At 38.2% G+C, this 72,089-nt stretch overlaps 1 protein-coding gene across 1 annotated transcript; it reads left to right on the forward strand.

The window, feature by feature from the left end:
- Positions 1-49,884: 49,884 nt before the first annotated feature.
- On the forward strand, positions 49,885-50,244 carry LOC133785676 (uncharacterized). Its single transcript, XM_062224896.1, has one exon. It carries the CDS (start codon positions 49,885-49,887, stop codon positions 50,242-50,244), a length of 360 nt encoding a protein of 119 aa, XP_062080880.1.
- The last annotated feature ends 21,845 nt before the right edge of the window (positions 50,245-72,089 follow it).

Consider the following 72,089-nt stretch of genomic DNA (forward strand, 5'->3'; position numbering starts at 1 on the left):
ATGCTATCGTTATATAGACATAGGTTGCATATTGGATGAAAGTACATGTATGGCTAGTGTAGTAATTAGGTTTCTATGCTTAATGTCTGCTATATGTTTAAGTTTATCATAGAGATATAGAAAACCTGCATATAGGATGAGATCTTATATCTTGAAAAATAATTGGAATCGATTTATGTTGACCTGCTATTAGAATAGGAAGAAAGAAATTTAGAACTAATTAATAACATTAATAGAATAAAAAGTTGATGAAGTTAATACCCTTGGTCTTTTTAATAGTGTTTTTCATCTTTTAATTAGTTAATTTTGTTCATAGTTATTTAAAGTTTTAAAATTAGATTTATTCATCTAAATTGTGTTTGCCAAATAGAAATTAAAGAACAATTTTTGGTAATTGGTTAATAGTCTTTGTGGGACCAATACTCTATTTACCATCTATATTACTTGAATCAATTGCGTGCACTTGCGTACATATTTTCACGATCAAGTTGTTACCAATCATTAAAATGTTGATGTTTTGCTTCCATTTAAGGATGTTTTCTCCAGTGAGTTTCTCCATAGAAAGTTGAGAAATGATGGGAGTAGACATAGTCATAATGATACTACAAATTATCAATAAAATAGAAATCAATCACATTTGGTCAATAAAACTCCTATTCACACAAATATAAGGAAATAGCACAACATATATCATAAATATGTAAGATATGATAAAAAAAATACAAAAAACAATCATATTTCTATTTCATTAGGATTTTAACTAATCTATGATATCCTTGTCCCGGTTGGCTAGAGTAAAAAATACCACTAGTTAAATAAAGTTGTAAAATTATTTAATAATAGACACCATTATTAACAACCTATTATTCGATCAAAATAAGAAAACAAAATATCTTATTTTATGAGCTAGACTCATGGTTTCGATAATCAATAGATTTAGTCCTATTGGTAACTGTAGGGGCGAGTCTAGTAGTATTTGACCTATAATTATCTATCTTTCGAAATCTAACCTTGTCAAAATAACTAATGAACACCTTCCGTAGGGGAATGAATCAAAGCGTCTCGAGGCCCCGTTAACCTATTATCCTTGTTAAACCAATGGTGGATATCAAATATAATTCTTACAATAAGCTCATTATAAAATTGAAAATTAGTATTTTTATTATTTATTTATTTTAAGAAATTAATGACTATGGTTCTCCAAAAAATTGAAAAAGTTAAATTTTTAAAACCAAAGTCCTATAATTCTCTATTAATTATAAAGTGTCACATTGAAACATATTCAATTAAATTAGAATTACTTTGTTGCTAATCAATATTTAGGCTTAACTATTATAATGAACCTATACAATTAAGTCCAACTCAAGCAAATGGGCCTTAACAATTGGGCTTGCATGGAGGAGGGCTGGGTCTTGTATGTCGTTCCTACTACAAAGGCCTCCATACTTCCATACAAGGTCCAAAAGACAGGAATTTAAACCTTCGTTTTATTAATTGTTATTAATTGATTAGACCAACTATAGGCATGCAAAACAATTGGGTCTTCACAAGTGGAATCACCCACAAAAAAGGAATTTAAACTTTACATTTTGTAATGGGCTCAAATAAAACCTATAATTTTATGAATATTTCATTTGGCAAAATCCATATATCTAGCAAACATATGGGCCACTATATGCATCTAAGCCCAATTGCAAAAATACCACATATAGTGCAAACAGACATGTCATAATTAGATGGGTCTAATCATGTTACTATATGAGAAGTCTATGAATTTATGCAAAAATACCAAAATTTATTTCATTTGCAAAAATACACAATTAATTTTCTAGAATTTATCAAAAAAATCTGAATTAATTGAATTTTTATAGATTATAAGTCAATTTAAATAAAATTTTGCCAACAACTAACAATAGTTAATTTAAATTTCATTTATCAACAATCAACTTGGTTTAGGTTAATTGGAAAAAAAAAATTATTTTATTAATTGGTTGAAAAAAATGATAGTTTTCAAAATTTAACCAATTTTAAATTTTAAAATCAATATCTTAACTGTTTTTCCAAAAATATATTGTGTTGTTACAACTATAAGCAAATATTTAACTATTTAAAAAAAATATTAATAGTTATAACAACCCTAAAATATCTCAAAATAGTTAAATAAATTCAAATACCCATAAAAATATCTAACTAACAAATTTCAAATTACAAATAATTTAAATATTAAAAACTATAGAATAAACATATATTAATATTTTCAAATAAAGATTTAATAAAACTAACAAGTATTTAAAAGAAAATATCTTTAATATATGATGTCTTAATTCTAATATTTTAATATATTAAAATATTTAAAATTAAGTTGTTAGCCTATTTTTAAATTTGAATTTGAATCTTTGTAGAAAATATCTAATTATTTAAATCTCAAACAACAAAAATATCATATTTTAAAAAACATTTTTAAATGATAAAATAAATCTGACATTTTTGGCTTTGTTATAAATAATCAATTTCAAATTTTATTTTCTTTAATTTAAAAAAAATCTAGGTGAACAGTACCCGTGACGGGTACTGGTCACCGTGTGCTCGATGTGTAGGGAGACACACGCGCATGCAGGCCTTCTGGCTACCGAGGGTGCGCGCGCAGATGGTGGGGTGACGTCGAGGGTCGCGCGCTGGTGTGCGCGTGCAAGGAGAGGTGACGCACGCGCATAGGGTTGATGCGCGCGACTGGCAGCCAGAGAAAAAATTTTACGAAATTTTTTTTGTGCAATTTTTCAAACCAAAACTATTTTCTCATTAATTTTTACCACCTTTTACACTAAATAAAACATATATAAAAATTAATGGCTAGAAAACACAACAAAATAACCTAAAATTTCTAATAATCACATAAAATTCAATATGCTTCATAAAAAACATGAAATCCATCCAATTACTCAAACATATCAAATAATTCAATTTTTAACATGTTCATGCATGAAAATAATGATTACAAAAGGCTCTAAGGCCAGTTCTTGGGAAAACTTATACATGATCTTATTTATTTTCATGTAAATCATATATTAAACATATTAATATGAGATAACCTAGAATATGTTTCTAAAACAGAAATAATGATAAGAACAATTATATTATACGCAGCGGAATGAATGAGTCATTCCTTCAGTTTCTCTAATCATTGTTGATCGCGAAAATATATATACGCAAGTGCACATAATCGATTCAAGTAATATATATATGATAAGTAGAGTATCGTTCCCACTGTAGAGTCCCAAAATTGACTTAGCTAGTTAGATAGTAGTAGTAGTAGTAGTAGTAGTAGTAGTAGTAGTAGTAGTAGTAGTAGTAGTAGTAGTAATAGCTAGTATTAGTTATAGTATGTTCATTATTAGTGGATTTTGGTTCAAGCCGGGACTTAGTTGGAAACTCCTAGCAATAGTTATGGATTTTATAAGTTTAACTTATAATTTAAGAATATTAATTATAACATAAGGTTTGATTAGTATTGCTGGTTATTAATATGATAATTATTATAACCTAAGGTTTAGATAGAGCCAATAGGAATATGACACTTGTCATATGTGTGATTAATAAGGAATTATTATTTTAATGATAAAATAAGGGAAATATAAGACTTAGTCTTCACCAGAATTTATTAGGAGCTTGACATTTGTCACAATTTTATTTATTTGTGATTTAGATATTTTATTTATTTGTGATTTAGATAATTAAATAGATTTTTCGTAACTTTAGGGTACTGTAACTTCCAAGTTATTTTTGACCCAGTTATGTTATGAATTTAGAAAAATAGTATTTCTAAAAAGTTGTAGATAATTTAATTATCTTTCTAACGGTATAAAAATATTCTAAATCGGAGTCCTACACCTCTAGATATGTTGATTTTACTATAGGTTAATTTAGAGTTACGAGATTTAGGGAGTTAGAAGTTAGGATTCTATTTTATTATTTTTATTTTCTTTTTTGTTTTTAAAAATCAAGCTTTGTCGACCAAGTCCAAGTCCTAAGCCTTTGGCTGAAGGATATTCAAATATTTTCAATTAAATTCATTATTTTTATTCAAAGCCAAAAAGAAGATTTTTATTCCTAGAACTCTATAAATAGGACCTAGCACCAAGCATTTTCATTCATTCTTCAAGCATTGATCAGAGCCTTCTAGGTGCTAGTGAGACTATAGAGTGACAAACACTTGGGTTGGGGTTATAAGCTCTGTCATTCTAAGCTTATTAGACACTTGTGAAGTAAGGTTCATAGAGTGTATTTCGGTTTCGAGGTGTAGTTCGGTCATAGCAATTTCAAAGGTATTCCTATTCTTAGTTCCTTTTCTGTATTGTTCTTATAGTTTTTCTACTCAAATCCTAACTCGTATTCTCTATTCTTGGTTAGGCATCTAAGAACTTGAACGTACGATTCTTATTGGTAAGTATCTTTTCGATGGTGTAGTTCTTTCCATTTTTTTTTCTTTAGTATACTCACCACTCTATTATGGTTTTTAGGAGTGTTCCAAAGTCCCAATCTTGTTCTCATATCCTGGTTTTTGGTAAGGAAAATAGGATAGATCTTGTATGTTTGTATGATATGTTATGTTTATGTTATTATAAGTTTATGTTATGATATGTTTATGCTATAATATGTATGTGTATAATATGTTTTGTAGTCCTTGGGCATATGACTTGTTTAGATAACAAGCCCCAAGATTATGTTTTTAGTCGCTTGGGCATATGACTTGCTTAGATAGCAAGCCCCAAGATTAGTTTATCATTTTCATGGTTTAGAGTTATGGTTTACCCTACCTCAGATATTAGACAGGGGACCTAGATGGGTTATCATATACTACCACGTGATCTAACCTACCTCAGATATTAGACAGGGGACCTAGATGGTTTATCGCATGCCATGTTAATGAGTTAATGGCCATTAATATTGTACTCCTTTATGGTATATGTTTTATAGTGTATGCTTATGATATATGGTATATGTTTTATAGTTTATGTTTATGATGTAGTTTTATGCTTATGATATATGATGTATGTTTTTTGTAGGTTTTCCTTGCTGGGCATTAGGCTCATTCCTTTATTTTTAGTGTGAAGCAGGAAAATGAATATGGAAGGCGGAAGGATTCTTGGTAGCTTGGCTTGTGTGTTGAGGATGGATGGAATGTGTGGACTGCGTGTCGATCGAGGATGAAGTTATTTATTTTTAGTCTTTTAAATCATGTTTTTTCCGCATTTAGTTTTGTAAATAATTTTCTTTAGTTTAAAATTATGTTTTATGTTTTAAACAATGGGTACCCATGCCATATTTTCTATTATTATGTATTTGATACAATATTTCAAGATTTAATAAAGTTAGTTATATTATTTCTTATGTATCTTTCCCAAAATAGTAGTTATGTATAGTAGATCTAATGGTCCAAGGTCTTAGAAATAGTTGGGTCATTACACCCACGAAGACTATCTTCCAAGCACCACTAATTGTTCTTTAAAATTCTATTTGGCAATCAAAATTTAGATGAATTTAATTTTAAAATTATAAAAGAAAACTAAGAACAAGAATCACTAATTAAAAGATTTAAATCACTATTAAAATGACCTAGGGTGTTAATTTCATCAACTTTTCATTCTACTAATTTTATTAATCAATTCTAAATTTCTTTCTTCCTATTCTAATGACATGTTAACATAATTCGATTCCTATTCTTTTTCAAGATATAAGATCTCAACCTATATGCAGATTTTCTACATCTATGTGATAAACTTAAGCATATAGAAGGCATTAAGCATGGAAACCTAATTACCACACATGTCATACATGTACTTTCATCCAATATGCATCCTATGTCTATATAATGATAGTGTAATGCCCTGGGTAGCCAAGACCGCTACAGTGTGTGTTTATAAAGGTGCAAGACTTGTTAACCAAGTCATTTATTTAAAAACGTGTCACTGAAGCTATAATTGAACTAGGGTTAAAATATTTTGGTCATAAAAGATACATTTCATACATGGGATCCCAAAAGAAATAGAGTTTAAAAGACAATTTACAAAAATTTCCAAGTTATATACTGCTACTGGCCTCTCTGAGGGCAAAATAGACACTTAAGGTTCTCCTGTCCCGTACCACTCCTCGGCCGTGGCGGCCGATCAGCTGACTATGTATATTCAGCCTCAAAGCTCTCCATCTCAGGACTGGTCCACCTTGCCCTTGCCTTTACCTGCACCACGTAGCACCCGTGAGCCAAGGCCCAGCAAGAAAACTGTAATGCATAGCATAAGCGACAACCAACAGACAGATAATTCACAAATCCTCAACTAGATATACAATAGGTCATATTCCCCACATAAACAGTGATATCAATCTACAAATCGGTAATCAGTTATTCAGATAACAAACTCGTCACAATCATCAGTTTAAACAACAATAAACATATCACACTAAAATACAGGGTCAATGCCCTTAGGCCGCACCCTCTGATTATCCCACTGACTACGGCTCTCTTAGGCCGAGCTCAATAATTATGTACTTAACCTCAGCTACCAGTGGCAAATATTAATTCCAGCACTCTTAGGCTATTTATTACATGTCCCCATGGCATAATAACATCTCATGACATCACATACAAATATAGGGAGCTCTTAGTCCTAACATAATCACATATCCAGGTGCAGTTTCTTACCTTTGATTCCAAGCGCTTTAATTAATTGAGATGATCCTCGAGCACGATACCATCCGAGCCCTAGCGTACACCTAGTCACACGTGCAACATGGAACCCTCATTAACATTCAATCCCGTAACCTAACCTCAGAACCAATCCCGAGCCCTCAGGAAGCCCTAATTCAACCAAACAGGGTGGTGGAATCAAACCCCGAGCCCTAGGGAAAAAACCCTAAGAAAATACCCAAAAAGTACACTTCTGAAGGCAGGGTAGTGCTTTCAGCGCCACAAGGTGGGTGCTACAGCGCTACTAGTAGAGGCAAAATCCCCCAGACAACCCAGGCATAGCGCTGTAGCGCTCTACTACTAGCGCTAAAGCGCTACAAACAACACTAAAAATTCCCCTGAGTTTTCCTTTGAATTTCCTCGAGCCGAAACTCCCTGACACCCCTCCAAACCTCAACTATACTTCAAAATTAGCCTACCATCCCCTACATATCATCCCACATAGTCCAACAACCTTAAATTTGGCCACATGCACCATCAAACAAAGAAAACAAGAATTGAACTTAACACTCAAGAACTTGTCCGAATCAACCCAGCAACTCAAAATGGTCAAGCTCATAAATCCTTACCTTTAATGGGGAATTCGACCCTAGGTTGCCCTCTAAGCCCTTCCATCCTGTAGATCCTCAATTCCCAAAGCTTAATTCCCTTAACTTCCATCCAAAACCCAAGTTCAAAAATCAATTCTAACAAAGCTCAGAAAAATCATCAAAACCTTTAAACCTTACTTCAATTTAGTAGCTGATTCCTGCTAAATCCTCTAGCTTCACCAAGGACCCTAGCCCCAAGTTCCAGCCTAAGCTTCCTTTGAGTTACAGCTTCAAAAATCTTCAAGGAGAGTGAGAGAGAATATGATCGATAGGGAGAGGAAAAAGGAGTCTCTGTTTTTCTTCTTTCTTTCTTTCTGTTTCTAACACATTCCACAAATCCCACTAAGGCCAAAAGCAGATTTGACCCTTATCCCCATTTTAACCATCAAATGACCATTTTCCCTTCCCATTTAAACCTAAGCCTTTAAACATTCTAAAGGAATTTTGGTCATTTGCTCCCAATTCCCGCTAATTTCTCGAGTGTCCCAAATAATTATCGCTTAAATACCGTCATCTAATTAATCACCAATTATTTTTCCCAATGTCAAATAGTCTCCAGTATATTTTCCCAAGTTCCCAGAAATACCCCCAGGCTCCCCCCGAGCTGGATATAAATCCCCATCGTGACTATTTCGCTAAACCGCTCACTAGGATCGCCTCGTGCCACAAGCTGCAAATATATCCACATAGTAATGTGGTCTCAACAATTTGTCACAGATAATCATGTTTATGCCCTTAACAGGCCAAAGTTACAAATATGCCCTTATAATCTAAACAGGGCCTACATGCATACTAATACTCATAATCATGCATCTCATATATCCAAATAATCATATAGGCATGCTTATCACATAATCATGCATTTAATCATTTAAATCACACATAAACCAATTATACCCTCCCGACACACTAATCAAGGCCCTTAAGCCTTATTAGTAATTTTGGGTCGTTATAGATAGCATATTCAATTCTCATCTTTCGAATTTTAAATCAAAATCCTAAAATCAAGCAAATATTGATCAAGTATTTACTAGCATTAAACACACATTATATAGATTAGAACAGAGAAGAAAAATCAAAAGAACATCATAATTAAATTAGATAAAAATCCAAGTGACTACATAAAACCCTAGATAAAATTGTTTAGTTCATATCAGACATGACTAAATCAACAAAATAATAATTCAACAACATAAGATTCACAAGCTTAAAGAAGAAAGAAAAATATAAAAATGTAGAATCACTAGCCTAAGAGTCAAAATTAATCTCTCAAAATGTAATTAAAAACTGACCTAATGACTTAATTAAAACCTAAATACGAATTTATAGTAAAAAAAACTACAATAGCTGTGTTTTTCATATGCGGGCCGCGACTTGTTCTTCTTTGGGTCGCAGCCTGTGTCTATTTTTGAGCTATCTCTGTAACGTCCCAGAATTTCCTAATAAGGCCTTGATTAGGGGGCCAGGGTGGAAATATTTGGAATTATGTGCTTAATTGTTACATTGATTGTAATTATGTGATAATATGACTAGTTGTGCATATTTAGGGGTATTGATTATGCATGTGGGCCTGTTTCTGATTAGAAGGACGATTTTGGTAATTTGGCTCGTTGCGGGCATAATTTTATATTTATGTGCATATAAGTGATATATGTGAGACACCACATTATTATGTGGATTTATTTGAGTTACTTGGCACGAGGCGATCCTAGGGAGCAAGCTAACCGGAAAGTCACAACGGGACCCAATACCCGACTCGGGCCGAGTCAATGGGTATTTTGGGTATTAGACATTTAATTGGGTTATTGGATTATGGAAATAAATAATTGGAGATATATTTGAAATTAGTGAGTTTAGGAAGGAATATTAGGCAATTTTACCATTTTGCCCTCGGGGACGTTTTTGTACCCTGAGCCTCGAGATTAGCTTAAGTTAGATAAGCATAATAAAATAAAAGACAAAAACAACCCTCATGCACCTAGAAGCTTTCTGCTTAGACCGACTCTCTCTCTTTTCTCTCAGGCTTTTCCAAGCTAAGTCATTGAAACTAAGGGAGATTTTGGGCTAGGATCACAAGAATTGGAGCTAAAATCTGGGGGATTAATTCAGTAACAACTTGTGGATTTAATCTTTAGCAGAGGTAAGCATTTAAACTATATTTTCTAGTCATTAAATTCTAGGTTATTAAGCTAATATTGGGTGTTCTTGAACCTTTAAGCTCAAGGATTGAAATGGAGATTTAATGACTTTTAGGACTGAATTTATGTTGGGTTTTGTTGCTGGGAATGAGTTAGAGCTATGGTGATGATTGAATTATAGTTTTGGGTTAAATTGGATAGGATTTTGCTGCTGAAAATGGAGGAATTTCTGGGTTCGAGGGGCCAAGTTGCAACATTGTTCTTGATAAGTCGCGACTCAGCCTGGGCCCAGGCGCCTTGGGAGGCCTCTGCCTGGGGGGCACACCGTGACTTGTTAAGGCAAGTCGCAACCTGTGCCTCTGGACAGAGGCAAGAAGGCTCTCTGGTTAGAGGGGCACGTCGCGACCTATTAGGGCAAGTCGCGGCCCGCCTGGGCGTTTTTTCCTTGGGGAGTTCGATTTGAATGGAAACCTTTTCCTTAGGGCTTAGGATCGATTCCACTGCCCAATTTAGTGGAACTTAAGGCCTCGGAGGCTAACACTCAGTCTGGAAGCCTTTATTCACTCGTTGTTAATAGAATCAGGCTCAAAATCGAGATTGTGCTCGAGGGTCATTCTTATTTACGCTTACTTGGACCTGAGGTAAGAAAATTGCAACCAATACGTGTTATATGTGACTAGGGCTTGGCCCGAATATTATGGTTGTCATGATTAGGGTTTGGCCCATCTGTTATCGTTGTTGTGACTAGGGCTTGGGCCCCGAGGATATTTGAGTTTAAGCTATTGCTTCATATATTGGTTGATACTTGCTTAAGTGCCTTACGATTGTTGAATGGATTTTATTATTAGGGCATGAGGCCCCGATCAATAGGTATGTTAGCACTATGAAAATGAGTACTCGATGGTGTTATGTGATTAACATGTTTATGTGCATATTTTGTTGGGATATGCTTATCCAAACCTATTTCAGTGTTGAAGGGCTGAAATCCTGGATCAGGGCTTGACTTATTAGTCAAGGACGGCAATAGTGCATTGTGCGCTGGTCGAAAGACTTAGGTCTAAACCAGCAACGTACAATTACGTTGATCGACTCTGACGTTGATGATAAACCTAGGGGTTGGGCTAGCTCTATGGCTAGTGAGACAATTCTAAGGGCGAGGGCCCCAGGTGAATCTATGGGGACATAGCTAGGGCATAGGACCCGAGATTGGCTCTAAGGCCATCTATTTAGGGCTGCAATCCTGTAATTGGTCCAATGACCACTTGCTTGTATTTGAATGATGGTATTTATTGATTAATGTTGCTGAATTCGAGAAAGGGATGTCTGGATGATTATATTCTCTGTTTATGCATATGTTGAGTTTTCTTGTTGAGCCTCGGCTCACAGGTGCTTTGTGGTGCAAGTAAGGGCAAGGGAAAGCTTGACCAGGCATGAGTTGGAGAGCTTCAGTGGCAGCGTGTACATATGCGACTGCTCGACCACCACGATCGGGTTTATCTTAGAGGAACTAGGGTTGAAGCCCTGTTTTTGCCGCTTAGGCCGGATGAATGTAACTTTTTGATATATTTATACCTTTTAAAAGTTTAGTTGTAAAATTTTGGGATCCCATGTTGTATGAAACTTTTTAAATAAAAGTCAACAGTTCTTGTGATCAAAATTTTTAACCCTAACCCATGACAATAACCTTAGTTGCACATTTTAAACCTAATATCTTGATTAGCAAGTCTGACACAATTTTAAGTCCACAATGTAACAGTCCTGGATTAGGAGGACATTACAACTTGGTATCAGAGCTGCCAAGGTTTAAAGGTTCTTGAAGACTGGCCGGGCATGTACACTCGCCACTAAAGACAAGCTCGACTCAGGGTTCGGTAACTGTTATGTGTTTATATGTTTAAATTCTTAAACATGATATGAATTCCTTATCTGCATGCCTGTTTAGGAAGCATGAGATTATCTAATAGGGCCTGACCCTTGACTGCTGCATGAATAATAAAGAACATTCTTATTATCTATGTTGGACTTGTGAAAATGCATGGATATGTTTATGTGCATTGTTAATTGTTCATGGATATCGAGAAGTGCTTATTAACACAATGGATGAATATATTGTGCGATGGCATGCTTACTAGCATTGCACTTGTTTATCATTTAATGATCTTGGACCGTTAGACGGCAAGAGGTATAATTATTACTTACCTAACGACCGATTTGATCTCTATAGGGTGATTTGAGTGTCAGTATGAATCCTCGAAGGATAGTGAGACTGGTTGGCCAAGAGTTACAGGCCAGTGAAGGGAATGACCAAGGCCAGGCCCCACCGCCAGCTCCAATGAACTGGAAACAAGTGCTTGCAGAATTACGAGCCAGATTAGAGAGGCTGGAAGAAGAAATACGCCTCTTGAGACAGCAACAGGATCCATCAGGGAACCTACAGGCCGCGGTACCTGCAGTGTCACAGCCAGAGGTACTGGCAGTTGTACAGCCCCAGGCAGGGGGAGATAGGTGGGAACCCCTGTATGAGAGGTTCAGGAAGCAACACCCTCTAGTCTTTGAGGGCGGTTCAGATCCACTAAAGGCTGAGTAGTGGATGACCATGATAACCACTATCCTCGACTTTATGAGGGTAGGTGGTAATGAGAGTGTGGCCTGTACCACTTATATGTTTCGGGAAGATGCCCAAATATGGTGGGAGGTGGTATCCTAGACTAGAGCAGTTACCACCATGGAGTGGGAAGAGTTTAGAACCTTATTCAATGAGAAATACTACAATGACACAGTTAAAGCAGCGAAGGTTGAGGAGTTCAGCAGGTTACTTCAGGGTAATATGACAGTGACCGATTATGGTCTGAAGTTCGACAGATTGGCAAAGTTTGTCGGGGATCTGGTGCCAACTGATGGGACGAGAAGAGAGATTTCTTCATGGGCTACAACCTATGATAGCCCATGATGTTCGTATTACAACTGTGCCAGGAGTGACCACATATGCACAGGCTGTAGAGAAGGAGCTTACAGCTGAGACTGCAGAGAACAAGATCTGGCGTGACAATGCAGCCAGAAAGGATTCTAGGAGGCTGGGACCTCCATTTCCAGGTTTTGGTAGGGGCGGAGGCCCTAGTGATCAAAAGAGGAAGACTCCGAATACGACTTCAGTTCCAAGGCCAGACAAGAGACCACGGGGCATACACCTAGCATTCCCTGAGTGTGGTAGGTGCAGGAGGCGCCTTATTGGAGAATGTCTAGCGAAGGTCTATTTTGTTGTGGTAGTACGGAGCACTTGAAGAAAGATTGCCCGAGACCCAGAAAGGAGGAGCCGAAGAAAGTGGACAGCCTGACGCCAGCTCGGGTGTTCACTTTGACTCAGACAGAGATCGAGGCTAGTCCCTAGGTGGTTACAGGTCAGCTTTCTAGTGTTGGAACCTTTTATACTATTCTTATTTATTCGGGTGCTACGCATTCCCTTGTTGCTAGTAGGATTATAGATGGGTTGTGTAGACCTTGTGATTTCTATTCTATGGGGTTTGGTACAATATTGGATACTGGGGAGTTAGTGGTTTCCAAGAGATGGATTAGGTCACTACCAGTTACAGTTGATGGCAGGGAGTTATCAGTTTACTTGGTGGAGTTGAAGATGGCCGATTTTGACATAATTCTTGGTATGGATTAGCTAGATAAGTATGGGGCATCGATAGACTATAAGAAGAAGATGGTAACTTTTGAGCCAAAAGGTGAGGACCCCTTTGTTTTTGTTGGCACTGTGCATGGACCCCGTATACCTATGATATCAGTACTTAGAGCTAGAGACCTGTTGTAAGAGGGATGCATAGGGTTCTTAGTTAGTGAGGTGGATACCACTCAGGTCGTGCTAGTGGGACCAGAGCAGACTCGGTTAGTCTGTGAATTTCTAGATGTGTTTCTAGAGGACTTTCAAGGGTTAACTCCACACAGGGAGATTGAATTGGCGCTAGGGATAGAGCCAGGGTCTAGGATACCTTACAGGATGGCTCCAACAGAGTTGAAGGAACTGAAGGTTCAACTATAGGAGTTACTGGACTTGGGTTTTATTAGGCCCAGTTTCTCGCCATGGGACGCACTAGTTCTCTTTGTGAAGAAGAAAGACGGTTCTCTGAGGATGTGCATCGATTACAGAGAACTGAATAAGTTGACTATTAAGAACAAATATCCTCTGCTAAGGTGTAATGACCCAACTATTTCTAAGACCTTGGACCACTAAAACTACTAGACATAGCTACTACTTTCAAGAAAACATACATAAGAAATAATCATAACTTTATTAAAACTCCAAAATAAATGTTGTGCAAATTACAATATAAAATGTGGTATGGGTACCCATTGTTTAATAAAACATAAAAACATAGCTTTAAATCAATTGTTCAAAAACTAAATGCAGAATTACAAAAGAAACATAATTCAAAAGACTAAAATAAACGTGCAGCCCATTCACTCCATTCATCCTCAACACACAAGCCAAGCCACCAAGAATCCTCCCACCTCCATATCTAATTTCCTGCATCACACTAAAAAATAAAGGAGTGAGCCAAATGCCCAGCAAGGAAAATCTACTAACAATCATATAACATAAATCATAAACATAAGAATATATCATAAACGTATCCTATAAAACATATATCATATAAGACTACAATGTCCATCATACTTCTTGGGGCTTGTTAACTAAGCAAGTCATATGCCCATAAATATGTGGGGCTTCCTATCTAAGCAAGTCATATGCCCATAAATTATTGGGGCTTGCTAGCTAGACAAGTCATATGCCCAAGGACTATAAAACATACTATACATATACTTATCATAACATAAGCATAACATATCATATAAACATATAAAATCTATCCTATTTTCCTTACCAAAATCGGGATATTTGAGAACAAGAGCGGGATTAGAGCACTCCTAAAACCAAAAGTAAGAATGGTGAGTTTGTAAAGAAAAGAGATGAAAAGAAACCTAAACCATCAACAAAGAAACTTACCGAGAATAACCTTAAATCAAAGAACTTAAACACCTAATCACAAAACCATAAACAAAAGTTAGGATCTGAAAAAAAACTTAAGGAAAACTAAGGAATCATAATGAATAGAACTTATGAATAATATTACCTTGGATGAACTAGAACTGATCTATACTTTAATATCGAAACACACTTTATCTCACTACCCAAGTGTTTATAAAGCTTAAGATGGTAAAGCTTTTATCCCAAAACCCAAGTGTATCTCTCTATAGAAATCCTAGTAGCTTGAAGGCTCTGAACACAGCTTGAAGAATGAAGAAAATGGCTGAGTAGTAGGTCCTATTTATAGAGTTCAAGGAATGAGAATATCTCCTTTTTATCTTGAATAAAATAATGAATATTAAATGAAAAATATTTGAATATTCAGACAACAGATGCTAAGGACTCGGTCAAAAACGTTCAGAGGCAAGTAAAAAGGTTAAGGGATGAATCAAGCTCGGATTCCTCGGATTTTGAAAAACTACACCTAGGGCCGATATATCGCCCACCTTAGGTGATATATCGCCTGACCCTATATCCTGAGTGTTTGTGGTTTCGTTCGTGCGAAGTCAACGTGTTTTCCGTATCTCCCATGTGGCGATATATCGCCCCTAAAGCTGTGATATGTCGGCATAAGTAGATATTTTAAACGTGTTTTTGCACAAATATAGGATAATTATAGTTGATTAATCAGGTTTGACTGAGTAATACGTGATTCCATCAGGTTCTGGACGGTTATAGAGCTTCTAGATACTTCTATTATTGAATTATCCATTTAAAATGCTTAAATCTTCAAATAAACAAGATTGTGACATGTGTCATGCTCTTAAAATTCTATCTAAACCTTAGATTATAATTAAAATATTTATACGACCAAAAATATTAATCAAACCTTATGTTATAATTAATATTTCTAAACTATAGTTTAAACTTATAAAATCCATAACTATTGCTACGAGTGTCCTACTAAGTCCCGGTTTGAACCAAAATCCATGAAAACTAAAATACTACAAACTACTACTAACTATCTGGCTAGCTAAGTAAACATTTTGGGACTCTACAATTCTCCCTTACTACAAAGAATTTCATCCCTGAAATTTACTTACCAAACAATTCCAGATACCGAGCTTGCATGTCCTCCTCCAACTCCCACGTTGCCTCTCGTTCAGAACTATTACTCCATAGGACTTTTACTATCGGAATACTCTTGAACCATAATTCCTTCATCCCTCTATCTTGGATGCTAATCAGTTGTTCCTCGTAACTCAAGTCTTTCTAGAGTACTATCGTATCGTTCTTGAGGACGTGAGATGGGTCTGACACATATCTACGCAACATAGAGATGTGGAACACATTGTGGCTATCTGCTAGAGTGGGTGGTAGGGCTAATCTATATGCAACTGCTCCCACTTTATCCAATATCTCAAAAGGACCTTTAAACCTGGGACTAAGCTTGCCTTTCTTCCCAAACCGCTTCACACCTTTCATAGGAGATATCTTTAAGAAGACTTGATCTCCGACTTTGAGTTCCACATCACGTCGCTTGGCATTCGCATAACTTTTCTGAGGACTCTGAGCAGTGAGCATACGCTTTCTAATAAGCGCTATTACATCCTGAGCTTCTCTAACAGCTTCGGGTCCAAGTAGTTGCCTTTCTCCTACCTCGTCCCAATGTAACAGCAATCGACACCTCCTTCTATAAAGTAGCTCGTAGGGCGCCATCCCGATTGTTGACTGGTAGCTATTGTTGTAAGAGAATTCTATTAGCGGCAAATACTTATTCCATGATCCACCAAAATCAAGTACACAAGCGCGCAACATATCTTCTAAAATCTATATGGTACGCTCTGACTAACCGTCTGTCTGAGGATGAAATGCCGTACTAAGACTTAACTTGGTACCCATGGTTTGCTGCAAGCTTCCCCAAAATCTTGATGTAAACACCGATCCTTTATCAAATACTATTGTCTTAGGAATTCCATGCAATTTTACTATTTCTTGAACATAAATGTTTGCATACTAATATGCTGTATATGTAGTCTTGACAGGTAGGAAATGAGCTGACTTGGTTAGTCTATCTATTACTACCCAAGCCGAGTCATACGGCTTATTTGTTCGTGGCAAACCCGTCACGAAATCCATGGCTATGTCGTCCTATTTCCATTATGGAATACTAAGTGGTTGCAATAAGCCTGTAGGTCGTGGATGTTCCGCTTTCACTTGCTGGCATACTAAACATTTAGACACATAGTCCACTATATCTTTCTTCATTCCTGGCCACCAATACATTGCCTTAATGTCGCGAGTCTTCTTGGTCGACCCTGGGTGAACTGAGTATGGGGTATTGTGCGCTTCTTCTAAAATCTTCATCTTAATCCCTTGATCATTCGGCACGCATACCTGACCCTTATATCTCAATAACCCCTGTCCTGATATTGAGAAATCAGTGGCCTTACCTTCTTTAACTCCATCCATATGTACTACTAATGTGTCATCATGCCCCTGCCCAATTCGTATTTCTTCTAACAAACTTGACTAGATGGACAAGTTAGTTAGCTTACCAATGACTACTTCTATTCCAACACTAATCATCTCCTGTTGTAGTGGCTTTTCTATTCCAGCTAACGCTGCTAGACTTCCATAACTCTTCTACTTAGTGCATCAGCAACTACGTTTGCCTTTCCCGAGTGGTATAGAATTTCGCAGTCATAATCCTTCACTAGCTCTAACCACCTACGCTGCCTCATGTTGAGCTCCTTCTGAGTGAAGAAATACTTTAGGCTTTTGTGGTCCGTATAAATCTCACACCGTTCTCCATAAAGATAACGGTGCCAGATTTTCAACACAAAGACCAGATTTTCGTCTGTTGGATAGCATTGCTCGTACACCTTCAACTACGTTGAGGCGTAGGCTATTACCTTGTCATTTTGCATCAGCACACAACCCAAACCTTGCTTCGACGCATCGCAGTAGACTACAAACTTGTCATTGAGTGTTGGTACACAAAGTACTGGTGCAGAGCGCAGCTTATCTTTAAGTAACTGGAAGCTCTCTTCACACTTATCAGTCCAGTTGAACCTTTGTTGCTTCCGAGTTAGGTTGGTGAGTGGAGTGGCTGTCTTAGAAAATCCCTCTACAAACCTCTGATAATAACCTGCTAGTCCCAGAAAATTTCTTACCTCTGACGTGTTCTTTGGTCTTGGCCAATCCTTCATAGCCTCTACTTTAGATGGGTCTACAAAAACTCCTTCCTTGGATACTATGTGGCCAAGGAACGCTACTTGTGAAAGCCAAAATTCACACTTCTTAAACTTGGCATAGAGTTGATGGTCCTTTAGTCGTAACAAGATCAACCTTAAATGCTCCTTGTGCTCGTTTTCTTCCTTTGAGTACACCAAAATATCGTCGATGAACACTACGATGAATTTTTCCAAGTAATCCTTGAAGACCATATTCATTAAATCCATAAATGCGGCTGGAGCGTTAGTAAGACCGAAAGACATAACTAGAAACTTGTAATGCCCATAATGAGTTCTAAAAGCTGTCATAGGAATATCCTATTCCCGTACCTTGAGCTGGTGATACCCGGACCGTAGATCAATCTTTGAGAACACGGTCGCTCCTCGGAGTTGATCAAACAAGTCATCAATCTGAGGTAGCGGGTACTTATTCTTAATTGTCACCTTATTCAGCTTGCGGTAATCTATACACATCCGCATGCTTCCGTCCTTTTTCTTCACATATAGAATCGGTGCTCCCCATGGCGAATGGCTAAGTCTAATCAACCCAAGTATAAGAGTTCTTGTAACTGCGTCTTTAACTCCTTGAGTTTGGTAGGTGCCATCTGGTATGGTGCCTTGGAGATAGGCTCAGTGCCCGGTACTAGTTCGATTGTGATGTCAATTTCTCGAGTCGGCGGCAACCCTGGTAAGTCGTCAAGAAATACTTCTGGAAATTCCTTTACAATGCGGACGTCTCCAACCTTTAATGGTGTTTCCTTTACCACATCCGTGACACTGGCTAAAAATGTGTGACATCCTTTTTCTATCATCTTCTGAGCTTTGAGAGATAAAATTAGCGGTGTGCATAGCCCTGAAACCTTTCCCATAAAGCATAGTCTTTGACCGTCAGGAGTCTCGAACATCACTTGCTTACGTCTGCAGTCGATGGTTGCGCCATGCCTTGCTAGCCAGTCCATTCCCATTATCATGTCAAAGTCTTTGATCTCTAGTTCTATCAGGTCTCCTTCTAGTTCTATGCCCTCAATTTTGATCGGTACGCCTCGTACTATCCATGATGATAGGACTATTTCACCCGAAGGCAATTCTGTTACAAACCTAGTTCTAAATATTTCACAAGGTTTGTCTAATTTCTCTATCATTCCTAACGAGATATACGAGTGAGTGGCTCCCGAATCAAATAATACAGAACATACATTATTGAGGATAGGAATCTGACCTATGACCACTTTATTGCTAGCGTTAGCTTCTCCTTGGGTTAAGGCAAAGACTCTGGCAGGAACCATCTTATTGTCTCTTTTCTCCTCTGTCTTGAGCTGGGGACACTCTCTCTTTCAGTTTCCTTCTTGACCACAATTGTAGCACCCCTTGGTATTTGCATGGCACTCACCAGGATGTTTATTTTGGCACTTAGCACATTGCGGGTATTCTACATAACCCGACCTATTACCTCCATTGTTCGTCAGTGCCCTTTTATCGTTATTGGACTGCTTAATGTCAGGATGCCGTCTCTTCTGACCATTATTGTTGCTGGACTGATGATTGTTTTGGTGGTTGTTTCGACCATTCTAAGGTTGACTCTGCTGTCTAGGCTCAGGCTTACTGGCCTCCTCTTTACTAACATTCGCCTAAAGGATTTCTGCTTCTATTGTCGTTTCTAGAACATCGGCATACGTAGTATTTCCCGGGTTTGCAAGCTTAACCCTTAGTTCAATCTTTTGTTTAAGTCCTCTAACGAACTTGGTAACCCTTAGAAAGTCAGTTGGAACCATCTCTGGTGCAAATTTGGCTAATCGGTCAAACTGCCGAGCATACTCTGCTACTGATAAGTTCCCTTGCTTCAGACTAGCGAACTCCTCGACCCTTGTAGCGATGACTGCTGAGTTGTAGTACTTTTTGTGGAACAACTACACAAATCTGGTCCCTGTCATGGCAATAACATCGTGAGTCTGCTGAACTAAGTCTCGCCATATTCTAGCATCCTTCTTGAGCAGAGACGAAATGCAGGATATGCATTCCGCGTTGCCGAGATTCATGTGCGCTAAGATCGGCTCTACATTTCTGAGTTATTCTTTTGCCTCGAAGGGGTCTGTTGTCCCTTCAAAGTTCGGAGCGTGTTGCTTACGAAACTGCTCATAAATTGGCTCTATGTACTGAGCTGGGTATGGCGCATAGTTTTCCATTGGCCATCTCCCATAAGGACCTACTTGATGGAGTGCTGGAGCCATTTGCTGAGGCTGCAGTTGCGGCTGAGGCTGAGCCTGTTGTCACTGTTACTGGAGTAATTCCTCAACTTGCTGTCGAAGTCTGGCAATTTTTGCGGTGTTGTCAACTGGCGGCAGTGGTGGTGCAGTTCGGTTAGTAGCAGTAGCGGTAGCACGCGCTCCTCTTTTGTGAACTGGAGGGGCTTCATTGGTCTCATGAGCGACGCTAGAGGCATTGACATTGGTGCGTGCATGCCTTCTGAGCGATATCTTCAGCAGAGTTCTAACAGTTGAGAAAAACATGTTAGAACTAACCCTAATAGGCTCTACAACAAAACTTAATTTAAGCAAACATAACTCAGACAAATTAATTATGACTTCTTATGAAAATAATTATATAGGCCTTCTTTATAATTAGGGTTTGTTTCTATACTTAGAAAAATAAGCCATCTTTATTATTTTCTAAGTGTGTTTCTAATCATCCTATATGACTTAATTCTCAGGCTCGAAACTCGTCGCTGTTCCAAAGTTAACCATATTGAGGGAGGGCTGGGATCAGTAGAATCATTCCCACTACTAAGGCCCCCTAACTCTCAATATAGAACCCGGTCCATTGATTTGTATCCACCCTCACCGAATTTGGTCATTATTTATTAAATTTATTATTTATTATGATTGCAAAAGAAAAAAAATCAAACTCATACATGTCATCAAAAATAACAATGATATTTATTTGGAAAAAGGTTTTCACCAAATACAATCATAAAAGAAAAAATGATAAATAAAATAAATAAAGAAACTAATCTAATCTAAAAATCATGATTGGTTTAGTTGTTTGGAGGTGACCTATCTCATTGTGGAATAAAAGAAATCTCCGAGTGATTCTTTCTAGCAATCCTACTGTATTTCTTGGTTCTCTAATTCTTTTCAAGGCCTTAATGGCTTAAGGCTCCATCCATTCTTACCTGAAAACATAAGGCTAAAACATTAGCTAAACACATAAACATAATAACTGTAACATAAACACTTACATTGACGGTTAGATTCGGAGCTTGAGCGTGTGTATCAAGGAGAACTTCATGCAAATGGACCATTGCTCTGAAATCTACAGTAATGACCCAACTATTTCTAAGAACTTGGACCATTAAAACTACTAGACATAGCTAATACTTTCAAGAAAACATACATAAGAAATAATCATAGCTTTATTAAAACTCCAAAATAAATGTTGTGCAAATTACAATATAAAATATAAAATGTGGTATGGGTACCCATTGTTTATTAAAACATAAAAACATAGCTTTAAATCAATTGTTCAAAAACTAAATGCGAAATTACAAAAGAAACATAATTCAAAAGAAAAAAATAAATGTCATCCTCGATCGACACACAGCCCATTCACTCCATTCATCCTAAACACACAAGCCAAGCCACCAAGAATCCTCCCTCCTCCATATCGAATTTCCTGCATCACACTAAAAAAATAAAGGAACGAGCCTAATGCCCAGCAAGGAAAATCTACTAACAATCATATAACATAAATCATAAACATAAGACTATATCATAAATGTATCCTATAAAACATATATCATATAAGACTACAATGACCATCATACTTCTTGGGGCTTGTTAACTAAGCAAGTCATATTCCCATAAATATGTGGGGCTTGCTATCTAAGCAAGTCATATGCCCATAAATTATTGGGGCTTGCTAGCTAGACAAGTCATATGCCCAAGGACTATAAAACATACTATGCATATACTTATCATAACATAAGCATAACATATCATATAAACATATAAAATCTATCCTATTTTCCATATCAAAACTGGGATATTTGAGAACAAGAGTGGGATTAGAACACTCCTAAAACCAAAAGTAAGAATGGTGAGTTTCTAAATAAAAAGATGAAAAGAAAACTAAACCATCAACGAAGAAACTTTCCGAGAAGAACCTTAAATCAAAGAACTTAAACACCTAACCACAAAACCATAAACAGAAGTTAGGATCTGAAAGAAACTTAAGGAAAACTAAGGAATCATAAAGAATAGAACTTATGAATAATATTACCTTAGATGAACTAGAACCGATCTACACTTTAATATCGAAAACACACTTTATCTCACTACCCAAATGTTTATAAAACTTGAGATGGTAAAGCTTTTATCCCAAAACCCAAGTGTATCTCTCTATAGAAATCCTAGCAGCTTGAAGGCTCTGAACACAGCTTGAAGAATGAAGAAAATGGTGAGTACTAGGTCCCATTTATAGAGTTCAAGGAATGAAAATATCTCCTTTTTGGCTTGAATAAAATAATGAATATTAAATTAAAAATATTTGAATATTCGGTCAATAGATGCTAAGGACTTGGTTAAAAACGTTCATAGGCAAGTCAAAAGGTTAAGGGATGAATCAAGCTCGGATTCCTTGGAGTTCAAAAAACTACACCTAGGGCCGATATATCGCCCACCTTAGGCGATATATCTCCTGAGCCTATATCCCGAGTGTTCGTGGTTTTGTTCGTGCGAAGTCAACGAGTTTTCCGTATCTCCCATGTTGCGATATATCGCCCCTAAAGCTGCGATATGTCGGCATACGTAGATATTTTAAACGCATTTTTGCACAAATTTAGGATAATTAGAGTTGATTAATCAGGTTTGACTGAGTAATACATGATTCCAGTAGGTTCTGGAAGGTTCTAGAGCTTCTAGATACTTCTATTATTGAATTATCCATTTAAAATGCTTAAGTCCTCAAATAAACAAGATTGTGACAAGTGTCATGCTCTTAAAATTCTATCTAAACCTTAGATTATAATTAAAATATTTATACGACCAAAATTATTAATCAAACCTTATGTTATAATTAATATTTCTAAATTATAGATTAAACTTATAAAATCCATAACTATTGCTACGAGTGTCCTACTAAGTCGCAGTTTGAACCAAAATCCACGAAATCTAAAATACTACAAACTACTACTAACTATCTGGCTAGCTAAGTAAACATTCTGGGACTCTACACAATGATTGATGATCTGTTTGACCAGTTGCAGGGTAGAACAGTATTCTCTAAAATAGATCTTTGATCTGGTTATCACCAGCAGAGGATCAGAGAGGAGGATGTACCGAAGTAGCTTTTCGCACCAAGTACGGGCATTATGAGTTTTTGGTGATGTCATTCGGATTGACAAATGCCCTGGCGGCATTTATGGATTTGATGAACAGAGTGTTCAAGGACCACCTGGACCAGTTTATGATCGTCTTCATTAACGATATATTGATATACTCTCGGATGGAGATAGAGCACGAGCATCACCTCATATTGGTATTATAGAGGTTAAGAGAGCACAGGTTGTATGCGAAGTTCAAGAAATGCGAGTTTTGGTTGCCACAGGTGACTTTCTTGGGTCACATAGTCAGTAAAGATGGTATTAAGGTGGATCCACCAAAGATTGAGGCATTCAGAGATTGGCCAAGACTGAAGAAAACTTCAGAGATTAGGATTTTCTTGGGTTTAGAGGGTTGTATTACAGACGCTTTGTGGAAGGGTTCTCCAAGGTTGTGTCATCATTGACAGAGTTGACATGCAAGAATCAGAAATTTGTTTGGTCGGACAAGTGTGTAGATAGTTTTCAGATGCTCAAGGAGAGTTTGATCACTACACCAGTTTTGAGCCTTCCTACAGATCAAGGTAAGTTTGTGGTTTACTGTGACGCTTCGAGGAAGGGTCTGGGTTGTGTACTTATGCAGACAGGAAAGGTGATTGCCTATGCATCACATCAGTTGAAGAATTATGAGCAGAGATACCGCACACATGACTTAGAGCTTGTAGTAGTAGTTTTTGCATTGAAGGTGTGGCGACACTACCTATATGGTGAGAAGTGTGAGATATACACTGATCACAAGAGTTTAAAGTACTTCTTTACTCAAAGGGATCTGAACATGAGGCAGAGACGATGGTTAGAGCTAGTAAAGGATTATGATTGTGAGATTATTTATCACCCTGGGAAAGCCAACATGGTAGCAGATGCCTTAAGCTGGAAGGGTCCGGGACAGTTATATAGTGCCAGATAGATATCAAGGAAGTTGGCCAATGACATGACTAGATCGGGGATTGAGTTAGTGATGGGTCTGTTTGCTAACATTACTTTACAGTCTACTCTCTTAGAGAGAATCAAGCAAAGGCAGTTAGATGACCCACAGTTGGGGCGGGTTAGAGAGGATATCCTAGTTGGAGTAGCTAAGGGATATACAGTGTCGAGTGTGGACCTACTGAGGTATAATGATCGGATTTGCATTCTGATGGACACCGAGATCAGACGAGAGATTCTGGATGAATCTCACACTACCCCTTATTCTCTTCATCCAGGCCCCACGAAGATGTACCAAGATTTGAAAGCTTTATATTGGTGGCCTGGGATGAAGAGGGATGTGACCGAGTATGTGACAAGGTGCCTGGCCTGTCAGCAGGTCGAGGCTGAGCATCAGAGGCCAGCAGGGCTGTTGCAGCCTCTGGATATTCCAGAGTGGAAGTGGGAGGATATCATGATGGATTTCATGGTAGGCTTTCCCAGGACAGTGGGCCAACACGATTCTATTTGGGTCACACTACAACAAAAAAAGGCCATTTGCGTCAGTTTATAACTGCCACAATTGAGTTTTTGCGTCAGTTTGATATGTGACGCAATTGCCCATGACGCAAACCAGAGTGGCATTTGCGTCAGTGGAGCACTGTCACAAATCTGGCATTTGTGGCAGTGCCCCACAGACGCAAATGCCAGGAGTTTGCATCGGTGGGGCACTGTCACAAATCTGGCATTTGTGACAGTGCCACACTGATGCAAATGTCACTCTGGTTTGCGTCAATGGAACACTGCCACAAATGTTAAAAATTAGTATTTTTTGCGTGAGTTGGGCACTATCACTTACAGTATTAAACAGGGAAATTGTAAATGTTTATGCCAATTTCCCTGGCTTATTTTGATAAAAAAAAAATAGCAGCAGAACAGAAAAACAGCAGCAGAAACATAAAAACAGCAGTATGAACAGAAAAATAACAGTATAAATTTTTTAAAACATTTATCTATATTTAACATTTGTGATCAAAACTATTAAAGTAATTCAGATATCAAAGTTAATATATGTATATATGTACTCTTGTGTTCTAAATTGCTAAGTATTAAACCTACTTAAACTAAAATTTCCTCACCAACTTGCTCATTTGCTAACTGAGATACGCCATAATTGATTCAGTCCACTCATCCCGTATCTCGTTGATTTCGTCAGCCGAATATGGACTCGTGTTCGTAAACTAATTAGAAAATATTTAAAATAATAAGTTAGAAATCATCTAAATAAAATCATGAACGATAGCTTAAATGAAAATTAAAAATTAAAACAATACCTCATTTTTCAAGTAGGCCTTCGGTCTAGGCTGTGAAATCAACTCTCTAGCAAATTTCATAATGTAAAAGCCACACTCGATTGGCCCAGTCTAGTTTCGACACTATTACAACATAGTTATCCAAATTTAAGTATTATATTTAGCAAGTTATTATAAACAAATATGTCAAAAACTTGAATATGATAAGTAATATAATTTACTTACCTTAGGAACACAAACTTTTATATTGATTGACTCTTTTAGTCTTCGGTGTGTATCATATTGATCCAATTCCCTACACACAATATTAATATTTACCCATAATATGAGTTTGAAATAAAATCATAAATTAATTAAGTAATATGAAAAACTTACATGATAATTATATCCTTGATTTTCGAATGAAAATGTGAGTTTACAAGATCCAAAAAAGCCACCGAATGACTATGTGGCTGAATTAATACTAACATCCAATGAAAGCTACAATAAAAAAACGTGTGTAAGATATTTATCGATAAACAAAATATATGAATATAAAATTAAGTTGACTTACTTATTGTTCCAAGGACAAATTAGAAATTGTCTCTAGCTCCATCTGTAGAAACTGATCGAAGAGATTTTTAGCACATATTTCATTGGTTCCTACATTAGTGGACACTAAAGCGGGATGCATGAAAGTGTACATGTGGTTCAATCCCTTCATCTGCACTAAATCATCAAGGAAGCTACATATAATTAAAAAAGTTAATAAACTATTAAATTTCAAGTTAAACTAAGTAAACTAAAAGATTGTAAACACCATTGTACCTCATATATAATGTTAGCTTAGTCTGTCCAATCATCTCATAGTTGCAAAAGTGGAGGATATCATCTTTCCCTAACAGAGCGATAGTTTGGAATCCAAATACCCTTTCAACAATTGGAATTTCTACCACACGGTCAGCTTTCCATTTATCAATAAACTTCACCAAACACTTCAAAATTCTTGTGATAGGCATTTCTGTAGGCTCTTGTGTCAATGCCTCTATTCTTTTCTTTGATTGTCTTGGTTGTTGAGTAGAGGGCGCAAGTGGCTCTTTCGTTTGTTGATTAGTAAGGACCCAATGTTGTGGCCATCCAACATCATACCCAACTACTTATCCAACCAATGTATAACCTTCCATTGAAAGCGAATATGGTAAACTAGCATTCTCTTGAATGGCTACCTCAACTCTCACATGATAATTTCCAGGAGGCAGTTGAATGCTATGTATTTCTGTGCAACAGGTACTTAAAAGTTTCCCCTCTGCAACTATATTTTGTGTCGAACCAAGACACAACTTACAATTAATCTGTTTCATTCCAATTAATCTGTTAGACTTTTTGATAAACTAGTTTATGTTTATTGTATCAAATATATGCAATAATGAATTAATAAGAAACTATTACCTCATCAGGAAAATTTGACTGTGGTGGTGGGGGAGCACACAGTGCTTGTGTTAGTGGTGGAGGAGAAAATGGTAGCTGTGAGGGTGGTCGGTGAGCATATGATGTCCATGTCGGTGGTGGCGGAGCATATTGTGCCTGTGTCGATAGTGGAGGGGCATATGGTGCGTGTGGTGTGTTTGAGGCTCCTCCTACACCCGAACCAGATGCATTTGATGATCCAAATGCACCGTTCTATTGAGATGTAATATGCGCCATCAACTGGTTTAACTTTTCCTCCTGTTGACGTGCCCTTTCTTCAAATTGATGCCATTTCTCTTCAAGGTCTTTATAACGAGCATCTTGATCCACACCTTTTTGTTTGTGATTGAATCTTTTTGGTAGTGGGACATGAAAAAATTGATGGGGAGCAACATGTGCACCGACCCCCATAACACGCGCCCCATGCTCTAAAGTGCCTAATTCCATTGTTAGTATATCGTTTGAACCTTCCTCCACCAACTTGCCTTCTGCTACTTTTTGCCTGTATTCCGCCTATATACATAGTAAATAAATCAATTAGAATTTAACACACACATTAATCTTTAAAATTATTTTAAAAGATCGAAGAACACTTACAATCTTCTTCACCACATCTCGAGCTTCTTCATCAATAACTTCTCCTTTCTTGCACATCCATGTCCGTGTCCACATCTCAGCTCTGTCATATTTGGTCAACTCTTGACCCAATTCCTCTTCCATTTGTTGCTCTATCAGTGCATAACCACCACGCCCTGAGTGATGTGGATACTTGTTCTGAGCTCGAGCATCTTGTTTTCATTTTCTCATCTCTTCCCAATCTGGGGTTAGTCTTTTTGCAACAAAAATTTTCCAATCTTCTGGTTTGTAATACTCAATGTAGTCTGATGGCGGCTTGGCAAGAAGCTCAGGAGCTAAATTCTTATATATATAAATAAGATCTTTTGTTAGTCTTGTTTTCCAATTTCTCCATGTTTTTCCTGCTTCTTTGAGGACGTCTGTTTTAGAATAATTTGATGGTTTGAACATAGTCTGCACAAACAAACCCAAAAATATTAAACTTTTTTCAATATATTAATTTGTTATGATAAATCTAATAGTTAATATTATAGCTTACCTGTATTTGACCCCATAAAGTCTCATTTTTATCCTTCGGCATTTGTTTCCAATTGTCGATATCTAAAGGAAGGGTTGTGCGTGATAGAAGACCGATGATGTTGTTCATCTTGATCCCCCTTTTTCCCATCGCTCGACCAAAACAATTGTACTTGACCTCATAATTGCGACCCTCACTTCTTGCTTTGAATACATCGCTACAGTTTGTTTTACTCCTATACTTATTATCTTGTGTATTTTTTGGTGTGGTAGGATTAATCCCCTCCAGACCATTACCATGATCATCAACAAACGGATTGCCCTCTTCATCATATGATGGATCATTAATCAATAAATCTTCAATTAAGTAAACACAAATATTATCTGGTATAAACTTCACAAAATACATAAAAAAAATCATAAAATTAATATATATATACCTTTAATTATCTACCCACAACCCTTCACCATTCTCGCGTATATAGTCATCATCATTATCAATGGTGACATCAATAGGCGGTGAATCAATGGTAAATGTTTCTTGTTCAAGTATAATGTCATTACTCCCAGACTCTTTGATCAGATAATCTTTCGGTTAACTTGTTAGAACAACTGACCATTGAGCATCTACTGGATCACTCACATAAAATACTTGCTTGGCTTGTGACACCATTATAAAGCGGTCAGATTTATGTCCTATTCGGTTTAAGTCCACCAGTGTGAATCCTAAGTCATCTGTTTTGACCCCATTATCATTTTTCACCCGATTACACAAGAAAACAGGAATTCGAATAGTCACATAATCTAGTTCCCAAATTTCTTTGATCACCCCATAAAATGTCATATCACAATTTATGGGATTTTTATCTTTGGAACTAGATATTTGAAAAGTCTAAGCGATAATAGTAACACCACTATTTTGTGTCTTTCTAATATTATCACGTTCTATGGTGTTGAATTGAATACCGTGAATATAATAGCATTGATACTTAATTACACTCATTGAAGGACCTAGTGCTATCCATTTTAGTGTTTCAGACACTTTGTTTGTGGTGTTATTTAGAACCTAGAATACAATAAAATAAAACAAAGTATATTAAATTCTAACAAGCTAAAATACAATAACACTCAAACAAGATTACCTAAATCCAAAAATGGGACATGCCTTGTACCCTTTCACACTAAATCCAGAAAGATTACCTAAGGCTGGAAAATCATTAATAGTCCACAACAACATTGCTTTAAGATTAAAATTTTCTTTCTTATAAGCATCGTAAGCATTAACCCCTTCATACCACAATGTGCTTAAATCATCAATTAAAGGAGCTAGGTATACATCAATATCATTTCCAGGTTGTTTAGGACCAGATATCAACAAGGTCAACATGGTAAACTTCCTCTTCATACACTACCATGGCGGTAGATTATAGATGACTAGCATTACAGGCCAACAACTATATTTACTACTAAGGGGATTGTGTGGATTAATTCTGTCAGCAGAAAGACCCAAACGAATATTCCTCGTTTCATTGCCAAATTCAGGCCATTTAACATCTACCATTTTCCAAGCTAGCGAGTCAGCTGGATGTCTTAGCTTGCCGTCCTTTACTCTATCTTTGGCATGCCAAATTAAATTTTTAGCATGATCATCATTTCGGTACAACCTAACCAAACGAGGTATCGGTGGTAGATACCATAAAACATTTGCAGGGACACCTTTTCTAACTGCATCTGAATTTTTTTATTTTGCCATCTAGACTCACCACATGTCGGACATGCAATTGCATCAACAAATCTCTTTCGATATAAGATACAATCGTTAGGACAAGCATGTATTTTTTCATATTGCATGCCTAATGAACGCAATGTCTTCTTTGCCTCATAAAATGAAGACGACATTTCATTACCTTCAGGTAATAATTCTCCTAAAAATGTTAACAACTCTGTCATTCCCTTATCACTCCACCCATGTTTGGCTTTTGAGTTATACAACCTAAGCAGTGCTGATAATTTAGTGAACCTTGTACAATTAGGGAAAATAGGTTTCTCAACATCTTCTAAGATTGATTGAAATTTAATTGGATCAACATGTGATTCATATTGTGCATTATCAATCATTTCTGCAACATCATCAACTTCGTAATCCACATTAAAATACTTATTATTCATAGATGGTCCCTCATCAGTGACTTTCATTCTTTCTCCGTGCAAAAACCATACTTTATAACTTTTGTCAATTCCATTCCTAAATAAGTGGTCTTTTATTTTAAAAATTGGCATCCTCACAGCGTTACCACACTTAACACATGGACAAGGAATACTATTAGGAGATTGAGTATTTCTTGCACAAAATTCCAAGAAAAATTCAACTCCATTCCTATATTTCACAGATAACCTATCCGCTGACATCTAATCTTTATCCATTGTCAAACTTCATACAAAAAAAAAAAAACAAACAAACAAACAAAGCAACATTAACAATTAAGTTCGTGGATTACTTAATTGACAAGTAAATAAAGGAAACAATATGTCCGAAAAAAATTGGGCAGCATTTCCCCTATTTCTATCACATTTCCCAAATTTAAAATTTGCATTTATACAACACATGGTATACACAAAAATATCCAAAAAAATCAATCAAACATGCATAATTCTCAAATTAATAAATCTTAAAAAAAAATTGGGCAGCATTTTCCCTATTTCTATCATATTTACCAAAATTTAAATAAATCTATATCCATCACATAAACACAACAAACCAATTAATAAATCAAACATGCATAATTACAGCCTTATATCACCGCAGCACACAGCCCAGAACCTATCTCCACTATTTTAAAATTCGTACATTCTATTAAGTTCAATATCTTAATTATACATTAAGGTTTAAAATATTACCTCTAATATAAAATCCTCCAAAGCTTGATCTCACCAACAAAGTTGTCAACAAAATACCTACTCAAATATAACAATAAACAAAAAATAAAAAATAAAAAAAGTTGACAAAATATAAAGAAAAATATATTAAAGCTATATTGTAACTAAATAAACAATAAAGTGCTTAAAGAAAACAAATAATTTGTTATATGTACTCATTTATATACTTAAACCCAAAATAAAATATTTAAAAAAAAAGTTAACAAATCACATAAAGAAAAATCGACTATAAATATCCTAACTAAATCAATAATAAAATATAACTTAAAAATACAAACAATTTTAATATATACATATTGTTGACCCTGATTTTGGCCAACTGACACGGAGTCAAATTTGCTTGATGTGGACAAACACGTTGGAAAGAATGTGATGACGAAATAAATAAGAACACAAGAGTTTATAGTGGTTCGGCCCCAGAATCTGGTAATAACCTACGTCCACTTGAATTGTTATTGATATAGAATTCAAAGGAGTGATCAAAGAACTAGGGTTCAATGAGTTTCACCAACCTCTGAAGAACAAGACAATATATCAAATAATCAGAAAGCGAAAAAGAAGAAGAAGATCCTTTTCCCTTGAGCCCTTCTTCTCTATTTATAGGATCAAGGAGGATTTACATTAATTTGTTACAGATATTATTTCCTAAATAATCGGATACTCAGGAAATCATGGGAGATAATTTCGGATATTATCATAACTGCATAGGATCTTTTCCACGTATAGCATGCATACGACCAGGCTGGTCGTATGAAGAGATCGAACGTCGTGACAGTAGATGTCTTACTGGTCGATGGTCGAGCACGAATCCTGCCAGATGTTAGCCACATGTACTAAATGTTTGCCATGTCATCCATGCTTGTTTTTTGGATAACACATATTTAACCAATTAAACCCAAAATTTAAAAAGTTAACAATATATAAACAAAAATTTACTAATAATAATCAACTAAACAATTAATAAAATGAAACTTATACAAAATATATACATTAATATATATATACTCATTTACATAAGTAAATTCGAAATTAAATTAAATTTAAAAAAAAAAATAAAGTTTATAAAAAATAAAGAAATTATAATAAAAAAATTCTAAAAAAATAAAATATTAAAATGCAAAGTTTAAACTTAAAATAACTACATAATCATTAATATAAAACTATCCAAAAATTAAAAAATCCATAATATAGTCAATTTATATAAAAATCACAAAAATTAAATTTAAATCATAAAAATTAATAAAATTGCACTTACTTGTGGTAATTGAGCAATGTGAGTTCTTGAAGTAGAAAACCCCAAAAAACCAAGAAAGTTTATGGGTTTTCAAACAATAATCTTCAAAAATACAAAATCTATACAAAAAAAAACTATATATAAGTTTCATAAACATATATAAATCATTATTTTTACATTAAAATTGAAAAAAAAATGGACAAAAACGTACCAAATAGAGTAAAATTCGAAGGGGGCGCCGCTAGTATCTTACTTTTTCGTTTCTGAAACTTTAGGTAAAATGGGGTCTGTTGGGGACGAAGGGGGTTTATTCAGCAAAAGGGTTGTTTGCGTCAGTGGCCCACTTACGGTAATAGCCTGTTTGCGTCAGTGCCCCACTGACGCAAACTGTCCCGTTAAACACTGTCAGTGTACGTTGTGACGCAATTGCCCCCTCATTTGTGGCAGTGCTCAACTGCCATAAATTCTAATTCTTGGTCAACAGCGTCAGTCAACTGCGTTGACTAACGCGTTTGACTGACACAATTGCCCTTTTTTGTAGTAGTGTCATTGTGGATTGGTACACGAAATCAGCTCATTTTCTACCAGTGTGGATGAATTACCAGTTGACCAGTATGCAGATCTCTATGTGAGAGAGATAGTTCACCTTCACGGGACTCCGAGGTTTGTCGTGTCTGATAGAGACCCTATCTTTACTTCCAAGTTTTGGGGAAGTTTGTAGAGGGCGATGGGTACACAGCTGAAGTTCAGCACAACTTATCATCCTCAGACCGACGGTCAGTCTGAGAGGAATATCCAGATATTGGAGGACATGCTGAGAGCGTGTGTGTTGGACTTTGAAGGGTCCTAGAGTAAATATTTGCCTCTGATAGAATTTTCTTATAACAATAGTTACCATTCTACCATCAGGGTGGCCCCTTATGAGATGTTGTATGGTAGGAAGTGCAGATCACCCATTCATTGGGATGAGATAGGTGAGAGGAAATATTTAGGTCCAGATGCAGTTCAGAGGACCACTTAGGCTATCGAGAAAATTAGAGCTCGGATGCTCACGTCTCAGAGTAGGTAGAAGAGATATTCTGACCTGAAGCGAAGGAACGTAGAGTTACAGGTGGGAGACTATGTCTTCCTTAGGGTTTCACTTCTGAGAGGGGTGAAGAGGTTTTGAAAGAAGGGCAAGCTGAGCCTCAGGTTTGTGGGACCATTTGAGATCCTGGAGATGATTGGGCAGGTGGCCTACAGGTTGGCCTTACCCCCTGCACTATCTAGTGTGCACAATATATTCCATATTTCAATGTTGAAGAAGTATGTGTCAGATGGAACTCATGTTTTGAGTTATGAGGATTTGGAACTGGAGGCAGACTTGTCCTATGAAGAACAACCAGTTCGAATACTTGACAGGAAGGACAAGGTCCTGAGGAACAAGACTATACCTTTAGTTAAGGTATTATGGAGGACCAACAAGGTCGAAGAAGCAACCTGGGAGCTGTAGGTAGATATGCGAGCTCAGTTTCACGAGTTGTTCAGGTAAAATTTTGAGGATGAAATTTCTGTAAGGAGGGGATAGTTGTAACATCCCAGAATTTCCTAATAAGGCTTAGGGCCTTGATTAGGGGGCCAGGGGTGGCAATATGTGGAATTATGTGCTTAATTGTTACATTGATTGTAATTATGTGGATTATGTGATAATATGACTAGTTATGCATATTTAGGGTATTGATTATGCATGTGGGCCCGTTTCTGATTAGAAGGGTGATTTTGGTAATTTGGCCCGTTGCGGGCATAATTGTATATTTATGTGCATATGTGTGATATATGTGAGAGACCACATTATTATGTAGGTTTATTTGAGTTACTCGGCACGAGGTGATCCTAGGGAGCAAGCTAGCGGGAAAGTCACAATGGGACCCCATACCCGACTCGGGGCGAGTCAAGGGGTATTTTGGGTATTAGACATTTAATTGGGTTATCGAGTTATGGAAATAAATAATTGGAGATATATTTGAAGTTAGTGAGTTTAGGAGGGAATATTGGGGAATTTGACCGTTTTTCCCTCAGGGAAATTTTTGGTACCCCGAGCCTCGGCATTAGCTTAATTTAGATAAGCTTAATAAAACAAAAGACAAAAACAACCCTCATGCGCCTAGAAGCTTTCTACTTAGACTGACTCTCTCTCTCAACTCACTCTCTTTTCTCTCAACCTTTTCCAATCTAAGTCATTGAAACTAAGGGAGATTTTGGGCTAGGATCACAAGAATTAGAGCTAAAATCTAGGGGATTAATTCAGTAAAAACTTGTGGATTTAATCTTTAGCAAAGGTAAGCATTTAAACTATATTTTCTGGTCATTAAATTCTAGTTTATTGAGCTAATATTGAGTGTTCTTGAACCTTTAAGCTCAAGGATTGAAATGGAGATTTAATGAGTTTTAGGACTGAATTTCTGTTGGGTTTTGTTGCTGGGAAGGAGTTAGAGCTCTGGTGATGATTGAATTATAGTTTTGGGTTACATTGGATAGGATTTGGCTGCTGAAAATGGAGGAATTTCTGGGTTCGAGGGGCTAAGTTGCGACTTTGTTCTTGATAAGTCGCAACTCAGCCTGAGCCCAGGCGCCTTGGGTGGCCTATGCCTTGGGGGGGGGGGGGGGGGGGTGCGCCACAACCTATTAAGGAAAACTGCAACCCGTGCCTCTGGACAGAGGCAAGGAGGCTCTCTGGTTGGAGGGGCGCGCTATGACCTGTTAGGGCATGTTGCGGCCCACCTGGGCATTTTTTTCCTTTGGGAGTTTGATTTGAATGGAAACCTTTTCCTTAGGGCTCGGGATCGATTCCACTGCCCCGTTTAGTGGAACTTGAGGCCCTGAAGGCTAGGACTCGGTTTGGAAGACTTTATTCGCTCGTTGTTAATAGAATCCTATTTTGTGGTTGTGACTAGGGTATCCTAGGGGCTCAGAATCGGGATCATGCATGAGGGTCATTCTTATTTACGCTTACTTGGACCTGAGGTAAGAAAAATGCACCCAATACGTGTTATATGTGACTTGGGCTTGGCCCGACTGTTATGGTTGTCATGATTAGGGCTTGGCCCGTCTGTTATCGTTGTTGTGACTAAGGCTTGGGCCCCGAGGATATTTGAGTATAAGCTATTGCTTCATATATTGGTTGATACTTGCTTAAGTGCCTTACAATTATTGAATGGATTTTATTTTTAGGGCATGAGGCCTCGATCAATAGGTATGTTAGTATTGTGAAAATGAGTATTCGATGGTGTTATGTGATTAACCTGTTTATGTGCGTATTTTGTTGGGATATGCTTATCCAAATCTATTTCAGTGTTGAAAGGCTGAAATCCTGGATCAGAGCTTGGCTTATTAGTCAAGGACGGCAATAGTGCGATGTACGCTGGTCGAAAGACTTAGGTCTAAACCAGCAACGTACTATTACGTTGATCAACTCTGAGGTCGATGATAAACCTAGGGTTTGGGCTAGCTCTATGGCTAGTGAGATAGAGCTAAGGACAAGGGCCCCAGGTGACTCTATGGTGACATAGCTAGGGCATAGGCCCCAATATTGGCTCTAAGGCCATCTATTTAGGGCAACAGTCCCGTAATTGGTCCAATGACCACTTACTTATACTTGAATGATGTTATTTATGGATTGCTGAATTTGAAAAAGGGTTGTCTGGATGATTATATTCTCTGTTTATGCATATGTTGAGTTTTCTTGCTGAGCCTTGGCTCTCGGGTGCTTTGTGGTGCAGGTAAGGGCAAGGGAAAGCTTGACTAGCCATGAGTTGGAGAGCTTCGGTGGCGACGTGTACATATGCGGCGGGGGTTTTCTCAGAGGAACTAGGGTTGAAGCCCTATTTTTGCCGCTTAGGCCGGCTGAATGTAACTTTTTGATATATTTATACCTTTTAAAAGTTTAGTTGTAAAATTTTTGAATCCCATGTTGTATGAAACTTTTTAAATAAAAGTCAACGGTTCTTGTGATAAAAAAATTTAACCCTAACCCTTGACAATAACCTTAGTTAGACATTCTAAACCAAATATCTTGATTAGCAAGTCTAACACAATTTTAAGTTCACAATGTAACGGTCCTGGATTAGGAGGACGTTACAATATAGCTTCCGTGTAAGTCCTCAGGCGCCGCGACTCAAGCATCATCAAGTCGCAGCCCGTGTCTATATTTGCTGAGCCTCTAACTTCCCCTTAAATCACGACATGTAAGCCCAAGTCGCGACACTAATTGCCTCCAGCAACCATGCGTCTCTGACTTGCCTTAGATTCGCGACTTGGGCTTACAAGTCACGCCTCTAATTCCATTTTTCTCAATTTGCTTCTTTCAACCCGTCTCTTCATCCAAAATTGACTTTCAATAGTCCTTAGCGTCATTTTGAGTCCAACAACCATCAAAAGCATCGTTTTTCCACCATTTTCATTTCTTTTTACATTTTTCTCGTGATTCACCGCACCAACCTACAACAAAGACAAACAAAAGCGTAATCTTGCACAAAACACACATGAAGACTCAAGATTACCACAAAAACACATATTAAAATGACACTAAAATGAAGTTATCAAACTTCCCCAAACTTACTCTTTGTTCGCCCTCGAACAAAGGACTTAGACAAACCTAGACTTTAACCACTAAAACAAATTCCACAACATGAATTATACCAACAAGAACAATTATGCCTCAAAATCATGAATGTTAGTCATATAAGTCTTAGAAAACTACTCAACAGTTTATTCAATCTACAATTTTGATCAAAACACTCCATCAATACACTTTAGTCACTAACATTTTGGATTGTCAAATCATGATCATTAAATAAACATATTCGAAATCAATTATGCTCACCAAATTTCTTTCCAATCGATCCATTCAAACCAAATAATTCCATAAGCGCACTTACTTGCAATTCTGGACTAATATAAATCATGATATGCATAAGAATCAATAGGACTTTTATAGGCTTGTAATGATGGCTTAGGTAAAGGTAGATGAGAAAGTAATTTTTAAGCTCACTTTACTATAAGCACATGAGCAAAACTCACCAACTATACTTCCATAATAATACAATCCCATAATACCCTTTTCTTGTTGTTTTTTTTTTCTTTATTTTTTTTTCCTTAGATATATATATATATATATATAAATTTCAATAATACTTACACTCCCCCAAACTTGATTTTTCTATATATTCATATTGGGAATGTATTGAATTTTTTTCTTTTTATTTTTTTTCAATATATACTCTCTCTAATTCTTTTTTTTTCACTTTTCACTTTCTAAATCCAATAAAATAACAATTTAAACCTCATGACACACCAATCCCCATAATTTTGTCTCAATTATATGCTCATAGTATATTAGGGATTGATATATAACCAAGTTTAAAGTATTAGGCTTAAATGATGGTTTAGAACAAAAAGATACAAAATTAGGCTCAAAAGGGGTAAGCAAAGGATCAAGTAATTTCATATTGGCAAGAAAAGCATAAACGATTCAAATGATAGCCTAAAGCATATTTCTAAGCCTACATGATATATTATTTCGCCTCAAATAACAAGTAAGCAAGTTCTGAAATTATAGAAAATAATTTCCACTTAACATTCATCATTCCACTAACCAATTTCAGCAAGCATAATCAATATCCAAAAACATAAATTTAACATCATGCAAGATATTCAACAAATGTTATCTAAACTAAAATGAACTAACAGATTGTTCAATCAAGCACACAGATTTTTTTTCAGATTTCATTTTCTTTCAATTATACTCATAACATTCATTTTATTCTCATCGGCACTTGTTGTCAATCGTTATTCATGTTGGAACTAAACACACTAAGACAAAACTCCAAACACTGACAAAAACTAACAGAAAAATAAGCTCCATCCCCTAAACTTAAACTAAACATTGCCCCCAATGTTTAAAAATAAGTAAAGAAAGAAAACTTACCTAGTGCGAATCACTTCTAAAATGGTGGTGGGTCTAGAAAAGGATGCCAAGGCGGTGGATGAGGAAAGCACTGGTGGTCCCCCTCTCGGTTCGATCATCAGTAACCCAACTCATTCTGTTTATTAACCTGAGCTCTATGAAAATCATGAAACTCTCCCAAATAATTGTGAGTATGCTGGTTCTGGCGAATGATATAGTATAATCTGGCCAGGTGCGGATCCGGTGGAGCCTCAAGCGCCAGATATTAAGGATATTCTTCTCTCCACTCCTCCTCAGCTGCCCTCGATCCATCTTGTTGATTATTGGCAGGTATGGGTTCCTCAGCCTCTTCTCTGTCCCTTTCAACTCTCACATTCCTGGGTAGCGGTTCTGGTGGCTCCAAGGATGGGGGATTGAATTTATTCACTGTAGCACGAGAAATAGGCCCCATAGCCTTCCTATAAATATCACTGAGATATTTAGGTACCTCCTAAACTTCACACAAATCAGTTATCATGGATCCATGTCCCAACCCGACAGTAGTAGTCAATCTACATAAATCCATGATGCTTTGGTGAATAACTCAGCCAATATCAATAGAGAGTCCCTTCATAATTGCATACACCAAAAGACACCTATCAATCCCCACCTCAGACAAGTGGGTGTTTGGCATAAGCTGCACACTCACAAAAGAGTCCAGGCTTTGGCCACACAATTCATTTTATATCTCAGTAAATGTTTTGGCTCCCTATTCTACATAACAAAAGAAGCACCATGAATTCCTAAAAATTCTGCCACCCCAGTCCAATTTATTTCACTATGATACGCTAATTGATAGTATTCATCTTCTTCTTGAGACAACATTGGTAATCTATATAGGGCATCAATATTATCAATGGCACACTCAACCGAAACCCCTCTAACAAACACTTTTTTATTAATGGCCCCAGGAAAGTTGGAGTAAAACTCATAAACCAGTGAACAATTGGCCTTCGGCATCTTATCATCCACAAAAAGTTTCCAACCACGACGTAGAATCTCATTCCTAATAATGTTATAAAGTTCTTGAGGGTACGGTTCTTCTCGATATTCCATTCCGCCCTCTTCAATGACTGGACGATTAGATAACCCTTGATAGTGATCAAAGGAATCCTTGTTAATGAATCACGTCGGATCATATTCTAGAATTGGTTGAGGTGTTGGCGGGATTGGTTGAGTTTGGGGTGGTTGGGTTCGGGATGTTGAGGGTCGATTAGTGTTCTTAGAAGATGCATCCCTAGTAAGTTGTTTCCTTGGACCCATACTTACACAATTGATCAAAAATGTCTCACAAAAATTTTGGCAGCACTTCCCTTAATTTTCTGTAATTTCCTCATTGAATACTTCCAAAAATTTCACTCAAAAACACCAAATATACTAACAAGCAGTTTAACAATCCAATGCAATCCCTTAGTATAAAATCAATTCAATGAAAACTTTTATTAGAGAAAACTTTACAAGCCTTGAAATCTGAAACATCTTCCCACTCTTGAATTCTCCTTCAATCTTCAATTAGCACCAATAGAAACAAAAATTAGGGCAAAAGAAAGGAAGAAAGAAATCAATATGGATTAGAAGTTGCAATTAGAAATTAGGAAGATGGCTTAAGGGAAATTGATATAGAAGGATAAAGGAAACAAATTTTGAGAGCTTTTTTCTTAAGCAAAATTGATTTAGGAATGAAAGAATTTGAAAAATAAGGGACATGACTAAAAAAATGATTTAAAACTAGTTTGCCTCTATCTGACACAGGCGCCCCGCGACCCAAATAGGGCAAGTCGCGACCCACATCAGAATTCCCCATAATCTTCTTTGCCAGGTGCCACTACTCAACCTCTTCAAGTCGCGACCCGCCCCTCCTTCAAATTTTAAGCACTCTCTGACTTGTTGTAATGTCGCAACTTGCTAGTTCAAGTCACGACTTGGCCTAAAGACTAATTGAAAAATAATTTTTTTCACGATTTGCACGATTTATTTATACAAAATTATAAATATGCCCTTATTAACAAGAACGGGCCCACATGCATATTTAATTCACCTAACACATGCATATCTAGTCATATAATCATTTAATCCAACTAATCACATATTGATACACATATATCATAATTAACCACGTAATAACATAATTAAATCAATCATTGCCCTACCAGCACGCTAATCAAGGTACTAAACCTTATTAGCAAATTTGGGGCTTTACACGGCACCTCCGGCCAAGGTAACCCTTATAGAGAATTACATCGAGTCACTGCCAGTTTTAAGCTAATTCGATTCAACCCACGTCAGCTCGTGAGACGACATCCTGTTGACCCGGACCTACACACAACCCTCCTCCAATGTCTGGATCATCTAGTAGTACGTAGGGGTGAACATTTGACTTGCAAAACCCAAAAACCCTCAAAACCCGCCCAACCTGAACCCCGAGAACCCAATTTTTCAAAAAACCCGCATATTTCGGGCTTAATCCGATCCGAACCCAACATATGTTGGGTCGGGTTCGTGTTTCAAAATTTAGTCATTTCGACCCGAACCCAACCGAAATTATTAAAAAAAAAATTCTAAAAATTTAAGTTTAACCTAAAAGCTAAAACACTTTCTTTCTTCTTTTCTTTCGTGTGAACTAAACGGAAGAAACACCTCCCTATCCCTGTCCCTCCCTCACTTAGTTAGTCGTGCAACAAGGAAGAAACGCCTCCCTCTCTCACTCAGTCGCGCAGTCCTTCTCTCTCACGCACGGTCAGTGGTCAACCTCGCCTCCCTCCCTCATCCACGGTCACCACCACATCCTTGGATCCTCCCTCTCGTAGCCGCGCAGGGAGCATGCCAGCCAGCCACCAACAATAGGGACCTCCTCTCCCTTCGTCACCACAGTGCCACCACCAGCCAGGCCAGCCTCCTCGTCTCCTCCCAGACCTAGTCAGTGACTGTGTGAGTGAACTCGAACAAACCGAGCATTTATTTGTTTAGTTTTTGGTATTATGTTTTTAACATTAGTTTGTGAGTGAACCGAGATTATATCATGATTCAACTGAATATATAAATATATATAAAGAAGATATATATAGGTATGTGAAGTGAACATTTGTTTGAGCATTTTTTTGTGAGTGAACGAAGATTATATCATGATTCAACTGAATATATATATATATGAAGAATATTTGTATAGGTATGTGATAAGAGTTGGAGGGAAGGGAAATAGCCATTAAGATTTAAGAGAAGTTGAAGGTTCATTCATCATATTCAACATCAGATTCAAAGTTATGTGTTTTTAATATTATATATAATTTAGACGTTATTTTAATATTGAACTTTGTTTGTATTTTAAGTGTTTTTGGACTTTTGATTGACATTATATTTTAACTTCCTTCTTCTTTCTTTTCTTTTCTTACTTTTTAAAAAAAAAAATGAAAGGATGTATAATAACATAGTTTAAATGACCAAACATTTGGAAAAGAAAAATTACATTATATGGGTATTATTCATTTTTAAAGAAAACTTGATATGTTAGTTAATTTAGATTTTTGAGTTACTTTTTCGATTAATTTCTTGGTAGTTAGAATTGTATAAAGGAAAGTTTACATAAAATAGTATATTTAGTGAAAAAAAAAATAACTTTTATATGATCACACAATTTTTTTTCATTTTTATTTAAAAATGATATTTTTTTTAAAATGGTATTTTTGCAAAATTAGGCTTTTCAACCCAAAAGGCCCAGCCCAACCCGAAACCCAATCCGGAAAAACCCGAAACCAGAAAAAATCTGATAATTTCATATTGGTTTTGGTACCATTTTTCTCAACCTAAAACTTGCAAAACCCGAACCCAATGAACCCGAAACCCGAAAATTCGACTCGTGTGCACCCCTAGTGGTATGCTACGACCATAGCTACCCCAAATGCACTATTGTGGTAGACAACACCCTCCAATTTAGGTCCATCTTTTTCTAGGAATATGGTACGAATCGTAGGAGATGGCCTTCCTTACGTTAGGGTGTATTATCCCCTGGTTTAGGAAATTCGTAGATAAGTCCAGCTCAAAAGAAGTGCTTGAACCCCTAGGACCCAGGGTGTAATTATTCTAGAGTCCCCCCACCTCCGGTAGTCTAGGAGTTGAAAGTTTTACCTAATCCAGCTCATAACCCCGAGCCGATCGTAATAGATTCCTCCTCTAGCTCGGAGGGTAGGGTTCTTCCTCTGTTCTTTTCTTTGCATTATTGACGAACTATTTTTTGTAACTGAATCCTTGGGTCGTTCCTTTGCAGGAAAAGAGATGGATTTGACGGATGCCTTGGGTTTAAAGGGTGCCTTCAAGGCTGGTGGGGCCGGAGCTGGGCTCGTGATAAAAAGGGCTAGAGTGACAAAGAAACATGACTCCAAGATTGGAACTTCCACTGAGTCTCCTGTCAAAGATAAAGATGCCAGCTCCACCCAGGAGCGACAACAGCAGACTCAGCCCCCCAGCTCCGGTAATGGCACTCATTGTCTTTGAGGCTCCTCCTCCTCTTCCTTGACATGCACCAACCCTGGTTCCTCGGGTTATTCAGAGCGAAGCCCCCTCCATTCAAATCCCAGTAAAACCACTTGAGCTAGCAAGGATCCTATAAGCCTTCCAAGGGACTATGTATGAGATGGCAAGCCATATGGTAGGTCAGGCTTATAGAGCCAATGTTAAGGATCTGAGGGCCATGGAGGAGCGTACTCCAGAACATGTTCTATGAGCCACCTTCATTCCTCCTATAGTGTATCAAATAGAAATTTTTTGTTATAAATTAAATTTTTGTGAATATTGTTGCGTTAGACATTAGAATATATGATTAAATAATTATAGTGTGAAAATACTTGGTTGCATGATTATAGTTTATGTAACTTGTAATGTACGTAAGCATGCATGCTTTGCATGCATCTAAACATGTAGACTAGGGTGCACGTGTGTCCATGGCGTATGTGTGGGTATGTGACATTTGATGCATGTTGATTCCTTAATAGTTAGTAATCTTTTCTATTATTTATTTAATTTCTTTATTTAAAATGATAATGATATAATTCTATAATAGTTAGAAATAGGGTATAGAATATTTTAGAAAATCAATTCATAAATAATAAAATATCATAATATAATCAAGGAGTGTACAAATAAAGAAAGAATTACGGTGATAGACAAGATTAGGTAACTTGATCACAAGACAAATTCGTAACTTTTGAGGCAGATGTAAAAAAAATAGTCATATCTTGAGCTAGATCATTCAGATTTACACATAAGAGATATCGTTAAAAAGCTTTCGAAATGATCTACAGATGTAATGAAGGGCTCAAAGTCGAATTCATAGGCTAACATGATCGAAAATAGGTCGCAAGGTGTTAGGTCACCAAGGGTGCGAAAATTTAACCAGTTTCCATTCATGTGTAGAATCATGAACGTAGACTAGATACAAGGCCTTAGTATAATGTGATTGGGGTGCAGAAATCACAGGGGTAAATTAGGAATAGAAACTTACCATTTTAGCTTAGGACAATCAAAGAGATGGTTGACTCATTCTTGCACCCCAAGGCCTTGAATCCCTATAAATAGAGGAGCAAGAGCTCTCATTCTTCACACCATTTCAAGGTTTCAGTCACTAGAGAAAGAGAGAGAGAGATTGAGGGCCACAAAATTTTAGAGAGAGAAACAGAGAGAGATAGCTCAAAAAAGAAGAAGAAAGGTAAACCATAGTGTAAGTTTGTTCTTGAAATCTAGATTTCTTTTTAGTTTCTACATCGTTATAATTCTCTTCTTCTTCTAAAGGATCAAATCCTCTTCTTCATGGTAATTACGTTCTTGGTCTTATGTTTAGGCTCTTAAGAACACCAAGAACACACTCTCAACTCTCTAGGATTTTCAGCCAAGGTTGTTACAAGGAGGTAAGGAATTTCTCTTCATATATTGGTGTTGTTAGTACATGTAAAATAGCCTATAGGGTTCGGCCGTATAAGTCTTATATTAGAATGTAATCTTTGTTGATCAAGATAAATATTGAGCATGTTAAAATTGGTAATAAGCATGCTAGAAATTTGTTAAATTGTTGGTGCTTGGAAATAAGTAAAGCATATAGAAGTAACCCAGGACTTTATGAATCAGTTAATGTATTGTCACAACACGATTTAAGTAGAGGTCTGAATATAATAAAATAAAAGATCTTGATTTAGGATACAAGTGTGTTTTCTAACTTGTATGAATTATGTATTCATGTTAGGCTTATTGTGAAGACTGTGTATCTTACCTATTGCTTGGACCTAAGGTAAGGGAGTATCTATGTGGTTATGTTTAACTTGGTGGAAGTCTAGAATTTTTTTACATTTTTTAATGTATGAGAATATTTATATTGTTTGTGAATATGTACATTGGTTAATGTATTGAGAATATTGACATTGTTGAATGTGTTTGTGGAAAGGAGAAACATGTTAGTATGCGTGCACGGCCTGACATATATTGGCAGACGTGTCGGGTTCTACTCAGGGATGGATATGAATTAAATCCCCTATTTAGTTGGGGCGGAGTTTTCCTTCTAGATGGTTATTAGAATTGTGTGCTATGATTATAGCATAATTGTTTAATATTTTGATGTAGTGTTGAGACATGAGTTATATCTGTCAGAATATTGAATAATGTTATTGTATTGTTGAGACATGGGTATTGTCTGTTACATCATGATTGATAAATTGTTGATATAAGATGTTTGGTTGTATTGTTTGTTACTTCCTTACTGGCCATTAGCTCACCCCCCCCCCCCCCCCTTTTCCCTTCCCCCTTCAAGTAATAATTAGTGGCATAAGCTTGGCATGGATGGTGAGTGAAGTGGGTTCCAAGTACATGTGTATGCTCCGAGGGGCTATGAACGAGCTATCAGTCCAGATGACGCCAAGAAGCCTTAGCTACTATTTTATATTTGAACTATGAATCAATGGTTGTTATTTTATTTGATTTACATTAAAGCTTGTTGGTTTTGATTTGAACTTTGAAGGATCATTCCATTTTAATATGACGAAATAAAACCCACTGAGGTATTTCAATTTTTATTTGGTATTTTACTAAGTTTATTACAAAAATGATATTTTTGCAAAGTTGAGTCCAAAAGTGATATTTTTGCATAGTAAGTCAAATTGGGGTGTTAGAAAGTTGGCATTAGAGCCAGGTCATGACCACTCAAAGTATACACATGGAAGATTGGAAAAGACTTCTCATACTATTCCGTAAGTATTTATGCTTAAGTGTTTTGGGTTTTGCTATTAATGTGTTTGAATGTTTATACACAAACTTAGGAACTATACCTCCTTTAATTAAGACCTTTAGAGAAAGAGTACTTCAAGAGGTTAGAGACATCTTAACTCTAAGAATAGACAAAATTGTTGGTGAAGCCAAATCACTCAACTCTCTTAGATGAATGATTGCGGTCAATGCAAAAATCTTGAACATAGTTAACCGAAGATGTGTACTAGTATGGTGCTAGAAGTGGATCTAAAATCATCACCAGATATGATTAATAAGATTGTTATGAAAGGACTTTTAGTCACTTTCTCGAAAATTTAGATTTCCTGTCTAGGAAATATCATAAGACTTTGAATTAATAAAGATCTTAGTTTTCTTCTTTTCTTATTTGTGATTGTTTGTATGAAACGTTAGGAATTAGAACTTTCTCTACTTGGAATAAAACTTTTCAAAAAACACTATATATCCTTTCTCACACTAAGCTTGCTATCATAGAAATTTTTCCATGGCAATAAGGAGGTCAAATAGGCTTACTGGAAGAGGAAGGGGAGGAGCGACAGGAAGAGGTAGGGGCGGATTAGTTGCTGACCCCAACATAGTTGATATCCCCGAGGCTCCAACAGTGCCTGAACAACTTAACAACTTGGAAGGTGAGATAGCAAGACTGCAAGCATAATTGAGACGACAGGATGCAGAGTTGGCTAGATTTTGGAAAAATGGACCGCCAGCACCGGTAGTCAACCAACAAGTAGAGAATGGAAGAATACTAGTGGTGGCTAAGCTATCACAAGGATTTGAGCTTATCTATGAAAGATTCTGGAAACAACACCCGCCAAGCTTCAAAGGAAAAGCTGATCCAATGGAAGTAGAGGAATGGCTAGGAATATTAGAGGGAATATTGGACCATATGGAACTGGGGAATCGAGACAGAATATTCTGTGCAGCTCATTTGAAGAAAAAGGATGCAAGGATTTGGTGGGAATTCGTCAAGTAAACTCGAGATATTGCTTCCATGACTTGGGAAGACTTTGTGGCAATATTCAATAGGAAGTACTATGGTACTGGAGTCCTTGAATCCAAGGTAGATGAGTTTGTGGCACTGAAACAAGAAGGCATCACTATGACTTAATATGCTCAGAAGTTTGACCGTTTGGCCAAGTTTTCACCAGAGATGGTTCCAAATAAAGAATTGAGGGTTCATAGGTTTATGAAAGGGCTAAAGTCGACAATTTACAAAGATGTAAAGATGTCAGGCGTTGTAACAACCAATGCTGAAGCTCTAGAAAATGCTTTGGAAGCAGAGATGTGCGAGGAACGTATCTAGAAGGAAGTAGCTGCCAGAAGGAAAGCTACGAAAACTAATCAAGGGGATCACAAGAGGAAACCCCAGGAAGGTCAAAGCAGCAGAGGAGACAAGAAGCTCAAGGAAGAAGCAACTGATAACACTCCTCAGAATCAGAAGGAGAAACCCAAGTGTCCCACATGCCACCATAGACATCTTGGAAATTGCAAGTATGGAAACAGCAAGAAATACTACAAATGTGGATAGGAAGGTCACTTCAAGAAGAACTGCCCGCAACGACAGAGTGGAGCAGCATAAGGGAACAATGATCTGATTCCTGCCCGTGTGTTTGCACTTACTCAGGGAGAGGCGAAAGCTAGCAACAAATTTGTGACAAGTTAGCTTTATATATCTAGTGTAAAATGCAAAGTATTATTTGATTCTGGAGCTACAAATTCATATGTGTCACTATATATAGCTGATAGACTAAGATTAAACGTTAAGAGGTTCGCAAATAGTTTTGTCACTACACTACCATCGGGAGAACTGATGTTGTCATCAAGATGGTTTCAAGCGGTCCCTATCAAGGTAGAAGAAAGAGAATGCCCTAGAGATTTGGTGGAGCTTAACATGAAGGACTATGATGTCATACTCGAAATGGATTGGCTCACAAAGTTTGGAGCTACCATCGACTGTAGAAGGAAGATCGTAACGTTCAAACCAGAAGAGGGCGATCAATTCACATTCATGGGAGAAATAACTGGAGTTTGAACACCTATCATCTTAGGACTAAAGGATAGAAGCATGATTCAGAAGGGATGTCAATCATTTCTCGCAAGTATAGTGGACAAAACAAAGGAAACACAGCTAGGACCTCAAGATGTTAAAATAGTGTGTAAATTCCCTGAGGTATTTCCAGAGGATTTACCCAGACTACCCCCAGACAGAGAGATCAAGTTTATAATTGAGATAGCACCGGGAACCGCACCGATATCAAAAGCACCCTATAGAATGGCACCGGCGAAGTTGAAGGAACTAAAGCTATAGCTACAAGAGTTGTTGGACAAAGGTTTCATTCGACCGAGTTATTCGCAGTGGGGAGTGCCGGTACTATTCGTCAAAAGGAAGGATGGTAGTATGCGGATGTGCATCGATTATCAAGAACTCAACAATGCCACCATCAAAAACAAATATCTTTTGCCGAGGATAGATGACATTTTTGATAAGTTGCAAGGAGTAGCAGTGTTCTCCAAGATTGATCTGAGAATTGAGTATCACCAGTAGAAAGTAAAGGAAGAAGACATTCCTATGACAGCATTTAGAACTCGTTATGGACACTACAGATTTTTGGTTATGTCCTTCGGCCTCACGAATGCCCCAGCAGCTTTCATGGATATGATGAACAGGGTATTCAAGGACTTCTTGGATAAATTCATAGTAGTGTTCATAGACGACGTTTTGATTTACTTAAAGATCAAGAAGGAGCATGAAGAACATCTTATACTCACGCTCAACAGACTGAAGGAGCATTAGTTGTATGCCAAATTCAAGAAATGCGAATTTTGTTAGAGAAAGTAGCATTCCTTGGACACATTGTGTCTAAAGAAGGAATAGTAGTAGACCCAGCCAAGATTGAAGCCATCAAGGATTGGCCTTAACCCAAGAATGCTTTAGAAGTCAGAAGTTTCTTAGGACTAGATGGTTACTACAAAAAAATTGTTGAGGGGTTCTCCAAGATTGTGACACCCTTGACAGACCTCACGAGGAAACAGTAGCAGTTCATCTGGACAGAAAAATGTGAGGAAAGTTTCCAAACCATGAAGGAAAATCTAATCTAGTCCATAGTGTTATGTGTTCCGACTAGAGAAGGGAAGTTTGTGGTCTACTGTGACACACCCAAATATGGACTGGGTTGCGTACTAATGCAATAAGGCAAGGTAGTGGCTTACGCATCTAGACAACTTAAAGAGTATGAGCAGAGGTATCCGACTCATGACTTAGAGCTAGCAGCAGTAGTTTTCGCCCTAAAGATTTTGAGACACAATCTATATGGAGACAAGTGTGAGATTTACACAGACCACAAAAGGTTGAAATACTTCTTCACCCAGAAGGAACTAAACATGAGGCAGTGATGATGGGTTGAGCTAGTAAAGGACTATGACTGTGAGATTTTGTATCACCCAGGAAAAGCCAATGTGGTAGCTGATGCACTCAGTAGGTGAGGACATGGAAATGTCTCAACACTTGGCATTATGGCGATACGGCTACAACATGAAATTTTAGAGCTGGTATCGAGGTGGTGACAAATGGATTGGCTAATTTGTCAATGCAGTAAACTCTCCTAGAACTAATAAAGGAAAGGCAGCAAGAGGACGAGACTTTGAAGAAACAGAGAACTCTCATAAAAGGAGATGGCAGTAGCAAGTTTTCCTTGTCAACTAGAGGACTGCTAAGATATAAGGATCGTATATGTGTGCATGATGATAAAGAGATCAAGAAGAGCATTCTAGATGAAGCACAGACTATGTTGTATTCCTTACACCCAAGATCAACAACGATGTATATGGATCTAAAGGCATTGTACTGGTGGTCAGTGATGAAGTGAAACATAGCAGAGTATGTATCCAGGTGCCTTACCTGTCAACAAATAAAAGCGGAACATTAGAGACCGACAGGGATTTTACAACCACTGCATGTTCCATAATGGAAATGGGAGGACATTGCAATGGACTTTGTGGTAGGATTTCCCAGATTAACGAATCAGTTTCATTCTGCTTGGATTATAGTCGATAGACTCACTAAATCTGCTCACTTCATACCGATCAAGACCACCTACACCACAGATCATTATGCAGAGTTGTATGTCAAGGAGATTCTGAGACTTCATGGGGTACCAAAGTCAATAGTTTCAGACAAGGGATCCGTTTTCACTTCAAATTTCTGGAAAGGGTTACAAAAAGCGATAGGCACAACACTCAAGTTCAGCATGACATTCCATCCCCAGATATATGGGCAATCTAAAAGGACTATTCAGATCCTAGAAGATATGCTGAGAGTGTGTGCATTAGATTTCATAGAATCATGGAGTCGATACCTACTCCTAATGGAGTTCTACAATAACATCTACCAGTCTACGATAGGAATGTCTCCTTACAAGATGTTGTATGGGTGAAAATGTAGATCACTAGTACACTGGGATGAGGTGGGAGAAAAGCATATACTAGGCCCAGAAGCAATAAGGGAAGCCAGTGAAGCAATAGAAAAGATTCGCTAGAGAATGCATATTGCACAAAGTAGACAGAAAAGCTACGCATACCCAAAATGTAGAGACATCAAATTTATAATGGGTGACCATGTCTTTTTAAAGGTGTCACCTATGAAAGGGGTTATGTGTTTTGGAAAGCAAGGAAAGATGAGCCCAAGGTATATTGCACCTTTTGAGATATTGGCCAAGGTGGGACAAGTGGCATATCGTTTAGCATTACCACTAGCTCTCGCAGAGACACATAACGTATTTCACATATCGATGTTGAGGAAGTACGTGTCAAATCCTTCCCGTGTATTAAGCTATGAATCGTTGGAGCTGAGACAATACCTAAGTTATGATGAGAAGCCTGAGCGGATCATGGAAAGAGGATTCAAAGAACTAAGAACCAAGAAGATTCCTCTAGTCAAAGTCTTGTGGAAGAACAGCTCAGAGTAGGAAGCTACTTGGGAACTAGAGGAGGACATGAGGGAATGATACCTGAATTATTTGGTAAGAAGAATTTCGTGGACGAAATTCCTTTTAAGGAGGGTATATTGAAGAGAATAGAAAATTTTCATTATAAATTAAATTTTTATGAATATTGTTGTGTTAGAAATTAGAATATATGATTAAAATAATTATAGTGTGAAAATACTTGGTTGCATGATTTTAGTTTACGTGACTTGTAATGTACATAAGCATGCATGAAAATATGTAGACTAGGGTGCACATGTGCGCATGGCACATGTGTGGGCCTGTGACATGTGATGCATGTTGATTTCTTAATAGTTAGTATTCTTTTCTATTATTTATTTAATATCTTTATTTAAAATGATAATGGTATAATTCTATAATAGTTAGAAATAGGGTATAGAGTATTTTAGAAAATCAATTAATAAATAATAAAATATCATAATATAATCAATGAGTGTGCAAATAAGGAAAGAAATATGGTGATAGAAAAGATTGGGTAACTTGATCACTAGAGCAATTCGTAGCTTTTCAGGAAGCTGTAAAGAAACAGTCATATGTGGAGCTAAAGGATTCGGAATTTCATATAAGAGATGTCGTTGGAAAGCTCTTAAAAATATCTACAGATGTCATAGAGGGCTCGAACTCGAATAATAGGCTAATATGGTCGAAAATAGGTCACAAGGTGTCAAGTCACCAAGGGTGCGAAAATCTAACCAGTTTCCATTCTTGTGTAGAATCATGAACCAAGAATAGATACAAGGCCTTAGTGTAATGTGATTAGGCACTACTAGAAATATAGGTTTTTACTTCGGTTTTTATAGTGAGCATACAAAAAAAGCGAAGTAAAAACATTTTCAAACTCTTTTACTTCGCTTTTGAAATTGGCGCTCTGAAAAAAATTACATACTACTTCGCTTTTTTAAAAAAACGAAATGAAAAATTCATAGTGGAGAGGGCCGTGTTTGGTTGCACAAGCCCTTATATTATGTTTAGAGATAGTAAAAATGCAAAAAAATGGCCAAGCCAAACGTGGCCCTTGTGCACTTTTAACTTCGGTTTTTAGGTAAAAACCGAAGTAGAAAGTGCACCTTCCACTTCGGTTTTTACCTAAAAACCGAAGTTAAAAGTGCACAAGGCCTTCCACTTATGGACCTTTAACTTCGGTTTTTAGGTAAAAACCAAAGTGGAAAGTCCACTTTCACTTCGGTTTTTACCTAAAAACCGAAGTAAAAGGGCTTTATAACCCCTTCCCTAGACTCGAACGGTCATCTTTCTCAAACCCTCCTCTCCCTCTATGCAAAAAAAACCCCCAAAACCTCCATTAACCACCGTGAGCCAACACCCATTTTTATCCTCCAAACCTTTTTTTTTTTGTTTTTTCTTTATTTCTTGCAACATTTCTACCCTATAAACCGGAATATAGTCCAAAAAGCTTTTTTTTTTTTTTTTTTTTAGAGAAAAAAAAGCATTTGGCCGTGGGTATTTTCTCCATTTGAAAGTGGTGTTTCTTGCCGGATTTTGACCGGATTTTTCTCATTGCAAGGGGATTTTGAGCTTCAAAACAGGTATAGATTACTAAAATGTGGTTTTGATGATAATTTTTTATTTTTCTATGTTTTTTTTATTTTATTTTTATTATTCCGAATTTAAAATTAATATAATTAATATTTTATTAATTTTTATAATTATTTGTTTATTTTGTTAGTTTAAATAATGTGATAAAAATTAGGTTTATTATAAATATATATATATGTATATTAGTTAATTTTAGAAATTTTGACAATAGATAAATTTGTTTTTTAAATATTTGAAAAAAAAAATAGCTTGAAGATGATCAAAGTGTTGTTCATTAGTTTCATTAACTAGTTTGATTTTTTTTATTTATTGGTTTGATAATTAATTATGTAGTTTACTAATTATGTAATGTTTTAGTAGGGTCGTTGATTGAGTGGTGAACTTTGTTGTTCATTTCAGGTGCATTGAAGATTAATATTGAAGGTTAGTTATTTTTTTTATTTATATTACTACAAGATTTATGTATAAAGATAAGACTAATGTAATCATGCATATTAGATTTAGTGAAAGTTATGTTTGAAAATTAGTGAAGTAGGCTATGGGAAATTTGCGTGCTGTGGTGATATAAGGATGGATTGATTTATGCTTGATTATTTTGTTTGTTTGTGTTGTTGTTATAGGAAATTTTGAAATTGCGGTATGCTATAGAAACAGAGGACACTCTGCCGAATTTTTAAAAAAAATTATAAGACTAGAACCTAATAATGATGGATTCATATATGCTTGATTATTGTGTTTGTTTGTATTGATTTTATAGGTAATTATGAAATTACGGTATGCTATAGAAACAGAGGATACTCTGTCAACTTTTTTAAAAAATTTATAAGACTAGAACCTAATAATGATGGATTCATATATGCTTGATTATTGTGTTTGTTTGTATTGATTTTATAGGTAATTATGAAATTACGGTATGCTATAGAAACAGAGGATACTCTGTCGACTTTTTTAAAAAATTTATAAGACTAGAACCTAATATAAGTTTTTTTCTAACTTATTAGGAATTGAATATTGTTATTAGTATGGATAAATCATGGATGCTTGAGAGGAGAGAAACATCACAATTTCAAGATGGATTCAACAAATTTTTAGAGTTTTGCCTAAAGAATTGTAGTGATCCACAAAAAATTTGTTGTCCTTGTATCGATTGTGGTAATGGAGTAAAGGGGAATATTACCATGATAAAGGATCATGTATTTTGTTGGGGATTTGATATGAGTTATAGTAAATGGTATTGGCATGGAGAATTATTAAATGATGACCCATATCCATTAGGTAGGGGAGGTGTAGATGATTTTGAGAGTAATGATTTTGATGATCATCCTATAGAATTGCTTGATGAAGCACAATAAGAGTTTTTTCATAATCCAGAAAAAATTTGATAGTATGGTTAGAGATGCAGACAGATAATTGTTCAGTGGTTGCAACAAACTAAGATTGCCCACAATGGTTAAATTTTATAACATAAAAGCAGAAAATGGAGTTAGTGATAAGTGTTTCAGTCAATTTTTAGCTGCTTTCAAGGAGATTTTGCCGCTAGAAAATTGTTTTCCGGAGTCTACATATGAAGTAAAGAAAACATTAAGTTTGATAGGGTTGAAGTATGAGAAGATTCATGCATGTCCGAATGATTGTATTTTATATCGTAAGGAGTATGCAGACATGGACGCTTGCCCAGAATGTGGTTTATCACGGTACAAACCTAACAAAAGTAAGGAGATTAGGAAACTTATTCCTCAGAAAGTGCTATGGTACTTACCTTTGATTTCGCGGCTGGAGCGATTATATCGAAGTGCAGAACACTCTAAGAACTTAATATGGCACGAGGCTGGACGAGTGAAAGATGGTAAACTCCGGCATCCTGCAGATTCACAGGCCTGGAAGAAGGTAGATTATATCAATCCAAAATTCAAAAATGAATCAAGACATCTTCGTCTTGGTTTAGCTGCTAATGGAGTAAACCCGCATAGATCTCTTAGTAGTAGGCATAGTTCATGGCCTGTCTTCCTAGTTATGTACAATCTTCCTCCTTGGTTGGTGATGAAAAGGAAGTTCATGATGATTTCATTAATGATTTCAGGCCCAAGACAACCAGGACATGATATCGATGTTTACTTGGCACCATTAATTGATGATTTGAAAGAGTTGTATGAAAATGGTGTTGAGGCATATGATGGTTTTAAAAAAGAAGTGTTTAATTTGAAAGCGGTGTTGTTATGGACTGTTAATGATTTTCCAGGATATGGTAACTTATCAGGTTTAAGCACAAAAGGTTACCAAGCTTGTCCAATTTGTTGCACCAACACAAGGGCCCGTCGCTTGTCAAATGGACGCAAAATGTGTTATATGGGTCATAGACGATATTTGCATTTAAGTCATCCTGACAGAAATAAAAAAAACATTTGACGGTACTGTGGAACGAGACATTGCTCCTTTGCCATTGTCAGGTGAGCAAATTCTTAAGGAAGTAGAAAAAGTCGACTTTAGGTATGGGAAGAAGAATAAAAACAAAAAAGTCAATGGATGTTTAGGACAATTAATGAGATTGTTGACTCATTCTAGCAAGGATAAATTACAAGGATAAATTAGGAATTGATACCATTTTAGCTTAGGACAATTAATGAGATTTTTGACTCATTCTAGCACCCCCAAGGCCTTGAATCCCTATAAATAGAGGAGCAATAGCTCTTATTCTTCACACCATTCCAAGGTTTCGGTCACTAGAGAAAGAGAGAGAGACAGAGGGCCATGAAATTTTAGAAAGAGAAAGAGATAAAGATGGCTCAAAGAAGAAGAAAGGGAAACCATAGTGTAAGCTTGTTCTTGAAATCTAGTTTTCTTTTAAGTTTCTACATCGTTATAATTCTCTTCTTCTCCTAAAGGATCAAATCCTCTTCTTAATTGTAATTACATTCTTGGTATTGTGTTTAGGCTCTTAAGAACACCAAGAACACACTCTCAACACTCTAGGGTTTTCGATCAAGGTTGTTACAAGGAGGTTAGGAATGTCTCTTCATATATTGGTGTTGTTATTACATGTAAAATAGCCTGTACGGTTTGGCCATATAGGTCTTATATTAGAATGTAATCTTTGTTGATCAAGATAAATATTGAGCATGTTAAAATTGGTACTAAGCAAGCTAGAAATATGTTAAATTGTTGGTGCTTGGAAATAAGTAAAGCATATAGAAGTAACCCATGAATTTACGAATCAGTTAATGAATTGTCACAACACGAGTTAAGCAGAGGGCTGAATATAATAAAATAAAAGATCTTGATTTAGGATGAAAGTGTGTTTTCTAAGTTGTATGAATTATGTATTCATGTTAGACTTATTATGAAGATTGTTATCGTATCTATTGCTTGGACCTAAGGTAAGGGAGTATCTATGTGGTTATGTTTAACTTGGTGGAATTCTAGAATTTTTGACATTTTTTAATGTATGAGACTATTTATATTGTTTGAGAATATGTACATTGGTTAATGTATTGAGAATATTGACATTGTTGAATGTGTTTGTGAAAAGGAGAACTATGTTAGTATGCGTGCACAACTTGACATGTTTCGGGAGACGTGTCAGGTTCAACTTAGGGATGGATATGGTTTAAAGTTGGGGCGAAGTTCCCCTTCTAGATGGTTATCAGAATTGTGTGCTATGATTATAGCATAATTGTTTAATACTGTGATGTAGTGTTGAGACATGAGTTATATCTGTCAAAATATTGAATAATGTTATTGTATTGTTGAGACATGGGAATATTATGTTACATCATGATTGATAAATTATTGATATAAGATGTTTGGTTGTATTATTTGTTACTTCCTTACTGGGCATTACCTCACCCCCATTTTCCCTTCCCCCTTCATGTAATAATTAGTGGCATAAGCTTGGCATGGATGGTGAGCGAAGTGGGTTCCAAGTACGTGTGTATTCTGGAAGGGGCTATGAACAAGCTTGTTGACCCTCGTTTTGGTCAACAACACGGAGTCAAATAAATGACAAGAAAATAGTACGATGCTTGAGAAAACAATCTAATGGAAAGTAAAGAACACAAAGAATTATAGTGGTTCGGCCCTAGTGATTGGTAATAACCTACGTCTACTTGATACTATTATTAATATTGAGCTTCAAAGGTGTGATCAAAGAACTAGGGTTCCTGAGTTTCACAGACCTTAGAAGGAGAAAACAATACAAACTATGGATAATAGTAATGCAATTCGAAAAAAAAATCCAAAGATCCAAAGATCCTTTCTTGAGCTATTTCTTGTATATTTATAGGCTCAAAGAGGGTTACAGGAGTCAATTAATCATATCTTTCCTTAATAAACGGATCTTCAGGTTATAATGAAGAGATATTCTCGGATATCATTGCAACTGTACATATTTTTACATATATATACGGAGTATACGACCAAGCTGGTCGTATATAAAACTTGAACTTCGCATATGGAAATATCTCTGGTCGAGAGGCAAGCAGCATCTCTGCCACGTGTTGGCCATGTGTCGAAGATTCTTGCCACGTCATCAACAACTGTATTTTGGATAAACATTTGACCCCCAAGTTTATTTATTGCGACCAGCAATAAGTAAACTTAGGAAACTAACTTTTCGTATGCCCCACGAAATCTATCAGAGCCCCTCGTGCGTTCTCAAAAACTGTGATCTAATCACGTCCAATCATGCCTTTTCGGTTTCCAAGTAATCCCTCTGATGGCTATCACACTCCCCCATGCCTTGAAAAAGGTAACTCATGATTACCTCTTTTCAACATATCTCAGCCATTATAAATAATCCCCAAATTTACCTTTTAACTTTTTACTGGCCATTTTCTTGCCAAGAACTTTCAAGAACTCCATCTCAAAGCTCAAAAATTTTGAAGATCTTCCGTCGCTATTCTAAGGATCCTTCGTTCGCACGTCCAAAGTCACTTCGTTTCAGAACCTCCAACCTTCATCTAGGTAAATTTCTTCAACTTTCAAGCTCTTTGGCATGCCATGCATACTGCTATAGGCCTGTTTTGAGTTCTAAAAAAATTCGTGTTCTTGGGTAGAAATGCATGAGGATTGTGGGAATACTGATTGATGCTTGATAGGGTAGTGTAGTTTTGCTCTGTAGGAGTTAGGAGCCAGTTCGATAGTCAAGATCGTAAGTTTAGGGCATAAAATCGAAGTAAAAATTCGATTTTTAGGCTAGCTGAAAAACTGGGTTTTTCCCACCCCTTCGGAGTCAAAAAAGCTTTTTTCCAAAAACTTTTTATTTTCGCATTCTAATTTGTTTTTCAAACTGCTCGCATAGAACTTAGTGTTTCTGTTAGAATGTTGATGGTCATAGATGCGAGCAACGTTATTCCAACTTTCAACATAAGCTCCCAGGCTGTGCGTCTTATCTCCTCCTTTCTCTGTTCTCAGTTTACATGCAAGATCCATGGGGAGGAGAAAGAGCTATAGACAACGACCTATTGGCTCAACAGCTTGAGGACGAAGAGCAACCATCGTCACTGATTCCTGACATCCCATTTTCTCGTGTTACTCCAAATACTTCACCTGACCCTGCTCAAAATATGGCTTGTGCTAAAACCAAAGCTCAGAAAAAGAAAACCCCCACTCCTTTACATCAGCCTGCTCCTCAGGCTGAAACTCCCTCGACTAGTGGTCGAGCTGAAAATGCTCCTGACCCCAACATCCAAAGACACGCTCAACCCCGACATGCCATTCAGTCAGATGTTGAGTGGCATTTAGTTCCTGAGAGCAGAGTGACGATAAGGATGATTGCCAATTATATCAGGAAGTACGGTCTCACGGGGGTGACCTTAATCCGACCTAACCAAGACCAAAGGGCGAACCTGCCCGGAGGCGCCTTCAGCGCCTGGTCGAGGTTTCACATCGAGGCAGGGGCTACCTTGCCTCTTCACTCATTTTTCCAAGGGGTGGCCAACTATTTTAGAGTTGCCCCTTTTCAAATAACTCTAAACAGATATAGGATGCTCGCTGCACTCTATATCCTATACAGCCACAGGAAATGGCACGTGCCAACTCCTCATGAGGTCAACTACTTGTTCGACCTCAAGTCTAACCCCTACCAAGAGGGCACGGGGTTTTTTCACTTCTGTCATCAGGAAACCGGGCGCACCTTCCTGACTGACACCACCCATATATCAAATGTGGGGAGGTACTACCAAGAGTACTTCCTCACAACTGACATGATCGCAGACAACCTGGCCTTCGCTCAAGGAGGTAAAACTTTCATACCACTGGCTGTTGATATTTATTTAGTGTTCTTCTCCACCATCTCTTAAACTTTTAATGTCCTCCAGGCCCATGGCTGCGACCAGACCCAACTCCAGATATGGACTTGAGGTCAGCCCTCTTGGCCAGCATGACTGACGTAGAAAAAAGCATCAAACATCTGGTCACAGAGGCAAATCTTAGGCTGGTTGGCCTCTTGGCCCCTCATCAAGACATGAGGGAGTCAACTGCAGGGAGTGCCACAGCCGAGGAGGAACCCTAGCAGCAACCACCAGCGTCGCCTCCACGACGGAGACCAACCAGGGTCACGATCAGGGAACCTGCTGGCACTCCTCCAGCAGAGAGGCCCTCTATCCCCCTTGGGAAGGGGAAAAAGAAGGCCACCGAGCCTGTCAAACACTCAGACGAGTCTTCAGGCGAGAATGGTACAGTTATTTTGCTTTTAGATACCTTGCCAATTCCCTGTCATCTATTTGATGGGGACAGCAATTTTAAATATGCTCCAAATTTAGGTCCAGACTTCTTCATGTCAGAGAGTGAGTATAAGACTAATAGAGTCTATAGTATAGCGACCAGTAATAATAGCTCGGGTATTTGACTTTGCAATCTTTCTTTATTTCTTTTCTGGATGTTATATACTCAGTCATTTATGCTATCTCACTGTTTGACATTTTGCTTCTTTTCCAGATATGGACTCCGTGAATGTGTTCGACATTTATAGCACTCCTGAGGCTGCCACGGCTCCATCGAGTAAAAAGAAGGCAAGCAAGAGGCACCATGGGGAAAGCAGCAAAGTGCCTCAGGCCAAGAAGGCTCGCAATGATGGCCCCCCAGAGAGCGGGCCCTCAGCCAATGAAACTCCACCCTCTCCTCGTGAGCAACAGACTCCCCCTGCTCCATCCGGATCGACTCTAACTCCAGCGGTTCCAACCGACCAGACTCAACAGGCCAGTCCTGCTTCGACTGAGGGCGACATAACTAGTCGCATCTTCAAAGCGGTCAAGGACAGGGTCGCGAATATTGTAAAGCACGACTGCTGCCGAGAGGCGATGGCCGCGACCGAAGCGATGGAGGTCGACCTGATCTTAAACCGTGCCTTGAACGAGTTTACCAGTGAAGTCATCTTTTTCCGCGGAGACAACTCTTCTATGCTTTACAGTTAGCCTAACTTCTGCTCTGACCGTAGGCAATGCTGACCCTTACTGCTGTTTCCGAGGAGGCCAAATCTTTGGAGCAAAGGCACGCTGATGAACTTAAAGCTGTCGAAGCAAAATATGCCGACCAGCTTGCAGTGGTGCTCGAGGAGATGAAAAAGCTGGCGGAGGAGTTGAAGGAGAAGAAAAAGTCTCTGGACAAGGCCATTGCTCAAAGGGACCAGTTCAAGGAGTCCAACCGCTTCAATTTCTGCGCGGCACAACAGCTCGAGGAGGAACTGGTTGCGAGTAGACAGGGGAATACTACCCTGGAGGGCCGGATCGAGGAGCTCGAGAAAGCCAATGTCAGCAACTTGGAAAGGTATAAGAATGCCACTCTCCAATGCTTCTATGATTTCTGGAAGCACAACCAGGGTGCCGACTTCAATTACCTTCCTGAGAATGCCAGAACCGCCGAGCTTGCTCGCTGTGCCGCTCGACTGGCAGAGGAAGAAAGGGAGAGGATTCCTACTTCCCCTGAGATCTCGCTGGCCGCTGGGATGGATGGGGCAGATAATGAGGCTATAGACGTCGTCGATCAAGGCCCTCCTCAAAATCCTCCGGCTCCTCAAGATCCTCCAGCTCCTTGAGTTTTTTCTATTTATATTTTATCTCTTTAACTACAAGACCTGTGGGTCGTGATGTAAAGACAATATATTTTTTATTGCTGCATGGGTAGCTTTTACTTTTATTTGAACAATTACATCCGAGCAGCGACTGCTCGCGGTGTAAAAGGGTACATTTTGACATTATAATATATTTTCATATTATTATAACATCTGTTCGCATGACCGAACTTAGCATAGCACTTTGGTTTGATTTAACAAAATAACAAAATTTTGATAAATACTCTAAGTGCCCTAGCATGCTTTCACTTATTTTGCTCATGTGTTTATATACCTTTTAACAATATGCTTTTGCTTACTTGTACCTTATATGCCTCCTAAGTGATCGAGGAGCTTTAGGTCCTTGGTCACTTTCCTTGACTAGAACCTGCTCGAACATTACTACTCGTAGCAACATGATTAGCATTATAATACAACAAAACAACACATGTAATGAGCAAATACTTGTAATAAATACAATATTTGGCAAGAAATGACTGGATGCGCACAGTCCCTTTTATTTCTCGTAGTAAATGGACTAAACATGTCTGTACGAGTGATCAATAAGATCTTATACTTTTTCAAAACTTGTCAAAAGTAAAATTAATACAAGCCAATTCTTTAAGAAGAATTGTTTATTGGTAGTAATTGCACAGGCGTTCTCCATTCCAATAGCGAAGAACGAGATCTTCGTTTAAGCGTGCAAGTTTATAAGTGCCTGGGTGAAGGACCTCATCAATCTGGTATGGCCCTTCCCAATTAGGCCCGAGTACTCCAGCAGCTTGGTCGTGGGTGTTTAGAAAAACTCTTCGGAGTACAAGGTCTCCAACACTAAATTTTCTTTCTCACACTTTAGAGTTGAAATACCGGGCGACCTTTTGCTGGTATGCAGCTACTCGGAGCTGAGCTTGTTCACGCTTCTCATCGATTGAGTCCAAGGATTCCATCAATAGCTGGCTGTTAGAGTCTTGGTCGTATGTTAACCTGTGGTGCGAGGGTGGATCTAACTCGATAGGCAACATAGCTTCATACCCGTACGCCAAGGAAAACGGGGTATGACCTGTTGCTGTTCGGTGGGAAGTTCTGTACGACCAAAGAACTTTAGGCAACTGCTCCGGCCATGCTCCCTTAGCTTCTTCAAGTCTTTTCTTCATGGTATCCTTCAGTGTTTTGTTAACTGCTCGACTTGCCCATTCGCTTGGGGATGAGCAACTGAAGAAAAGCTTTTGATAATATCATGCCGTTTGCAGAAGTCCGTGAATATATCACTGTCAAACTGGGTGCCTTTATCCGAAACTATCTTCCTTTGTTATCCATAACGGCAAATGATGTTCTTGACTACGAATTCAAGCACTTTTTTGGTCGTTATGGTTGCTAGTGGCTCAGCCTCGGCCCATTTGGTGAAGTAGTCAACGGCAACCACTGCATACTTTACACCACCTTTTCCTGTAGGCAAAGATCTGATTAGATCTATCCCTCAAACTGCGAAGGGCCATGGACTCTGCATCTGCTTTAACTCGTTGGGAGCTACTCGTGGGATTTTAGAAAATCTCTGACACTTGTCACATCTCCGTACGAACTCCATTGAGTCTTCGCTCATGGTTGGCCAGAAAAATAGCCCTGCCTTAGGATCTTTTTTTACAGACTTTGCCCCCCAGCGTGGTCCCCGCAAAAAAACCTGCGTGCACCTCTTTCATCAACTCTTTGGCTTTCTCCTTGGTAATACATCTAAGAAGTGGCAATGAGTATCCCCTTCAGTACAGGATCCCATCGACCAGGATATACCTAGCAGCTTGTCGCTAAAGGGTCCTGGCTTTGTTTCTGTCCGCTGGTAGCACGCCGCTTGACAGATACTCTACATACGGTGCCATCCACGTATCCGCCATCTGGATTACCAGAGTGGTTTCTGCTGCTTGGATGCTTGGTACTGATAGTCATTCGACTGGCACTATGTTCAGAGTATCAGCATCCTTTGCACTTGCCAACTTTGCCAAAGCGTCTGCATTGGAATTCAGATCACGAGGTACTTGCTGGAGACTGTATCTGTCGAACTGGGCTAACAAATCCTTTGCTTTGTTCAGATAGGCGACCATCTTCAAACCTCGCGCCTGGTACTCTCCCAAGACTTGATTCACCACCAGCTGCGAATCACTATAGATATCAAGCACTTTTATGTTCATATCATTTGCTAACTGCAATCCAGCGAGTAGTGCTTCATATTCGGCTTCATTATTAGAAGTAGTGAAGTCAAATCTTATTGCACAGTGAAATTGATGCCCTTCCGACGTTATCAATATCACTCCTGCTCCTGCGTGGGATTCGTTAGATGAACCATCTGTGAACAATTTCCACGAGGGTGCTTGGATTTGACATTCAGGCTTGCTGGGTTCTTTAATCTGCTCACCACCCGCGAGCTCTGTGAATTCGGCGATGAAGTCAGCCAAGTCTTATCCTTTTATCGCTGCTCGTGGCAAGTAAGATATGTCGAACTGCCCAAGTTCGACTGCCCACTTTAGTAATTTTCCTGCAACCTCTGGCTTTTGCAGGACTTGCCGAAGAGGCTGGTCGGTCAAGACCGTAATTAGATGAGCTTGGAAGTAAGACCGCAGCTTCCTAGAGGCCAAAACTAAACAATAGGCTAACCTTTCGATGGGGGGATACCCCAACTCAGCTCCGATCAGACTTTTGCTTACATAATAGACAGCCTTCTGCACACCTTCTTCTTCTCTTACAAGAACAGCACTAGCAGCATAATTGGTGATTTCCAGGTAGAAGAACAAAGTCTCTTTATCGACCAGCTTTGACAGGATGGGTGGTTGCGCCATATGCGTTTTTAGTGCGTGAAAAGCCTATTCACACTCATCTGTCCATTCAAATTTCTTATTGCCTCTTAGTAGATTGAAAAATGGGACACACTTGTCTGTCGACTTCGAAATTAATTTACTGGCGGGTTCTTCCTTGGGCCCCTTGTCTTTTGCTGGCGATTTCCCTTCGTTGGCAATCGCGTCCTTGAGCTTGATGTACCGATCAGCTCGATCTAAAAACTCCTGGGTACTTTTAACCCCATGCTTTCTGAGGCTACTCCAGAGGGGAGAATGGCCATCATCTTCCCTTCATCACCCACTGTCTTGGCTCCAGCTGCAGCTCGCATGAAGTGCTAAACGTATTCCTTCAAGGGCTCCCCCTCTTTCTAGCGTATCTCGACCAGTTAGTTTGCCTCAGTGGGGTGCACACGACCCGCATAGAACTGTCCGTAAAAGTCCTTCACGAACATCTCCCAGGAAACTATACTCGCAGGAGGGAACTTAAAGAACCACTCCTGGGCGGCATCAGAAAGTGTCACTGGGAAGATCCTGCAGCAAGCATCTTTAGAGACTTTTTGAATGTCCATTTGTATCTCAAAATTGTTGACATGAGATACTGGGTCTCCATACCCATCGAAATTCAGCAGTGTTAGCATCTTGAACTTACTGGGGGTTTCTACCACAACAATCCTCTGTACGAAAGGGGTGCCTCTCCTCTGATCGTACTTAATATGTGATGTTCGCCCCCCGACACGCTGCTGCACAGCCTGGTTCAGGGCATCGATTTGAGCCTGAACAGCTTCTGGGATTGCTGGGGCCTCTGGTGCTGGAGGAATGTACTCATCATGCCTTTCTCGGCAGTCGTTGAGTACATCCCTCAAATCATCGTCTCTTTTCCGCTGCTCACTGGCTCCAAGCCGACTAAAGACGTTATTCTGCCTGGGCTGCCCCCCAACGTTATGACCTGCTGGTCAATCTTCTCTTGGTGGGGGCTCCTACCTCCACCTCTCTCTTCATTCCTCCGACCAGAATTTCCTCTACCTGAGTCGGCTTCATTGTAGCCGTGGCCATCCCTGAACCGTGGCTGGCTATGGTGCGACTAACTATTCCCTCTGTTGCCTCCTTAGGCTGGTATTTCCAAAGCATTAAGGGGAGGCCTACACTGGTCAGTGGGTCCCCGTGCATTGTCATGCCATGAGGGGCCCCTGACCACAGAGCCTGTCTCTGAGTTCCTTCTGTTGGCAGAAGGACGTTGCCCCCTACTCGGTGGATGTGGCTCTTCACCCCCTGGGCGTCTAGGGTTGCGGGGTTGTTGGCCGGCCCTATTCTGCCTCGGGCACGGGGGATTGCCTCGACCAGCCTGAGATGGAGGCTGTGGCTCAGGATCCCTAGGTGGGACATCATCCTGAGGCATAGGTGGCTACTTCGGCCTCTGAGGGCTTACTGGCTGGAGCAGAGGACTAGGATTGGGACCCCTTTGAGGTGGCCCGTTTGGTGGCTGATCTGGCTGGGAGGCTGGCGCAGCCTGATTCCTAGCCAACTGGATGGCTTCTTCAAGGGCTGCCATGGCATCCCTCTGTCGACGGTCCATCTCCGCCTGCCGCTCACTCAGCTCCTAGCGCTGGCGCTCTATCCCCCTTTGCTATGATGCCATTATCTTGGCAACATTCTCTTGATTGGCTCTCAGATTGGCCAACTCATCCTGCAACACCCCTAGTGTTGTCTTCAGGGTCTCAGAATCCAACTTCTCCTCATCAAATTCCAAATGAGGTTCGTCTTCCGCCACATTTGGGGGAGGAGGCTGGGATGGTGCAGTGGCAGCCTGTCCAGTCTTCTTGGTAGTTTTTTCCATTAGATTCTTTGTCAAGCTCTCAATGAGAGCACCAGAATGTTGACCCTCATTTTGTTCAACGACACGGAGTCAAATAAACGACAAGAAAATAGTACGATGCTTGAGAAAACAATCTAATGGAAAGTGAAGAACACAAAGAATTATAGTGGTTTGGCCCCAGTGATTGGTAATGACCTACGTCCACTTGATACTATTATAAATATTGAGCTTCAAATGTGTGATCAAAGAACTAGGGTTCCTGAGTTTCACATACCTTAGAAGGAGAAAACAATAGAAACGATGGATAATAGTAATGCAATTCAAAGAAAAAAAATCCAAAGATCCCTTCTTGAGCTATTTCTTGTATATTTATAGGCTCAAAGAGGGCTACAGGAGTCAATTAATCATATCTTTCCTTAATAAACGGATCTTCAGGTTATAATGAAGAGATATTCTCGGATATCATTACAACTGTACAGATTTTTACATAAATATACGGAGTATACGACCAGGCTGGTCGTATATAAAACTTGAACTTCGCATATGGAAATATCTCTGGTCGAGAGGCGAGTAGCATCTCTGCCACGTGTCGGCCATGTGTCGAAGATTCTTGCCACATCATCAACAACTGTTTTTTGGATAAACAAAGCTATTGGTCCAGATGACGCCAAGAAGCCTTAGTTACTATTTTATATTTGAACTCGGAATCAGTGGTTGTTATTATATTTGATTTTCATTAAGACTTGTTCGTATTGATTTTAACTTTGAAGGATCCTTCCATTTTATTATGATGAAATAAAACCCACTAAGGTATTTCAATATTAATTTGGTATTTTACTAAGTTTAGTACAAAAATGGTATTTTTGCAAAGTTGAGTCCAAAAGTGGTATTTTTGCAAAGTAAGTCAAATTGGGGCGTTACATATAGTACGTCTTTTTCTTTTCCCTTTTTGTTTTTGACCTAACCTTGACCTGCATTTTCTCTTTGCAGTCTGTCCTGGCTCAACTCCGCTGTATTGCTCGGGTTTGAGTTTGGAGGGATGAACTCTAAGCCGCTCTAGTCGCCTCCCAAGAGAACGAATGGATTACCAAAGACCAGGTCGTGGAAGTGAACCAATGACAGGACCAGCTGCAGGTCGAGATTGATTGCCTCAAAAAGAAACTTGACGCGTTTGAGACCAAAGCCAAGGAGGAGGTCGAGAGGGAGATGTTGGAGATTGTAGACTCGACGAATTCTCTAGAGGAGATGCTCTACCGGTGCTGGGCTTTCAACCAGGATGGAGATTTTTCCTTCATGGAGTCGGCGTTTGGGGGACCTTATCTAGCCAAGTTCAAGGTTCGATTCTCATAGGAACCTTCTGAGACCGTCGAGGCTTTCGAGGCTGCTGATGGGGACGGCGAGGAGGTGACATCACTTGAGCAAGTTGACGAAGCTCAATGATTCCTTTTTTTTTTACTTTACTTTTTATCCTGTAATTAAATCCTTAAGGATTGAAACAATCGCCTTAGGGCTCAGATCGAGGTTCTTTCATCCTCAAGATAATTATATACCTTTTAGTACATGTATGTTAGTTTGTGATCTATTTGTGTTCCCCTTAATCTAGTATTTTCACGTGTTTATGAATCTTGAAATCTTGCACACTCAAAATCTTAGGGGTTGTCTTTAGATCGTGATAGTTTTTTAATGGCTCGACTAAATAATTTTAGTCGATGTCCTGGTTGCACCCAAGAATTCACCCGCCTAATTGTGTTATACCGGTTAGGAATCAAGCCTCGGACGTGGTTGTGTCCAAGAGTTTTGTCTGCTTAATAGCACTTTACCTATTAATAATCAGGCCTCGGACCTGGTTATATCTAGGGTTTCCTACTTGTCTTCTAGGTTTTGTTGTTTCTTAGAAATTTCCCAACTTAGTTCGTATTCAGAATTATTTTGAAAATCCGAGCTTTAAAAAACCGTTGAATAATCAATTTTTCCAAATTCTAAGTTTAAAAATTTATTCGAATATGCTAAACTCTTTTAAAAGTCCTCTTCGGTTATGTGCCCCCTAAGCGACCAGAACTTATAAATGTTCTAGGTCGCTTTTACAAAATGAGCACATGATACTTTACAATAATAAGATGACAATATTGACTACGTAAAGATTTAATTGTTTTTAAGATGAAGCAACTTTTATAAATAATCCTTACATGGAACAGTACCAAAAACATTAAATAAAAAAGTAATCATGCCAACTACTACTGATAGTATTTTTTTAAGGTGCAAGGCATTCCAGGTCTGTGGGACTATTTCTCCATTCAATCAAGCTAATTTAAAGGTCCCTTCTCGTAGGATTTCCACGATCTAGTACAGGCCTTCCCAGTTCGATCCTAACACACCGTCCTTGGGATCTCTATTTTCCAAAAACACCTTCTAAAGCACTAAATCACCAAGTCTGAGCCTGCATCCTTTTGCCTTCGAGTTGAAGTAGTGAGTGATTCTTTGTTGATATTGGGTGAGCTGCAATTGTGACTCTCATTTTTCTTCGATCAGATCCAAGGATGCACTAAGTAGCTCATGGTTTTGATCTTGACCAAAGGATTTTTGTCTATAGGTCATCACCAGTGCCTCAATCGAAAGCATAGCCTCACTTCCAAAGGTTAGAGAGAAGGGGATATGTCCTATGGAGGTGCGATGTGAGGTTCTATAGGCTCAGAGTATTTGTGGGAGCTGCTCAGGCCATAATTCCTTGGCTTCATCTAACTGCTTCTTTAAGCTCCCCTTTAGGATTTTGTTTACAACCTTGACTTACCCATTATCCTACAGGTATGCCACCGACGAGAAAATCTTGGTTATGCTGTATTTTTCACAAAAGTTTGTGAAGAGATCAGTATCGAACTGAGCTCTATTGTGAGACATGATCTTCTTTGGGAGCCCAAATTGGCATATGATATTCTTTACGACGAAATCCATGACTCTCTTAGAGGTTATGGTCGCTAGGGGCTCGACCTCAACCCACTTCATGAAGTAGTCGATGGCGACAACAGCATAACGAACTCCTCCTTTTTCTGTTGATAAAGAACCAATCAAGTCAATCCCCCATACTACAAACGGCCAAAGGGATGAGATCATGGTTAACTCAATGGGCACTGCCCGGGAAATTGTGGCAAAGTGTTGGCAGTTGTCACATTTCTGCACGTACAAGGATGAATCCATTTTCAGCATAGGCCAAAAATATCCATGTCTCAATATCTTTATAGCCAAGTTTTGCCCCCCAGCATGGTCTTCGCAGAAGCCTTTGTGTATTTATTGCAAGATAGCATGCGCTTCCTTGGGTATAACACACCGCAGAAGAGGTAGTGAATGCCCTCGTCAATATAGAATCCCTTCAACAATAACATAACACGGAGCTTGATATAGCAATTTTCTTGCGTCCTTTCGATCACATGGTAGCTTATTGGTTGTGAGGTACTCCACTATAGGGGTCATCCGGGTCGGTTTTATGTCAATCATTTCGAACTCAACCGATTTTGCTACTATGCTCGGTTTTTCCAAGAACTCCACTAGAACTACGTTCAGTGTGTCCGCCTCTTTGGTGGTGGCAAGTCGGGCTAAGCATCTACATTGGAATTTTGCTCGTGAGGTACTTGTTCAACGGAGCTGGACTCAAATTCAAACAACTCGCCCTTAACCTTAGCTAAGTAAGTCGCTATCTTCATACCATGAGCTTGATACTCCCCCAATATTTGATTAACCATGGGAATCATTATAACATTGGATTGCCTTTGCTTTTAGTTCTTTCGCCACCATTATTTCTGCCAATAGGGCTTCGTACTCGGCTTCCTTGTTGGATGCTTTGAATCCAAACCTGAGAGCAGTATGGAATTGATGCCCCTCAGGTGAGATCAGAATTATCCCAGCTCCTGACACATTCTCGTAAGAGGATCCATCAACAAAGATTTTCCACAACTCTTGCACCAGCTCTCTTATCGGCTCATCCTGAAAATCGATGCACTGGGCCACAAAGTCAACGAAGGCTTGGCTTTTGATCGCTATGCATGGCGTATACAGTATCTTGAACTGGTTGAGTTCGATGGCCCACTTTAGTAGACATCCCAATGTTTCATAATTTTGCAAGACCTGCCTTAAAGGTTGATCAGTTAAGTTGTGATAGTGTGGGACTGAAAGTACGGTCTGAGCTTTCTTGAAACCAAAATAAGACAAAACGTGAGCTTCTCTATTAATAGATATCGAGACTCAGCTCTGAGAATTTTTTTACTTACATAGTACATTGGTTTCTGCGCCCGATTCTTCTCTTGAACTAACACAGCACTGACCACATTTTTCGTCACAACCAGATATAGAAGAAAACATTCTCCAACTACTTGTTTTGATAGTATGGGGGTTTCAGCTAGGTGAGCTTTCAGGTCGTGAAACGCCTGTTCCCATTCTTCGGTCCACTCGAACTTTTTGTTTCCTCTGAGCAAGTTGTAAAATGGGAGACACTTGTCAGTGGATTTTGAAACGAATCGGTTTAGGGCCACCACTTTTCCAGTTAAACTTTGTATTTCCTTACGTGACTTAGGCGAAGGCATTTCCAATAATGATGTGATTTTCTTTGGATTCGCCTCTATCCCCCTTGTGTAGCTATAAACCCCAAAAACTTTCCCGGCGAGACTCCAAAAATGCCTTTCTGGGGATTTAACTTCACGTCGTACCTCCTTAGTACGCCAAAACACTCTTCCAGGTCGGACACATGGTTACCAGCAGTCTTTGATTTAACGAGCATATCATCGACATACATCTCCATGTTTTTCCCAATCTGGTTAACGAACATTTTTTTGACTAATCGTTGGTATGTTGCACAAGCATTCTTTACTCTGAATGGCATAACTTTGTAGAAGTACAGGTTATGCTCAGTCATGAAGCTGGTATGCCCTTGGTCTGCAGGGTTCATCGCGATCTGGTTATATCTAGAATATGCGTCCATGAAAGACATGAGCTCGTGATTGGTTGTTGCATCTACCAACTGATCAATTCTAGGTAATGGGAAATAGTCTTTAGGACAGGCCTTGTTGAGATTGGAGAGGTCAATACAAGTTCTCCACTTTCCATTTGGTTTTGGGACCAAAACAGGGTTAGCAACCCAGGTTGAATATTTTGCTTCCCTAATAAATCCGCATTTAAGTAGCTGAGCTACTTCTTCTTCTAAAGCTTCTTATCACTCTCTCCCCAAGAGCCTTCATTTTTTGGACTTTGCGGGCACACTCCTATCCAAATTCAAAGTATTCATTATTACATTCGGACTAAATCCCACCATATCTTCGTGCAGCCAGGTGAAGACATCCAAGTTCTTTCTCAAGAATTCGACCAACTCCTTCTTCCTTTCAGTTCCAAGATTTTTCCCAACTTTTATAACTCTTGAAGGTGTTTCTAGGTCGATATTGATTTCCTCGAGCTCCTCCATAGCTTGGAGCTCAAACCTATCCTTGCCTAATCGTGGATCACTGTCATCCTGTTGGGCGACCTCATTATCTCCTTCTTGAGGTTCTTCCGTCCCGTGGTAATTTCCATTACCCGGGGCTCCTCTCCTCCCTCGACTATGACCATTGCATGCTGCCTGTGTTGTGATTTTCCCTTCACGGCAATGTTGTAGCATTCTCTGGCAGTGAGCTGGTATCCTCTCACGATACATATACCTGAAGTTAAGAGAAGCTTCATCGACAGGTGTCAGATCAAAGTGATGGCCTCAAAAACCATCAGCGCGAGTCATCCCAAAATCATGTTATATGCAGCAGGACAATCGATTACGACGAACTTAAGTATTTTTGAAAGAGCTTGAGTATCATCCCCTATCGTAACTACCAGTTCGATTGTTCCTATGGATGTTGTTCCTTCTCCTAAGAATCCATACAGTGTCATTGAAGTCTCCATAAGATCGATTACTGACAATCCCATCTTTTCTAGGGTGGACCTGAATAGCACATTTAGTGAGCTCACATTATCAATCAATATCTTACGTACCCTTCGATTTGTGAGCTAAATGGTTACCACCTATAAGTCATTATGTGGGAATTGAATGTGGCTAGTGTCCTCTTCCATGAAAATGATTGGTTGTTTTTCCAACTGCTGTTGTTTTGATAACCATTGCTCCGAGATAAATTCAGTGTCGTTGTGAGTTTTCAACTCCTGTATATACCTCTTTTGGGCCCCACTACTCATGACCCCGAAATGAGGTCCTTCGACAATAGTGGTTATATCTCCTCCTATTATTGGAGGAAGGTCAACTTTGTTCTCCTGATCTATCTAAGCCCTCTGTTGACCAATCGGAGTTTCCAGAGCTGGATGAGAATTCTGCCAGGTTGATTGGTTGGGAGTGACTCGGTTTCGAGCATATTGGGCTAACAGTCTAGTCCGAATGAGAGTTTTGAAATCCTAGGTTTTAATATGGCGAAAAGGAGAAGAAAAGGAACGTACGGACGTACGGACAGAGAGGATTTTCTTGGTTTTGAAGGCTGAAGCTTAGAGTATTTCTACATGTTTTTGTTCTTCTTCTTGATGTTGTCTTTAAATTTTGTTGTGATTAGCATTATGACTATGAACTAATTTTCTGTTTAGGATGTTTAATTGAATCTCTTGAATCCCTGTTATGAACTAATGCAATTTTAATATTCTTTTTCTTCAATCTTCTTCAATTCCATATAACCTGTTCTTATAGATTGATTATTGATTGGCCATCTTTAGTCATTTACATATGTTTTTAAATCAAAATCTGAGAAGTGAGATTTAATTCTGCTGTGGTTATATTGGACATAATTCTAATCTAGAACGAAAGTATCTGAATTAATCGTGTAACTGTTATTAAGTTGTGAGATTAATGCTGTCTGTGTGGTTCAATTTACCATAGAAATATAGGAAATTGTCACCTAGGTTGAGTTTATAATTCATAGTATGATTATAGGCTGCTGTATCAACTTGTTAATTGAATTAGGTAAAAAGAAGAAGAATTCACACTTTGCATTAGGGAATAATAGGGAGGATAGTTGATGAGATTGAATATCCTAATTGTTTCTCAGTGATTAAATTAAAAGTTTTTCTATTAGTTGTTATTCCATTCAATTTTCAATTATTGTTTCTGCAATTTATAGTTTCTTTTGCTGTATTTACAAAAATCAAGAATTTCAATTCATCAAATAGAACAAGAAATTAATTGACGGGTAATTGATAAATCAGTCCTTGAGGACGATACTTGGTTTTACCATTTTATTACAAATTTGCGACTGTGTGCACTTGCATAGCAGAAATATCGCAACAAGTTTTTGGCGCCGTTGCCGAGGACTGAAATAATTATCAATATCAGTCTAATTAATTTTTATTCTAATTTGGTTTTAATTTCTCTTGTTTCTAATCTGTTTAGTTGCTTAATTTGTCTATCTCAGGTGAATTTTGGTATATGCGTGGCAGAAGAGGAAAAGACACACTTGTTCCTCTAAATCCTGAGATTGAAAAGTCTTGTAAGCAAATCAGAAAGAACAAGAGGGAGGCCCAGAAATCTGTGAAGATGGCACAGAATGAAGGGGATGGCAGGAATGTTCTA

Source organism: Humulus lupulus, chromosome 6 (genome assembly GCF_963169125.1).
Source record: "Humulus lupulus chromosome 6, drHumLupu1.1, whole genome shotgun sequence".
NCBI classification, from domain to species: Eukaryota; Viridiplantae; Streptophyta; class Magnoliopsida; order Rosales; family Cannabaceae; genus Humulus; species Humulus lupulus.

Coding starts and splice junctions, on each gene's coding strand:
- LOC133785676 (XM_062224896.1), top strand. CDS start 49,885: ATGGGTGACCATGTCTTTTTAAAGGTGTCACCTATGAAAGGGGTTATG.